The sequence below is a fragment of the Fulmarus glacialis genome, unplaced genomic scaffold (genome assembly GCF_000690835.1).
Source record: "Fulmarus glacialis isolate BGI_N327 unplaced genomic scaffold, ASM69083v1 scaffold5581, whole genome shotgun sequence".
NCBI classification, from domain to species: Eukaryota; Metazoa; Chordata; class Aves; order Procellariiformes; family Procellariidae; genus Fulmarus; species Fulmarus glacialis.
This window is the reverse complement of record NW_009193282.1, coordinates 69-70,994: the sequence shown is the minus strand read 5'-3', so window position 1 is coordinate 70,994 and position 70,926 is coordinate 69. Positions and strand designations below refer to the sequence as shown.

Below are 70,926 nucleotides of genomic sequence, written 5' to 3'. Positions count from 1 at the left end.
ATATATATCTTCAGTACAGTCTGTCCTATATTAAATACCTGTACTGGAAGGCGATAAAGGTTAGTATTTAGAACTCCTGTGACATTCATGCATGCATGGATAGCTCTCCCTGGCAGCTTTTTTCTTTAGGAAAGCACTTGGTCACATGTGAATGACCAGCTAGCTGTTCTTCACTGGGACACTTGCAGCCCTTTAACTGGGACATTGACCTTGGTCCAGCTTGGCCACCGCCCTTCCTGTAATTCAGTTCAGCTGATAATAAATGGACATAGATTTTTAGCGTTTGGCAGTACCTTTGGAGTTCTACAGTGTTTGCCTTCTAGGCAGTGAGGTCCTGGAGCTGGAAGATACAGCAGCCTGCAGTTATCGGAAAGTTTTGTTACCAGTTGGGCAGTGTAATTGCTGGTGGCAAAGAATGTTATGTCAAAATGTGTTCTGATTTTTGCCAGGAAATGGATAGTCTATGAATGACAAAAAAACCCCTTCTATCCCCGCTGCCCCAAACAGATATGCTTTTTTTCTTTCTCCATAAAAGAGCTTTCTAAAATCACTGCTAGGCAAAAAGATGCATGTGGACAAAAGCACAGTTGTGATGGCATTCAGCCTGCTGTTTGGATGCAGACTGGACCTTATAAGCTATAGCTGCTTTAAAAGGCTGTGCCTTTAAATTGTGGTTTCAGTAATTTCTTTTGGAGGCACTTTTCTGGTAAAAGTTTACCATGGATGTTTGACTCTGTATTTCCTTGTAGTGTTCTTGTATTTGACCAGAGATTTCACCCTTACAAAACGTAATACAGAGATGTGGTCCTAATCTTTGAGACAGCGCGTACTCGTAGCTGGAGAACAGCCTTTGTAGTGGTTTTTAAGACTTCAGGGAAGTCTTTGCATCTCAGCAGCTGAGGTTGCATTTCATTAGTTAAAGTGATCTGTGGTGCCTTATGCCAGCTGACAATCACCAGGTGTATTTGTCCATTTTCCTAATGAAGAGGAGGATTACTGAAGGAGCTGTAGTTCAACTAGAGACAAGTGTTTGTCAGAGGATTTCCGTGAGCTGACAATTGCATTTTTTTCTTCTTTACCATATCCTCAATATTTTGCATCTGTTTTCATTACCATTTGCTGCCTGGTCTGTCGGATATGCCTGTCCAAGAAAGAATCATCTTTACTTCAGAGTTACAATGACAAACTGAGAACAGAAAAGAGGGTAAACTCAGCGCTCTCACAGTGCTTATTGTTCGTGGCGCAAGGGTCCAGTTAAGTCAATGTCCAGTTGTATAATAAGGAGATAGTGATCTGTTTAGCTTTTGAGAAAATTAAATTCCACCGAAACAGTATAACTGGAACCATAGAAGTGGGAGGAAAACTATTTTCCATTCTGAAGTATGTCTTTGTATAGTGTTGCGAGTTGTTTTTTTTAAACTTGCTAACAGTAACTAATAACTTCTACATTATACAGTCCACACTGAGTCATTGTTTACTCAGGGAAATGACTTTAACAGCCAGACTTGTTTGCTAACTTTAATAACTAAAATATGCAGTTCCACACATTACAAGGCAGCACACTATGATCAACATTTTTAAAAAACAAAACCTGATACATATTTGCACCACTACACGATGTTGCATTATGAGTAGTATTTCTGCAATTCAGGTTGTGATCTGCAGCAAAGGCTGATGTGTCCAATGGTGCAGTTTTGAGAAGAGGGAAGGTTATTGCCAAAAATTATTGTTGTTTTTTTTTCCTAGAGTTTTATTGAACCTTCCAAATTAGAGACTAGAAAGCCTTGTTCTCTGTCCACACATCTTGTTGTTTTAAAGAACAGGTTGTCTTGTACTCTTAGGATTTTTGGAGTCTGTTCAGAATTGCCTCTTCTGCATCTTGGGAGGGAAAGCCACACCTTTGCACCAGGAAGCCAGGAATTCTCTCTCTGACAGAATTGGAACTTAGATAGCAAAACAGATGTTTCTTTTGCCTTATTTTATGTGAGCACTGAAGTTCAGTTGTGAGCAGTTTTCTGCCTTTTCTTGACTGTTTATCTGCTGATTTGTGTTAGCACATTATTTTCTCACGGATGTTACAGGTAGCTTTCCTACCCACCCATTACCTCTATTAAGATTATAATAACAGCCAAGGTTTGTATACCGGCTTGTTTTTTGGCATATTGAACAAACAATGCCAAGTGCACGCAATACAATATAATAGGGTTTCTCCATCGGTTTGTTCATGCGGGAATGAAGTGGGGGCAGCTAAGCGTGCCTGACTCGCGTGTGAAGGGACAGTGTGGGAAGAGTGTTTGGATTGTTAAAATGTAACTTTTGAAGATATTTCAGATCTTCCTTTTGAATTTATGCATTTCCAAATTTTGTAGGCAGTTCTGTTTCGTTTTCCTTCAGAGCTACTAAGTACCACGTAATTAAAAAAATATTTCAACTTGGAAGAGAAGATTCAGAACAATATGATTACTGGAAAAGCATAGTAATGTATAATGAAGAACTGCTTTTATATCTGTTGCACCTTTCCAAAAACAACAAACAAAAAAACCCCCTGTCATATTTCTCAAGTAAACCAAACACTGCATTTTGAATAGTGTATTCAAAATGTATATTTTTTTATTTCTCCTAAAGTCACAAGCTTTTTTGGCCACAATCTTGTTTGAAAATAGAAAGGAAAACTTAAGGTCTCGTGTGAAAATGAGGGCAAATACAAAATATGTGACTTCCAAAATCCCCATTTTATTTGTGCATGGATTTGTTGCTCTTGAAGTTGAGGGAGGGGATCAAAAGCAAGTTCTGCAGAGAAGTACAGAGTATGTTTTTGTGTGCCTGATCGTAGCACTCTGTGGGAATGCATATGATTTTTAAGTTTATCTTGCCGATCTTCTGTCCAGAAAGCTGGTGGATAGGAACCGGAAAGCAACTTACGGAGCCCTTAGCAAAGCTAGAACATCTATATTTGTTTAAACAAGCATGGTTGGGATTTGCATCACCCCTAAACCTTATGAAAGCGTTCCTCTGAAACTCTGATTTTTACCATCTCAGAATTTCTCATGTTTTACTTTTTTACCTCTATTAACACAATTAACTGTACAGTGCTATGAGAGTCCTAGCAGGATTTAGAGTTACTGAGAGAGCCAGTATGCTTCCTTGGGCGGAAAATCGTGCTGTTATGACTGCAGGATGTCTGCATGGAAGCTAGCTTGTTTCTGGTTAGCTAGGGTGTAGAAGGAGAAGTCAAAGTATGGATGCACATATCAAGGTGAGACACTGTTGATTGGATAGGGAACTTACATATTCATAACCTTAAGGGGATTTGAATATTTTGTGCTGGCTGAAGGGGTGGGAATCTGAAAGAAAAGTAGAGGCCAAAAATGTGTGGGAGGCCAGAAAGAAAAGTGGAGTCTGAAAAAGGCTGGGAGACCAATAAGAAAAGCAGAGACCGAAAAGGAGTGGGAGGCCAAAATGGTGTGGAAAGTCAGCAAGAAGAGTAGAGGCCAAGAAGAAGGAAAAAGTTTGAGGGGGATAAAAAGGCGTGGGAGGCAGAAAAGGTTGGGAGGCCAAAATAAGCCTGTATCATAGATCCGATGATCCGAGCATCTTATTTTGCTCTCCTTTTTGTCCCTGCATCCTCCTGAAGTAGTGGATCCACAGATAATTAGCAGAGCTAAAGAAAATTAAAGCTCAGCTTTATGAAATAACTTAAGGACAAATGCGTGTATCTTGGTTCTCTTATTATCTCGGTGCTTAGTTTCAGCACTTACAATTTTGGTTTCCAGCAGAAAGCATTTTTTTAAATTGTTTGAAATCTTGGTTGTTACAGAAGTACAGATGAGCAGTAGCACTGCCTGTCAGCTAGGTGTTGGCTACCTTAAAATACTATCCTTTAAGATCACCAAAAAGATGTCCCCTCAATTCGCAGAAGAAACAGTGCTCTCATGACTGCTTATGCAGGGATTGGAGAAAGCTAGGAGCAATTTGGGATATTAGAAGGGATAATTTATACATTTTTATGAGGTATTTCTAAAACAATTAGAGTGTTAGAGTGTGTTAGAGTCCCTAGAACATTTAAGAAAAACATGTGATGACATAATGATACGAGCACAATCCTTTCTTTTTGCCTGATATAATTAAAGAATACATGGGTTGATGGTTATGGGCCATTTATATATTTGGGTAAAGCTTTCAGACATTATTTGTCTCAAGTATAAACTAATCTGATTTGAGATAACTGTGTCCTGATACAAGGAAGAAGTATAAGGGAAAGGAGAGCAAAACGATAAAGAAAAAAGAGTCAAAGATGAGCAGCTCTTCCTGGAGATTAGTGTAGACAGTGACCACCTTGAAACCTTCCTCTACTGTGTCGGTGAGAGCTACCAGAGCAGGGGGTGTCTGATGCTGAGAGCCTGGCAGGTAGCGAGGGCTTCTGTGCTGCTCGGGCAGCTTGGTCATGAGGGCACCATGTGAAGAGGAAATGTTGCAGGAGATGTGAAGTTCTGTATGCAAAAAAACTTGCAGAGCGAAAGGGGGTGTTTGATCTCTTGCTCTCTTTAAACTGAAACCTGATCGGTTGCCAGGTGTCTGTTTCTGCTCTGATGATTCTGTGTCTAGGTGGGGACATAGGGGAGCTCCTTCCAACCTTAAGCCTTGAATATATTTACCTGGCAACTGCTGCTATCGAAACCACTTTCTCAGCTCAGCTTGCAATGGGAGGAAAATTCCTCAAAGTGGCTCCGTGTAGGATGAGAATGTGAACTATGTCCAGGCTGAAGTCCATGGAACTCAAAAGCTGCACTCATGTAACTGCTTACTTTTTTTCTAGAGGCTTCAGTTAAGTTGGCTATTTGTCATCAAATGCATTTTTGCCTGAAATAGTAATTGTCTGCCATCAGAAATAGAAAGGATCACACTGCCACCTGAGTGGAAATGGGGAGTGGAAGAAAATCAGTGTTGCTGCAGGTTGAGCGCACATGTCCGGAAAGAAATCTCTTCCGAGCATTGTACAAGCAAGCTATTACTTTCCGAGGAAAAGTTTTGTTGTGACAAATCTTGCTTTTTATTTTGGATAGGCTGGAAAGGTAAATTCTGGTATAAAGGTCTAAAAGTAGCTGTCAGGTTGGTACCTGGCTTTCTATTTTGAGCAGTGAATTGCTCTGGTTAATCTCTCCAGCACTGTGCTGAACTCTCGAAAGTGCTTTTCAGGCCATACTTTCACTGGCCCCAAACCAAATTATCTTAATTGCAAACCACTTATCTGGACTGATGGTTAGTCAACACAAATGTGACACAGTGCTCGTTAGAGTAGAAAAATCAATCAGTGTTTAGTGTGGGCTGGATTGAGATTTGTGGATTGATAGGGAATGGGAAGGTTCATTTGGGTCAGTAACTGGCACAGTGATGAGTGTGTGAAGTGAGTTTCCCCCTCCCACCCTCCTCTGTGCTTGCAAGCAGAGTCCAGCATCATCAGCCGTCATTTCTAAGGCACCTGCCGGAAAGTGTCAGTTGTTCACAATCTTGTTGAATAGCAGACCAGTGTATTAGCTAGACATGTTTCTGCTGGCAAATCTGATGTGACATATATACCCACATGCATCAAGTTCGGTAATTTATATTGTTGATTTCCTGGCTGTGGAACACTACAGCTGACAGTCCTGTAGCCTTTAGTGTCATTCCTGGTCTTGTCCTGGAGGCTGCTAGTGGTGGTAATATACATGCATTACTTCTCAAGGTTTTAAACATTCGGAGGCATGTATATGTGTAAAGGGTAGGGGACGGAGCAAGCAGCCAGAGAGTCTTAGAGCTTCATCCACATCACTCTCAATGAAGTGCTCTTTCTTTACTTGCCTGCCAGGAGGATGTATTCCCCCAGTATCTAAGATAAGCTTATACTGACATGAAGTTTTATTTAAATTGGTTTTGCTGTAGTTCTCCACTCCCTGCCTTGTACCTGCACTAGCATCCATTTGACCCTTTGGTGAATCAATGGAAATAAAATTTGGAGAACAATGATGAAGAAAAAAAAAGAAAAAAAGTTTTCTGTTTGTTTAGTTCCCTGAACTGTCTCACCACAGAGCTGAACAGGTACTGGTCCCAGTACAGAGGGAGAGGACCAGGACAAACACAGCTGGGGATAGGGAGTGGACTGCAACACAGTAGTGTCAGCTGTGTAGGTCAACTTACAGCAGCCTGAGACTGCACTCGGGCACCTCGGAGGACACTTTCTGTGCTCTTTTCACCTTGGAGAAGTGTCTGTAAATGTAATGCTGTGGGAATGATGGCTTGTGTAGCCATTCTCTTCTTATGCTACTGGTTTTTGATCCTTGAAGTCAATGGTAGTGAGGAGACATTTGAGCTTGCTAGAAGGTTCTGCAGTTGTACTGGGGGACTTTTGTGCCCTGGTATGTGGGCTGATTGGCACTAAAACCTCCCAGCCTGTGGATATGGAGCTAGGCCAGCTGTTTGGAACATAAATGGTAATTAGTTGTCTTCTAAATGTTGGCTTTATTAAGATTTACAAGTAGAATACACTATCTCCACTCCACTTCTTGTAATGGGGATTCCAAAGCTATAAGACTTATTATCGCTCCTAAGCAGTACAGTAACCATCTGCCCGTGGAGTGCCTGCGTTCCTGTTGCCCATTAACATGGTATCAGGTCAGGAGTAGAGCAGTACTGGTAAATGCTTGTACAGACGGCCAGGGTAAACATTGAGTCAAGAGAAACTGGTGTCTGTTCCGCGTCTTGCCTAAGCAGCACACAGAGTGGCTGGGCTTCAAAGCGGGGAGCATAGCCCAAGTCAGAGGGGTCCAGTTGGGCACTGATGTCTGATGTGTTTTGCTCTCTCTGGAGCAGATAGACCTCTGCCGCTTCCCAGAGCATTGCTGTTTATGGAAGGGGGTTGGGAGAGCCAGTGCAATGGTGGCCTGGAAGGAGGACACCCTGCCCAGCTGAGGACGCAAGGATGCCCACTTTTGCACTGCTCTTCAACAGGTCTGAAGGTTCGAAGGACTTTTGGGCCCTGTGGGACTCTTTAGCAAGGTATATGTGTGGGGTAGTAGGACAAGGTTACTGTGTTGTGGTATCTGAGCATGACGTTGTGATCGACACAGGCAGAAAGGGTAAGGGAGAAGGAATTCATTTTGCTGCCAAAACCTTTCGTGCGAGAGGTTGGATCTGGACCTGTGCCCTTTCTGGGCATACATGCAGGTTCCTGCAATTTGTAGCTGCTATTGCTGTCACCACCAGTAGTGGCACCCAAGTAAACAAAATTTGGGAATGCCATCCTGCAATAGAAACTTCTATTTCTAGATGGAATTGAAACTCCATGTGATTTAGTGGACTGTAGCCTCATTGTGAGGGTAGAAGGCAACTAAAAGTGGTTTGAACTGGAATTCTTTAGAGTATTGTTGCTAACACTGTAGTGGGCAGCTCGATTAAACTATTTTGGAGCTTCACTCGTTTTTGATGCCATACTAGCACTCTTGTTAAAGAGGCTTCATAACAAGCTAAAAAAGCTTGGCAGTTGCTAGTGCAAGCCCATATTTTTAGATGCTTTATTGATCCCCCCCTCCCCCAAAGAGATATTCTGGCAAAAGACAATTAAAGAAGCAACTTTAGAATGTGTGTACTAAACACAGAGGTTATCACCCAACAGGTAAGCTGGAGCAGCAGAGGCAGTAATGGGTTAGCACTTGGATTAGTGAATTTTGGAATAGTGGGGTTCAGCTGTGCAGGGCAGGGTAGTACCTGCATGTAGCTACTCCTGTGACCCATCAGCTGTTCCAGTAATTCTCCAGAACATGGAATTTATCAGATCACCAGACAAGTGTGTGCTGCCTTTATGCTGCCTATCACAGACACCAGGAATCCTGAGAATGTAAAGGACTCTCAAATTCCATTTCTGTGTGCTCGCCCTTCCCCTCCTCCTCTAGGGGCTAGTAAAAGCGGGAAGGGAGGTCAGGCTTGAAATACAAAGTCAAAGAAGAGGAATTAGTGAATATACAGCAGATAACGCCCATCACTCACTGTACTTTGCCACTCCCCTCCCCGTCCCCCATTGTGGAAAGTATGATTAAAGTCAGCCGCTCCGCCCTGACTGTCTGAACCATACATACATGCACAAATGCCAGATTCTCTTCATTCCAGGCTGCTGACTTCAAGAAGGACTTGCTCTGACAAGCTGGAAATGAGGGCTGGCAGCTTCGTCTGCAACTCAAAGGCTTTATCTCTTTTAGACACTCTTCCTAACATTTCCCACAAATACTGTTCTGCTGGTAGAAGCTGTTGTATACACAGGATGCCATCAGGCACTTATGAATAAAGCCTTACGTTGTGTAACTCTCCTTCAAACAGGCAAGGACAACTTCATAGAGCAATTGGCATCAGGCCCATAGGAGAGCTTGCTCTCCTTGTGCTTCAGCCTCATTATTTGGGGAGCGGTAGGGAGAGTCACCTCAGCCTTTTGATTCTTTCGTCCCCCAATCAAGAGCTGGTGTTCTTTCCTTCACAAAACTTCTACTGTCCAGCCTTCATCTCCCACTTTGACTATTTCCATCAGCTGATGATGCATTCATCTCCGGCTTCCACAGCATGTTCCTGTGGTTCATCACCTTGGCCTCTCTCTTTCCGCTCTGAACTGAACTCCGACTTGGGTATCCCTTCGCTTCTTCCTCACTTCACCATGGCAAGAACAAGTTGTTTGACTTCTAGGATCGTTCTGGCTCCATCGGCAACTTCTGTTTCCCTGATCTTGCCTCCTAGCATTATTGCTTCACTGCTGCTTCTGCACAGTGAAGGATGCCAACTGTGTCCACCTGCTAGGGTTTTTTTGCATATGCTTTTAAGCTGTCTGCTTATGCTGCATATGTGGTCTTTTGCTTAGAGTATTTATACTCCCTGACCTATCTCAATCAATTGATGAACTCAGCCTTCAATAAATGCTTTCCTGAGGTGAAACCTATTTGAGAGATGTAATAATGGTTCTAGAGAGTGTCTGGGCCAGTAATTGCAAGGTGGCCAAGCTCTTCTTTGGATGTTGTTTTTATTTCAAAATTAGTATTAGAGCAAGTATATTTTTACATTCATATAATATTTAACTCGTGAAATTGAGATAACTTTAAGCTTGATGCAGTAAGGCATGCACCCTGACATAAAAACTTACCATAAATCAAATTTGTGTAGTCATTATGGTTGTGACATGCTTTCTGCTTAAAAGGGTATCTTTGATGTCATCATCATATTGCTTCAGAAGCAGCTTGCCAGTGTTATTTCAGGTTGTGGAGGGTGTGTACGTGTATATATTTTCTAAAAACCATTAGACCCAGTATCAAATGTCTGCCCAGGACTTCACAGATTTCACAACTGACTGTTAGTAGACAAAACTTTTTTTTTTTTGTCTGAGTTTGAGGGAAGGCTGTTTTCACAGGGGCTGTGGCCTTGACTTATGGCCACATAACTAATCCTGTTGAGCAGCAAAGGGATCCCACTAGTCTCAGCTCCAAATCTTCTCTTCTGACCACGGGACTGTGCTTTCTGGACGTTGCGTGAAAAAGATTGGTGAAACAAAAACTCTCATTTCCCCTTATCTAGCTTAATATGTGCAAAGAGCATGCAGCTCTGAAGCAGTGATATACGAGAATTAGAATAAATGTTGTAGTGGGGATTTTGAACAAGAAGCCGGCATGAAGAAGTACCCATAGCATTTAACCTCTGTGTTTTATTCATCCTGGAGCAAGTGTAATTTAAAGTGACACATCTATAATTGATGAAGTATCTTTTTACCATTTGTTTAATTACCAGTTTCAATGTCTAGAAAGCAGTGGATCAATAATTTACAGTGATGAACTTCCCTGTGTTCCTCTGTTTTTCTAGTTCAGCCATACAAACAATAGCTCCTGAAACAAACCCTCAAGTTTTGATGCTTTTCTTTTTCTTTAGGTGATTTAAAAGAGCTTAACCTTCTTTCCTGCCACAGGTGTACTCCAACACAGCTGAAGCTGATGGCAGAGCTCCCACCGACCTCAGAGAAGCAGGGTTAATCTAGGGCTTGCCGTGCACACTGTATCAGCTCTTGTCTTTTTGCAGTCTCCTCTCATTATTGTAGAGTGGCTAAGGCTGGGCTGGTGTTGTTGCTACAATAGCAAATGATGCTGCCCTGGCAATACCTGAGAGCTGTTAGAACAGAAAATTTAAGCAAAGGAACCAAAGCTGCTGCCTGCATTTTGTATGTACTTCTTACATTATAGTCTTTGATAACATGTACTGATTTTCTATGGGAGATACCTATTCTTGAGACTCTTGGACCCTTCTTTCAGGTTAGAGCTCAGATTCCCGCATGGCCCTGGATCTCACTTTCCCCAAGGGGACCTAGAGAATCTATGTCTGTCAAATCAGAGCAAAAAAAGTGTTTACTTCCCATTGGGATGAGACTTCTGACAGTTCCTGTCATCATCCTGGCTGCCATGGACAGTAGGGTTTGCTCAGACAGCATCAGAACAAAAGATCAAAAGATACCTAACTTCCATGAGATCTCCAAATCCGTGCACTTCTAGCAGGATCTGGCCTTTTTGTGGAAAGGACTCCCACCTACGCACTGGTAGCCCCAAGGCAGAAGGATACCTTTCACTTTTTTGAGGATGTGCTCATTGTCTGCATCAGCACAAGTGGATGCTTCCTCTTTCCTGTCTCTTATTCTTAGGGTGCTGATCCTCATCTTCTGATGGAGAACAGAATGCTGTGGGACAGTTGGTATTTCTGTTAATGTCACAACTGTCACAACCAGCTGATTATACCCAAGTAACAGGAGCTGTGGGAATTCCTTCAGGTTCTCTCGTTTGAGCTGGAGATCACAGCCCGGAAGAGTTTTTGTTTATATGGTGGATGAAAAGGGTCAATAAGAAGATTGCTGGGCCTGCCTGCAACTACCTATTTAGCAGGATTTATGCAGTTTTTCAACCACCCAATGTAGGAGTATAAGTAAATCAGAGACAGAGAAAGAAAGGATTTGGACCTAGCCACAGCTGGGGAATGAATGTTTCCATTCACTGCATAGGCCCATGTTTATCCAGATGTGGAACATGCATTCCTGAGAACCACTAAGGAATGGGTTCCTTTATTACTCTTTAGTGGGTATTTCGTCTTTGTTTTTTATTAAATTTATGTCCCTGATAATGCAGAAGATCTTGAAAATGCTGTGAGCAGGATAGTGTAGCTCTCCTGAGTGAGCAGGGAGTTGAAACCATGTCTTGGAGATGAGGTATTCCTTACACTTCAAAGGGTGCCTTACTAAGTTGCAAGTCAATGATTTTTTTTTTTTTTTAACATCAACGTGATTACTACTTCTTTTACTTTAAAAAAAAAATATTGATTTAATGTAGTTTTGATTCAATAGGAGTATCAATTTTTAGAATGTTGTTCTGGACCGTTCGATGAGTGCAAGCGGATGCTGGTGGATGTGGGATGTCCTTCTGAAATGATGTCTGTATTTTCCAGGCATCCTGGAATACTTTTGCCAACATGATGGCAACTCGTCATTCCCTGTTTACTGTTAACTGAGGATATATCTATTTTAGGATAAAAATGTTTGCAATTCACAAAAACATTAAAGACTTTGTTCACTGTGGGATCTTTGGGGTACTGTCAGACTGGTCAGAAGGAGATTACCTCAGAATACCCTTCATCTGGTGGCTTTTACCCTCCTTTTCAGAAGCAACAGAATAGGCAGGGTAAAGGGAAGCAGTTCAGACATAAGCCAGCTGCAACATCATCTGCCCACGTGCTCCTGTTGGTTGCCAGGCCTCAAGTCTGACACCCTGCCAGATAGCCAGTCTGCACTCTGTGTGTCTACTTTTCTTTCGTCTGCTTTTGGAAACTGCTTAGGCCATTTCTTTTAGCATAATCTGGAATTTCTACAGATCGTTGGGTATTTGTATTTTGGGTTCATGATCTAGTTTTACTCCAGACTGTTGTTGAAACTCTTTTCCTTAAACTTTTCATAGGGGACTTATGCCATCACAATGAATGTAAAATGCTCTTTGTTCCCTTACAAAGAAGGGTTTGAAAGAAGTTCAGTACCGTATGTGTTCCTAATAGTTTTATTAGAACTTATTTATAACTTTTCACTGTCCCAAAATAACTGCCTGTCTTAGGCCAACAAAGTCAGTTTGGGACAGAGGAAAAAAAGTGGTGAAAGTACAAATTGTGCCTGTAAACTCTATGCTTACAAATCATCAAATTAAAAACTACTCCACTTGTTTGACTGTCTAAAGCATTGAATGTGCCCTTTTTCTGGGCTCAGAGAACTTGGCTCTGCTTGGTAGTTTGTAGTTTGCTTAAAGCATTGCTAAGTTTGCATTAAAAAAGAGTCACACCCAGAAGGAAAATAAGAACTCGTTTCTCCCAGGTATCACCTGCTTCTGGCATCAGAATAAAATGTCGCAAGAATACTTGCAGATTGGCGTGTTGTTTTTTTTTTTCCTTAAGGAACCTATAGACATTACATGGAACAAACCTGTGACAGATGCCATTGTACCAATACGAGATGTTGCTCATAGCAACATTTCCCTAAATTTGGGGTACAAATTATACTAATATAGACATCTTTATGCTACTATAAACTTTCTATACTGGGGATTTTGTTATTACACTAACAGGAGTGGGGAGTAGGAGTAGTTGTTGGGGCATCACTCATGTACAAGCTATTTTATAAAAAAACCCAGAATTTCAGGAAATATATTCCATATGTGATCCTCTCTCCTGCACTTTTCAGGAAAATTTTAGCCATTTGGCCTTTATTCTTCTGACATTGGAAGCTTGAATATACTAATATAATCTAGATATTACCTGTGCTCCAATCTCCACATAGCAGAAAAGTTCATGGTTTTGACAGCAAACTAGGAGTTCAACAGTAGCTTTATTCAGACTGTATGAAAAGGAAAAGCTTCCCATGAACTAAAAGAAACAATTTCATTTGGCTATTTTGGAGGGAGGTATTTGCTCTTTAAACTATTTTTCACAGTACCAAATGGTCTGGTTTTGGGTGTGGTTTGTTTTAATGCAAAACTGCATTGATGAAAGTTGTCCATTAAAAGAAAAAAGGACAGCATAGGACAAGTCAGTCAAGTTTAGTTGTTTCCTATAAAGCAGTCTGATATAGTAGATAGATCTGTTATTTGGGTTTCTGTAAAATGATATGTGTTGACACAATTACGAATAATGTCATTCAGATAGCCTTCCCTAGGCTTCAGATTTAACTCACTAAAGAAAACAAAGCAGCTAAAACCTACTGTTTTGGTGTCAGTGGTTCCAAACAGACAATTCCTATATTTGGAGAAGAATTTTACGATCATCATTGGTGGCATGGGGGAAACTTGGGATCCTATTAATATAACATTAGTAGAGATGGTTGATCTCTGCTTCCAGACTCCTAGTCTCATACCTGTGATTATTCTCACTTTTTAGAGCCAAGACAAATATGTTATTTCTCCTGGAGCAGACTTTTTGAAACTGAACAAACAACTTGCTGACTGCATCCTTTGACTTGGCATGAAAAATAAATTGAGAAGACAACAGCGTTAGGGTCCAGGCTTAAAGTTGAGCCTTTGTACTGACTTAAATGCACAGGGAGCTAGTTCCCCAAAGTGTTGTTTTTTCCAAAATTAATTAACTTTTAGATACCACCGACCACAAGTAATACCAGCACAAGCCATCTTTCTGAATTGCTTTATAATTGTTATGGAGCAGTTATTACATGAGAAAAGAGGCATAAGAGTATTTAATAAAAATGCTTTCTGGTAGTTGGTTTTCTCTAAGAGTCGTAACCACTTATGTTTACTGGTTTTGAAAAAAACCTGCCTGTTGCATGCACTTGTTTTCCCCCTTGCTGTGCAGGCAAGAATGTGACATATTTAATTGGACAAAAATTAAAGGTCAGTTTAAAAATCTTTAGAAATTAAGATGTCCTTAAAGATAAGCCATATATGAAACATCCTCCTGGGACAGAATTATGCCCTGGAAAAGTTTAACACACCCTTGGGTGCACACCCTTTTCTGGCCAGGTAGTATGGGGACAAGGGCAAGTTATGAGCAACTGGTGAAGAACATACCTGAGAGCCTGGTTACACGGGAGCAATCCTCTGGAGCAGTATAGGGAATTGTAAACCTCAGCCATGTTCTCTTCGGGACTGTGAAGCTCCTGATGCTGTGATCTAGAAGAGTGCTTCTGCTGTCAAAACTCTGTCTTACTGTCTCATCAATGAGTCTTTCATAAGGGTAGCCTAGCTTGCTTTTTTTAAGGCGCTCAGCCTAACTTTGCTGTGGCAAACTGACCTTTTTAGCTCAAGGAGGTTGTACCAGCTAACACGTTGAATATCTTGGCTGGGCTTTGGCCTCAAGTTCCTCTAGAAGCTGTGCAACTTTGCAGGGGCTACATTTGTAGACAGAAGAGAGAGAGGATGTAGCAGGGCTACAGATACAAAATTATTTGTACGTTTTGTCACAAACATCTATTGCTGTCAGAAAAAAAGTCTGGGTGATAAACCTGTCTAGGAATGTATATTGTACTCAATTCCGTGGCAGCTGTGGGACTGTGTCAGACTGTGTTTGCTCAGCAAGCTTCTCTGCACTGGGAGATGAGAGCTTCTGGCCTTATCCAAAGACAAAGCAGAGATGGAAAGATACCCCTCACTGGGGATCACAGGGAAATGTTCCAGTTGTATCACTTTATCCAAATGAGGTCTTTGTGAGTAGTGTTGTAGGAACTCCCTTTCATTTGTGTAAGAAGAAGGAAAATCTGTCTTTGACTGGGCTTGCAGGTTTTGCATCTGCTGAAGTGATACTAAAAAGTGTGCATTGGAGCTACAGTTACAGCTCCAGACAGAAGTCGGTCTGACAGTTTTGCTGAGACGTGCATAGCTTGTTGTAGTTACATGCAACTGCTGCTGAAACTGTCGGCCTGTGGGACATTAATGCATAGAATTATGTGGGAACACTTTGAAAATTAAGTTAAATGGCTCCTTCCACAGGTGCCCAACATCTTTACAGTTTAAAACAAAATGAGTAGGAGAGAGCTGTCCAGTTCACAAAACACAGCAGCAAACCGTTGTGATCCATGGATCTGCTGCCCGGGAAGGGCTGACAGGGGAGCTGTCAGCCTTCCTTCTGCATTAGCACTGGCCACGTCATGCTTTAGGACATGGCTTTATCTTTTCCTGCCCTTTCCGTATCAGAGATGTGCTCAGCCTTGCTTTGCAGGAGCTATTTTGTAGATTTAAAAGTCTATTCTGCCTGTCTTTTTCCTCCCATGAAGAAAAGCAAGGGCATGATAGAAAAAGGACATAGAGGCTCTAATTTGTACATTTAGTTTTCTATTTTGGGCTGTGGGAGAAGCCCCTCTCTGCTCCAGAGAGAAGAGTCACAGGTTAAATGCTGTCCATCTCTGTGGAGGGGAATCTTAGGTTACTGCATGCTGCCTTCCCGGAGAATACTGATGTGTGAAGAGCCCTGCTCTGCCAGTTGTGTCCCTCCTCACTACTCTTGTACGTTCTTCTTTTCCAGACTGCAAACAGTTTAGTGCTGATCTGGCCTTATATAGTAATTTCCTATTATTAGAAACGTTTCCTTGGGATCTTGCTCAGGGAGTAGCAGAGGGAAATCCTGTTTCCTTCATCTAACATGCAGGCAAAGCACCAGTTTTTCTATTGTCGATAGAAAAAGTTTTTGTTATGATATGCTTTCCAGTCTTAATCCTTTTCTAACACTAAGCCTCTTTTCAGAAATGCAGGAAAAGAAATTTGAAGGAATAGGAACTGTCAGCCACTAATGTGAGCTGTAAAGCGTTTTCTACAGCCTGTAAGTTCTGCTTGTTCTTTCTCAGCCATGTTTTTCTCTCTCAGATTTAGTTGCCCTAATGCTTTGGAAAACCAATTCTCTTTTTCATGTTGGCCTGTGTGAAAAATAGTATGATAGGATGTTTCACCTGAGTCTGCGAGGATATCAATAGAAAGCTAATGGCTGTGTTAAAAAAGAGGAAGAACTTTATATTAAGGAGGGAGAAGTTTTTGTTTTGCATGCAACGAGAACGTGTTTTTAAAGGAGAGATTGGTCACTGAAAGCACAGAGATATGCACAGGCTTTGAACACTTAATTTTTCCTGTGAAAACATTTTTTCCCCTTAAAAGGAAGATGTAGGTCCTGCCACTGGGAGTGACTGTTTAGAAAGTCAGTTGGGAGGAATGCACATCAGCTGAACTGAGTCAGGCTGTTTGTATTAACAGCTCCGTCGAAACGGCTCTTCTTGTTCTTGCCACAGACTCTGCAGGGGAGCTGCTTAAAATGATTGTATCAAAGTAAGGGCAAAGCAATCAAACTGAATTAACTGTTGTTTTTAAACTCTTTGCTGTTGAAGTTAGTTCAACAATTACTCTTGGATTCAGAATGGGTAGAGTGTGTTTGTAAAATCAGCCGAAGAGGCGACTGTCGTGCAGTCCTGTAAAACAACCAACAGAGCCATGACACAGGGCAGCGTGTGAGTGGGACAGAGTGAGAGTAGCCACATGCGTGAGACAAACTGGCATCATATTAAGGGCATCTGGTAATTATAAAGTGGGACTTTGTTCTGATGGTCACTGTCAAAGCCAGTCATCCATTTAGCAGAGAGCAACAACAAGGAAAATTTATCTTAATTTGTTAGATTAACCCAGTTTTGGTTTTCACTCACGTCACAGACCCAGAATTATTGTGTGTGTGCGTGAGCCATAACTAAATATGAGCGCTGCATGTGTGCTTTTTAATCTGCCATTTCTCAAATGCATCTATCATCAGAGGTACCAAAATAGTGAATAGCGCTTACAGAAAAGGTGTAGGAGTCCAAGGAGACGTGTGCATCTCTTGTCTTCATTTTTTTGTAACACGCTTTTTTTTTGTAATATTCTTGTTTATTTGTGAAAGACTGAGCTTGGGAAGAAAACAAGTTTAGTGTTCTCACTGTTGAAGCTTTCTTGAAACAAACAAAACCAGTATTGACAGTTTTAGGCATTACAAAGCATAAATTAGAATCCAAAATAATAATTTAAATATTCTTTGTCTCCTGGTTTTTGAACCCTTTTGGCCACACCTAACATATTTTTAGGCTTTTGTCTATAATCGTGCAAACACATTCACACAGAATCGGAGAATTCAGAGAACTCGTGATGTCATGAAGTTTGCAGTAAAATTAAGGAACTTTACCATCTCGAGACACCTTTTGAGTGAGTATAATGGGCTTTTGATTTAACCTTTAAAGGTCTGCAGTTTCATAATTGACTGGGAATGTTGTGTCTCTGGGGACCAATGTCCTATGTCCAGGCTTCTGTTCCTAAATACTTGTTTGGGGGACAGCTGGCTACTCTCTGCATGGGGAAAGAGATGCATGAATACAAACAAAAAGAGGGTAAAAACCAGACAATTCTTGGTAGAGCTAAGGGGCTAAGGGTATGGGGAAGAGGTTCTGCCTCATTATCAAGCCTTTTACAATATTTAGTTTTGGTTCTTTGGCAGGGCATTGATTTATCCAGTTATCATGCAGTCAGATGTTCATCCTCTGCTGGAACAGGGCTTTTTTCCTAAGCAATGGGCCAAATGTCCTTCAGAACCTCCAGTTTCTGCTACAGGGTGTCTTAGGAATGCACGGCATTTTAATCAGTTTTAGATCAGTATAGTCTGGACAGCAGAACACATGTGATAGGTTAAAGAAATTTCTATTTTTTGTTTAAGACGTTCCTCTGACCTGCAAGAGGAAGGGCTCTCAAATTCCTGGCCTGTTTAGGGTGGTTTGTTTCCCATGGTATCTTTGCCAAGTGCTTTCTAATTATGGAATGTGTGTTACTCTGTAGTTCTTATGCAAGGCAGAAATAATGAATATAATAAAAATCCATAAAAAAAGATATGCATTGATAGATGAACTTGACATCTTTTGCTTTTGGAATAATGTAGATGTGATCCACATTGATTTTTTTAATAGCATAAACACAAGCCAGCATCTCTTACCTCTGAATTTATATTGTGCAGTGGAATCTGCAGAGAGGAAGACTGGTTTGCTGATGCCGGTTTCATGGGGCCAAACTCTTTTTTTTTTTTTTCAGTAGAGCCACTGCGTGCAGGTGTAGCTTAGCAAGTCACGCACTGCTCTGTGAGCCTGTCGGAGCAGGGCTGACAGGAAAGGTTTCCAGTCCCCTTGCTTTGAATGTGAAATTGTATGCAGGGAATCAGCTGCTTATCAGCAACGAGCAGAGCAATCCCAGTGCTCTAATCCAGGGTTTGTATGAGTCACTTCTAACTGGTGAGGCCTGGAAAACTTGATTCATACCTCTGCCTGTAGTTGCCTGTAGTAGTGATACAGACCTAGCCAGCCATCCTCAGCAGAAATCACAGACAAGGGCTGGGCTCTGTTGCTGGAAAGGAAGAGCCTGGTTTTATCACCTTAATAGTCCGGGATAAAGATCTTTTAAATCAAAATTATGTTGGTTATCTCTGCTTTCCAATTATTTTTTTTCCCCCCCCTCCCAATTTAGGCTAACCCACACGCAGGAGTGTTTTCCTCACCAACAGGAGTTGGGCAGTAGTTTGACTACAGAAAACAAACATTTTGAATAAAGGTCTTCCCAGTGAATAAATAAATAAAAGGGTTCTCCTGCATAAAAAAGCCAAGGGAAATGTGTGAAAAATATACTTCTGAATATTGGCCTCTTGTATATTCTCCACTTATGTGGCATTTTCAGTGATGTGTTCTGAGAAGTGTTAGGGGGTGTAAACTAGGGGAAAGGTGCAGTTGTTCATGTGAAGATAACTGTGCTAATACATAACTTGGAATTGTAACATGAGTTTTATGACTCTGTTGTTTGGCTACAACTAGACTGATTTGAGAAATTATGATGGAAAACTGACATTCTCCTCCTGAAGAATTAGAGCCGCCAGCTGTAACTATACTTGGAAAACTCCTGGCTCAGGGCTTGCTGTTGTGAATCAGTAATGGCTAATGTGGCCCAGTTTGGGAAATGTAGCTTAGATTACCTTTGATCTCACCCGTGCTCCTGCACTGAGCAGGGCTTTGGAGTATTGTCTGATTTTTTCAATGGTCTGAAATAGACCAATGCTAAACCCACCTCTGAAATGTGTCCTGAGGCTGCCTCCATTAATAATTCACCTAACTCCTCAGTTGGTTGACGATAAGAAGTGAATAAAAATCATGCCAAATAGTTGTGCAAGAATTGGGAGGTACTACGAATAATTTTTCAAGATGGAATCTAATGAGGGCAGAAGAGCTGGTGGCACCACAGCTCTCTTCAGAAGCATTATCCAAGCTTCATCACAAATCCTTGTAACCGCTGGCACCTTCTTCCTGTGACGAATGACATCCACCACAGCGCAGGATCTCTGGGATCAATGCCTTGGGTCAGAGCTAATTAGAGAGGAGTGCTGCACCGAACCACTGACAACATCTGCTACATTTCTTGGGTTTTAAATAGCCTGCTGTTTGAGTAGTGGCCGTGCACAGTCTTGTTTTACTTTAAAAAGCTTTAAAGTAAAGCAAGTAACTTTTTGATTTAAATCTTTTTACTTTAAAGCTTGACTTTACCCTTTCTGTAATAGAATTTGAAAAGTATGCATTTTGATAAGAAAAAAACCAAAACCCAACAACCCTCTTTAAGCAGAGCTCACTCCGGATAGTGCCAGTCATGAAATATCAGCAGTCGAGCTGGGGAATGATTTTGTGGCTCTGCGTGTTTAATGGCTAGAGGACCTGCCTTTTAGTGCTACAGAACTTGGGTGATGACTGCCACGAGGGACCACTTTAAATGGATTCCAACAACTGAGATGCTTGTAAATGTTGGTTCTGGGCAGATATGTAGAGTAGGGCGTACTCAGCAGTGCTGCATGCTGCCTGGGGTCCTGCAGTCATATCTGATCTGAGACTAATAACACCTAAAAAGGCTCTTTGGCCCTTAGAAAAAGAGAATTGGTTTATTTCCGCTTTCTTCTGTTATCCTATGATCATGAGAAAAGACCTTCCCCACTTAAGAAAAGAAAAAAAATATCCTCCAAAAGAGTATTATGATGACAAAAGGGCATTATTCAGTCTGCCACCTCTGTTCACCTGCGTATGGTAGTGAACTGGTGATGATAACTGACGTTCAGTGTGATAGTGACTTCAGTGTGATACCTAAATTTCAGAAGTGTTTGAACAGATGCAAGAGAGAGTCTGCAGTAGTCTCTTTTCAGAAGATGATGCACAGCAGGAAAGATTATGTTCCCGTTAATTTTGATAAGATTCTTGTGGGAAATTACATGTTGTTTGGATCACTGCAGATGTGGTCGTGTACATTTAGAACAAATGACCTCTGAAAATTCAGTTGATGAGTTCATAGTGTTAGACTTAAGTTTGAGACCTCCTAACTGCAGGTGCAAAGTGTTTTGCCTTGTGTTTGTGGGCAGGGCTTTGTACGCTGTGGATAAACCTGCATCTGGTTTGTAGCCATTTGCCATGCTCTTGGCTAATTGTAGAGTCCCGTATCACAGATCACTTGGAGAGGGGTCTGTTAGGAGGGTGGTGTAAAGGAGAAATGGGTGGCAATATGCTTTGTGCAGACTGTGATTATCTCTGTTGAGAGACTTGCAGACAGAAATCCATCATCTTTGTTAGCTGCTACGAGCCAAATCAAATGGCTGACTAATTTTTTGGTCACTGGTGCTTGGCAATGGAAGGCCCTCTGGCTCAGGGCAGAACTCATCTCCTTCAGCAGTCTGCCTGGCCTCTGCTGCCGGACAGCAGCTTTGTATGCTCATAATGTGAGCTTCTTGTGACCTGAAATACCTGAAGGGTGGTATACTGTGCTGGGCTCTGTGCCAGGGCAGTGTGCTGTCTGTAACAGATCTGTAGCTTTATTCGCTGTACCTGTAATTCGTTTTAGGATGGACACATAGCTTAGGCCATTGAGGAGCAAAATAATTGATAGAATAGAATAATTTTAGGTTGGAGGGGACCTGTGGAGATCTCTGGTCCAACCCCAGTTCCAAGCAGGGCCAATTTACATCAGGTTGCTCAGGCATTGTCTGGTTGAGTCTTGAATAACTCCAAGGATGGAGTTTCACAACTTCTTGGGGCCCCTGTTCGTATTTGACAGCACTCACTGTGAAAAAAATTTCCCAATATCTCATTGGAATTTCCCTCCTTCTAGCTTGTGTCCATTGCCTCTCGCCCTTTCACTTTCCACCTAATGCTAGCAGAGACTGCATATACGTTTTGATTTTGGTCAGAATGCCCTTATCTCTGGATGGTGGTGGTTTTTCACACTGCTGGTGTAGCTATGGCCATTAATTTTTTTGTGCGAGACCAAACCCTCATGGCCCCAGAGACAGCTAAACGTGCTACTTCTGTTTGCAAGGGCTGGAGACTAAGGCCAACAGTGGCTTGACTGTGGTCCTACTGGGAAGGGTCTTACTTGGTCGTGCAGGTTATTTTGTGATGAGGACCTTGGAGACCTCCATAAAAAGTGGGTGTAGCCAATATGCTAAGTCCTTGCAAGGGCAGACAAGGCAAACTGTCTTACCCCTGGACTCTTTGTGGTCCTTCGATTTGCCGAGGGAGTGACTACAAGTGTAATTGTAAGCCCAGGAGATTTTGCTGAGGTTGGGGTGAGTTGGGAGTGGGTTCGGGGAGCCCTCTTGGTGCTGCTGCTGCTGCTTTTTCAGTGCAAAAACTTGCCGTAATGGAGCATATCGCTTCCTGTCCCGTTTGCTGTGGTTTTGCATGTTGGGCTCTGCACCAGGTTTTCCAGTGCCTGTGATTACTTTTCTTTCCGTTTTTCCCTGTCGTTGGGCAGCGGGGACTCTGCAGGCAGGCTGCAGGCAGAGGACAGCTGACTTCTTTTCTCTTGGACTGCCTCTCATGATCTGCGCACGTCGGTCTCTCCTCTTTGGGAGGGGAGGAGAGTTCCTCTCCCGCTCCTTGGAAAACGCCCTCTCCAGGATGCTCCAGTAGGAGCTGGTGGGAGGGAGGGAGTTCTGACTGCACCGAAAATGTCATGAGAAAAAAAAAAAAAAGGCAACTGACAGAAGAGAGAACTTGTCCTCAGATTCCTGCTTTTTGCAGCAGCTTAGACTAAGTCTCTGCAAGTGCTGCGGGAGCTGGCAGGAGGCAGAAATGAAGTTCAGAGGCGCGGTAAGATTTATTCAACTGTTCTGGTGGTTTTGCAGCTTTCAGATGTGTATCTGGTCTGAGAAGAAGGGAGATAAGTTTTCAAGGTTTCGGCAGGAAAGTGAAATGCTTCAGCCTGCTTTGCGGAAGACCCCTTCGTTGGAAAGTTATGAGAAGGGGGTTGAAATAGGATAAAAAAACCAGAAGATACATGTTTTGAGGAGGAAGCCAAGGTGGGAGTTGAGAAAGTGGGAAGAGGGGGGGAAAACCGTGCACTGTGTTAGGGGAGAAGAAAGGGTGGAGCTTTTGCTTGGGTGGAAGGGGCATGAGGATGTGAACGTACCGTGCTGGTGCTGGCTCTGCTTGTGTCCTTCCCAGGGACATGGGCTTCTTTCTCTGTGGCTACCATCCTAGGGAACGGCAGGAAATACCTGCTTAAGGACTCATTGCCACTCAGTTCCTCCAGGGTGTATTTACTTTAGCAAAACTTTGTCCATGTTTTAGCGGCAACCAGAAAGCCTGGGTCTGCGTACTGCATTGCAGGACAAACACCGGGAACTTAGAAAAATGAGTATGTGGCAAAAGATTGAGAAGACTAGGATTGTTACCTGGAAAAAGAGGTGAATAAGAGAGGAGGAAAAAAAAAATATATACAATAGTGCCACAGAGAAGGCAGATTGTGACCTCCCTTTTTCCGTGTTGTAACATAGGAAGAGGGACATTCAGTTAAATTAAAAGTTGCCAAAGAGATGCAAAGATTATTTTCATACAACGCATAACTGGGCCACGGAATTCACTGACACTGGAAGATGTTGAGGGAACGTTATAAAAAAGAGTGTACGTGGGCTTTTGTCTGGATAAGAATGTTCAAGGCTTTAATTGGTAAACTTACCAAATTTAGGAAGAGAAGGATTGAAAACGTCATGTCTGTAGATTTAAGCATTCTGACTGTTGAAGAAGAGTTAGCGTGGGACCGGAGTATCCTATACCTGCTCAATCTGGAGATCCTTGCATGTTTTCCCAAACAGTGTTGTTGACCACTGCATGAGAAAGGGTCTTAGTGATGAAGGGAAGCGCAGAGCTTCTGGTGGACCTGCCTCATTCCTCCTGTGGCAGTGCATTTGAAGGTGGAGATGATAGCGCTCGAGAGGCTTGTGCTTGGATTTCTGTTGGCATGGAGGACAGCAAACATCTGTACAGCAGTGGATGTAGAGAAAGGGTTTTAGATGTGTTCTATGAGAGTGTGATAAGCAGTGATGTTGTCTAGGGTGGTGCTTGATATTCTCCGAGAGAACATGTGGGTGTGGAAGTGCCCTTCGCATGCCCTGGGAATGCACTGGAGTGCTTGTTCTGTTTGGAAAGTTTTACTATCTTTGAAAGACATAATGGTCTGAAATGCTTGTGTGGGGTGTGTGGAATCCAGCGGAGAAGGTAGGAACGTCTGGTGTGGGTAAGGCCAGAGTGCTGCAAGGATAACAATGTGAGACTCACAGTATTTGCAGTGAGAGAGGTGAAAGGATGTGTGCGTTTAGTGGGAAATACAACAGCAGTTATCAAAGAACAGTGAATAAGGGCGCAGGGTCAGCACCCCATTGCTGCCAGGTGGGAGGCAGGGGGAGCAAGTGCATGCTGTGATTTTTATCTGTAGGCCAGTGTTTGAGTTTCTGCTCCCCTCTCACCTGCTCGGTCTGATCTGGAAGTCAATGGCAAAATTTTCTTGGAAGGGCAGTGATCTGGGTTTTTGCTTGTTTTGCCATCTGTTTGTCTTCTGAAGCTACTGTGGGATGCACAGGCCTGTCACCTGAGGTTACAGGTAGTACTGCTGTGTATACTGCGATCAGCAACATCTTTTAACTAGCAACAGCTTTTGTCATCTGTTCAGGAGCAAAAATGTCAGCTCCCTAAATATAGAAATTCAGCGTATTTACTTTTCCAGCCTTAGTGATCTTTCTGGTTTGCCTAGTTCATTTTTCTTACTGCTATTTTATACTTAGCTTGTTGATTGAAATATCAGCATCCCCTCTTAGGGCTAAACATTTTTCTTCTCCTTCAAATCAGTTCTTATAACTACTTTTTTCTTTTCACTACTAATGGCTTCTCTTTTTTCCTAACTTACTTCCCACCCCCCAAAAAAAACGTAAAGTCTAGAAAATATAATTATGTTATAAACATTGAACAAATTATATTACCTGCTTGCCATGCAAATCTCCATGGCTTTCTTTGGTTTCTGGTCCATCATAATTTGCATTTCTAATTTACATTTGAGCCTCTTGGATGTGGATTCTTACTATTCTAAATTTTGCAAGTGTCAAATGTCATTGATTAATATATTAAGAGTCATAATTAATTGCAGCAACATCCACACCCTGCATTATTGTTTTTCAGAAGATTAAGTTTTTGCTTTCACAGTTCTAACTCCCCACGACCTACATGCATTTAATAGATACTTAAAATAATGCACACAGTGTGATATATTGCTCACATTTCCCATTCTGCTTTGCATTTTAGGGTGGGAGATGAAATGGTTCTGTAGTTTGGAAAGTGAGGGAGGAATAACTTTTAACTTCTAGGCAGTTTGCTAGTGGGGACATAGCAAATCTTTGTGAGAGCAGAATAACCTTACCTACCTTATATTTCGGATTATTTTATGTTTTAATGTATTCCGGTTTGTCCGTACGTAAAATATGGAAGACTTAAAAATAAATTGTTTACAGAAATTAGTCAAGGAAGTGGCAAATTCTCTCTCCTTAATATAATTTTTTGAATAGTTTATTCTATAGTTAAATCCATTCAACGTGTGTTTTCGGATCGGGAGGGAAGTATCGGAGAAGGAGAACCAGGTTCTGAGCATGGGCAAGTGCTCCCTGACTCCAGACATTCCTTTGTTGGCGATGTGTTGCTCTGAAAGAAGCAAGAATAAAAACTGATTCTGCTATAAATGGTCCTTGAGTGGCAGCTGCTGACATGGTAACTTTTTTGCAAGTTGAAGTTATTCCCTTTAACTCTACTAGTCTGCGTCATCAGAGTTGTTACCGGGTTTTGATCTCGTTTGATCTGACAGTTCTGATTTTTCCCAAGTTGTCTGCTCAGAACAGCTTACCACCTTGTGGGAAATACCGCATTCTTCATCAGGCTTACATAATTAAAAGCAAAATAAAACTTTTCATTTTTCATTAAACAAGTCCAATACATGAGATTTGGGTTGTATAAATTATTGTCTGAGCTCAGATGGCTTCAGAAAGCACAGATAAATCCATGGGGTTGGTTGCAGAGGATTTTTACATGAGATACAGAGCTGCCTCTCAGGGAACCCTCTTTCCAACCCAGCTGTTGACTAACAGGGTTTTCTGTGTCCAAAATGTGCAGTTAACTTTCAGTGTGGCAAAAGGGAGGAGGATCCTAAGTGGCTGCACTTCAGTCTGTCAGGGATTTGCTGGCAGGCGCCAAGTGCTTGACTAAGATCCCTTGGTCCAGGTCCACCTCAGTTGTTTTCATTATTGCTTTCTCCATGTAAAAGGAAAGAAAAGCTATCCCATTCTGCACCTCAGGAATTGAGGCACTGGATAAAATAGTTGATTTTTGTCTGCTCTGCTGTCTAGCCCATGCTGTGTCCAAACCCTTTCCCAGGCTGTAGAGTGGAGTACAAATCAGAGGATTTTTTTTTTCCCCCTTCCTGTAGCTTTGGCATGGCAGTGAAGAATGGCATACTATCCAGGAGACAAATGTGTTTTAACTGCCACCTCCCCACCAGAAGTTCGTTCTTGGTTCAGACTTCTTATTGTCTTCCAGAATCTAATCTGAATTTCCCTTCCCACTCATATTTGGTTCTTGCCTGTTCTTCCGTTCCCGGCTTTGTAACTATTTCTGGAACCTGCAGATCAATCATCTTTCACTTGATACGAAGATATCCTAAGGCACCCGCTCCCTGTGGTCGTTTTAGTGCAAGTCTCCAGGTCTACTGAATGGATACTAGCTAACTTGTAAAAATGCAATGTCAGAGGAAAACACGAAAACACACATTGTTAGATGTTGAAGCAGGAATCTTGTTTACATCGTGTGACTTTTCTTTCTAAATCAGATGATGATATAGCTTTCCTGCTCCATATAAGACCATTCACTTTGAGAGCTCCAGGTGTTTTCACAGGCGTCACTCATGGATGCTCCAGGAGGGAATGAGAGTTGCCTGAGCTGCCAGGTGCTGCCTGTTCTCTCAGCGGTCACCAGCACTGGTGTGTCTGGAGTTGCTGTGCCGACAGACTGTTCAGTTGCCCCTCTGGGAAAATCAAGGCTGGGAAATTTTGGCATAAAAGACTCCTTCCTACACACATGTTGGGCTACTGGGTATTGCACAGCCATAGACCAGCCGATGGACAAAGCAGTGGGGGGGGGTTTCTTGCTCAGTTCACATCATCCCTGACCTCCTGTGCTTGTGGCAAAGTTGCCCTCCATCTTCCTTCACAAAAGAAAATTTCCCTGATGTGCTCAGAGTGACTGAGGGACTCAAGTACTTTGGATTTTGTTGTGCAGAGCAAAAGATCTTGGTTTTCATTTTTGAGGTGTATCAGATCTCCCAAGTCCTAAGCAGAGGAAAGTCTTTATCATACTTTGGCATTTAGCATCGTTTAAAAGAAAAATATTTCTTTACACCTTCACAATAACATGTCAGAGACTTACTAGTTCAGTTTAGGAAACTCTTTGCTACAGTCTTGAGTGCTGTTGTACTCCCAGGAGTTGTTTGTGAGAGGTATTTTCTGGTCTTGTTGTATGAATACAAAGAAAGGCTGGAACCTCAGCCAATGTAAACCTGGCTCTGCAGGCTGCATTGAGCAGCACCAATTTACACAAGCTGAAAGTCTTTCCCAAAATTTAATCACACGGAAGAAAAAGGCATGTGGAAGTAGTACCGCGTTGGTAATTGCGTTGGCTTGGTCCCTGCCATTCAGGAGTGACGGCTTTTCCTTTCCTGGCAGTGAGCCACTGTTGTGCTGACGGCTCTGGAGAAGAGATTAAAAGTAAAGAGTGGGTTAAAATAGTGTGGGAATGAGTCCCTTGGAACTGTACCTTGGGGTGGTAAGTGGCAAAAGTCAGCTCGCAGTGGCAAAAGTCAGCTCGTACTCTCTCAAGCAGGACAGTGATTTTAGTAAGGGATAAAAGGCCGGTTTGAGAGAAGACAGGCACTCCTAAGCCCACAGGCACCAAGATCAGGTGGAGATTGCTCAGATTTTTGCAATTCCCTGTTTGCAGCCTGTGCTGGGTGTGGCATTAGCATGGTATATCCTACAACGGTTGGGATTCTTAGCCCGGTCCTTCTTTTGTTTCCTATAGGCAGGGTGAAGTTGCACGTGGCTGAGCTAACCTAACTACCTGTTACTGTCACAAGGGCACCTGTGCTCCCTTTCCTCCTTGCCCTGGGTCTGACACTCACCTTGATCCCATGGTAAGGTGATTCAGCTCACTACGTTGACAGAAAACTGCCAGCTTCTTTTTTCCTGGTCTTTGTTTTGCTCATTTAGTGAGTTGCATCGGTTTGGCTCAGAGACAGGTAATTGCTTGTGTTAACACATGCCAGGGAGGCAAAGTCCAAAGGAGGGGATGTGTTCGGTTTGGTGGTGGTGAGTGTTAGACTGCACCTAACTTGCCTCTTAGGTGATACTTTCACAAGCACTTAAAAACGGCAGGAACTGGCCCTGCTGCTGAAATGCTTGCTCCTGCCCGACTCCGCCATGGGTCCTAATCTTGTGCCACTGTGTCTGTCGGCCATTGCGAGTGATTACGTGTGGAACCAGTGTGGGAAAATGACCTGGATTAAAACAATTGAAAAAAAAATCTGAGTTAGTTTTAATCCATGTCAGATTTCCAGTCTAGCTTATTGCGTAAGTGCAATAGAGCCAGTGCAAGCCAAAGGGTGCAGCTGCACAGAGGGCAGGTGGGACGGTCCTTTCGCCTGTGTTCTCACTGTCAGAACGGCTCATCTTCAAGGAAATCTTCAAGGAAATCTGATTTTCACACAGAAGGGACTAATCAGACCCTCACAGCCTATATTCTCCTAATTACCTCGAATACATACTCCCTGCCATAGGGCTTTCAGAGTTGACCAAGCTGATCTCTTGCATAGCACAGAGCAGAGGATGTTGTAAATGAACAGTACGTCAGCCAGAGGCGTTTTGGCAGAGATAAACCTATCCACTGCAAAGATGCTAAGGGAGCCAGTCCTGTCCATAGGCAAACTGCTTTAATAGTTAATTAGCTTCACTGTAACATATTTAACCCCCCAGACTGGGTTTTCTAGCATTAATTTACAGCCACCAGATTTGATGTCTGCCTGCTAACAAAAAATAACGAACATCTTAGTTATTTTAATTTATTCAGTGCCTTACTGTCACACTCATCATTCAGTAGGAACATATGGTCATCATTGTGAATATTTTTTCTAAATAGTGTCTTCTCTCCCCACTTTCTTCCTTCTGCATTACAGTTCTATTTCTATTTTGCAAAAAGGATTTATTTTCACCTCCTTTTACATTGCATCTGTTGAAGTTATTAGCAGTCAAATAGTTAATGTTGACATTTTAAGTTGGTGGTAGACTTGGACATAAGCAATAAAGCAAATGAGCAAATGCTGGCACAGAGAAGCACATATTGCTGTGCTGTGGTTTTATGACTGATGTTTATATTTGCATTGAACTTAGGCTTGGGAGGGTACAACACTGTGATTAAAGTTTATATTCTGGAGAATCTGACTGCATCACGTTGACTAGGTAACCTGGTCACGTTTAATTATTGCTGAAAAGTTGCATTTAGTTGGTTGGTTGTTTTTTTTTCAAACTGACTGAAAATTTCAGGTAGTTATTTTGTTCTCACGGAGAGAGGTTGGAGTTGAATGAGAAGAAAAAAGCATGGAGGAAACTGAAAGCTACTTAGCCTTAAATGCCTGTCCCAGAGGAGGCGGCCGAAGTGCAATTTTCTGTGTTGTAAGTAGGATAGATTGCTTCTTCCTTAGGCTGTATGTGTACAGCTGGGATCAGTTTGTCCTGAGCTGGAGGGAGTGGCTCATGAAAGAGCTGCTGAAACAGCTAAGTGATGTTTTCTGTGAAAGTCTTCAGGATTATATAAACTTGGATTAACTGCGTGAGGGTGGGAGTTTCTCCTCAGTCATTTTTGAGGCAGCTATGTTTTAAAACTGTATTCATAAACTTACCCACTTGAAAACTAGTTATTTTCTTTTGGTTTTGCCTTTGTTCCCATTACCTTGTCCAAAAGCTGCTCCAGGATTGCACTGCTCTGATAGAAGGATTCTAATTTCTAGGCAGAGTTTATTTCTGTGTGATTTATCCCTATTCTTCTGCCAGTGTTGCCCTTTATCTCACCACCTTTCTTCTCCAGGGCTTATCCCTTTCCTCTTCACCTTGGCAAACAGGGGAGAAGAAGACAACAAAGCACTTTGCTGAAGGTTTGGAGGAATTGACTTGGAAGGTTTGGGGCATTTTAAAGACAGTATCTTATGACAGTACCTGCAAAATTCCTCTCAAACTGGAACTTTCAAAGCTTAGAAATCAGGCCTTCCAGACCATGAGACTAATTGGAAAAAATAAAAATAAAAAGGGAAATTAAAACGATGTTGCTTTGTGGTGTTTGAGCCATTAGAGTGGATCTAGATTTGAGATTTCCTAGTAGCCAGTTGAAGGAACTAATTTTGCTTTCTGAAAGCTGGTAGTTTGATACAATCACATATGCCCAGGCACTGGGCTTTCAGAAAGGAAGCCAATTATAACTTGCATTTGTAAATGATTGGTAAGTCTAAACAACTGCAGGCTGAGGGAATTTGTACCCATTTGGGCCCAAATTTATACTTCAGTGGGTCTTGCCTTTATTACTGCTTAACAAAACTTAAGCTAAATTTTCTTCTGACCAAGGTTGTTTTTATTTTTTTTTCCCTGCACGCCATCAGTCCCTGTGCTCTGACCACTATTATATCTTGAGAAGGAGCAGAAAGGAACTACCTGACAACGTGAGTCAGCAAAAATCATCTACATCGTTGTGCAGGGTTTTGGGGCTGGACGACAGCGTTTTTATTCCTGGTTTGTAACGCTAATACCGGAGACGGTGCCTGGGTATTGCTATTAGTGCATGAGCCCATTTAGAAACAAGCTCCAGTGGCATTTCTGCCAGTGATGGCAACATCCCAGAATATGACAGCAGATACTCTGAAATGCATTAGTGCTTTAGGGAAATGATTTAGGAGAAGGGTGCTTGCTGTGAGGAGTTTGCAAAGTAAGAAGGGTTTAAGAATATGATAAGAAAATGCAGACGGATGTGAGGCAAATGGTTTAATATGTTGTATCCCCCGTCTCTGATCTCTGTAGTGTCTCTTGTCTTCTATGCCTTGTACATTGTCTGTCCGTCGGGTCTAATTGCCTTTAGTAGAAATTTTCCCTGCAAGTAGCGACTGAGTCACTTGGTGCACATTTCCTCTCCCTGTTTTAGTACACGAGGTTGAGTGAAGTAAGAAGTCAGCAGACCTGTGTTTTCCAAAGATGATTGTGTCTGAACCACATCACATTGAAAATGTAACCTTTAAAAAGAGGATCAGGGAATAGAAGTTGCTTGATACATAGTGTCACAGTAAATTTAGTGGCAGGGGATGCAGAAATGCCCATTTCTCATTAGTTCTGAATTTTCCCAGGATTTTCCCATTGGGTATCTTGCTTTTAAATTGGTCAGCAATGTGAAGCTGTTTGCTCATGAGATGAATCATCGTTAGTCATAGAAGATTCCTTACCTCGAAACGACTTCCCGTTATGAAATGAGAGAGAAAAGTAGAGAGGAGAACACATTTCAGTTCACTCCTGCTAAAGGATGCCTGGGAAAGGAAATCCAAGTTTTATTCTTTTTGTGAAATGTTTTGTTTGTTTGATTGATTCCTTTAAAGTGATTGGAAGTTTAGCAATAATTTTTCCCTAATGCTGGCTTGTCTTCCATCAAAGCAATTAGTATAAACCAATTGATAAAGTGTTAGTATACATTGACTAGCATTTTCAACAGTAGTGGGGTTATTCTAATATCCTCTCCTGTTTATAGGTTGTCCATGGGCAATTGTGGTTAATCGTTCCTGTGGACTCGGTGAGCTGCATACAAAACCACAGATATCCCGACCTTCCTCTGCTTTTGGTTGCAGGGAGCGGGGACTAACGGCATTCGGCTGACCATGGAGAGCGCTCTGACGGCCCGCGACCGTGTCGGGGTGCAGGATTTTGTCCTGCTTGAGAACTTCACCAGTGAAGCAGCGTTTATTGAAAATCTGCGTAAGCGCTTCAAGGAGAATCTGATCTATGTGAGTAGCAGAGTGACAGAAGCCAAAGTGTTCATCAGTGACCTGAATTTGGGTGTTTGCTACAGAAGACATACCATAGCTTTGCTCTACAGTTGGATTTGGAGATGGTGGTATCAGCTTTCATAGACCATGGTTGCTTGTGTCAGAACTAGTCTGGGATACTGTCACATTAACAGATGTAGGGACTCACTTGCAATGCTCCGGTTGAGGTCTTGCCAGCACTGAAAATCCAACTTGCACCACATTCTTCCACTTCACGAATTCACTCTGTGGTGGGCTTTCAGCAACACCAGGCTTGAACTTGATCCCAAATGGTGTATCAGAAATAATCCAGTGCTCTTCCTTGTTAAAACTGTGGGGGCTGCTTTTCCAGCAAGGATAACATGTCTAGCGTAACTCCTGCAAAGTCATTCTCATTGCACTAAGAGGTCCCTTGGCCTCTTTGGAAGCCCTCAGCCGCACCCCCAGTGCACCGCCGCAGGCAGCCCTTATCCACAACATACAGCCTTAGAGCAGTCTGGGCTCTCAGAGAATCTGCTGCCAGACCTTCTGTAACCTCTCTGCTTTGTGTTCTCTTTTTCAGACATACATTGGCTCAGTTCTGGTGTCTGTTAATCCATACAAGGAACTGGAAATCTACAGTAAACAGAACATGGAGCGATACCGTGGCGTCAGCTTCTATGAAGTTTCTCCTCACCTGTGAGTGGCCTGTGGGTAAACAGTGCGGTTTGTGCCGTTCCCACACAGGCGTGTGCAATAATGACATGTGAAAACAAGCAAATAGGACTTTTCCTTCTCCCAGATGCTGCACTAAAAATCACAGGGATATAAAGGATCCTTCGGAGGGTGTGGTGTACGGCTCTTTCTATTCCTGTTCCTCTCTCCAAAGAGCATAAGTTGCCTTTGCAAGAGCAGTATTTGGAAAGGGAGTTGGTTCCTTCCTGGCTGGAGGAACAGCGCTGCTTACCCAGCCCTGGCAGGACAGGAGTTCATTGTTCCAGGGTTACTCGGGGTCTGCCTGTCCGGGCTGTGAGTTTCCCCTGCTGCTACATCGCTCGTTCAGGGCTAACTTGACTTAAGAGTGTGTCTGTATGTGCGGTGGTTTCTTTCCTACCTCTGCTGTTACTGCCTGACCAATATTTATCTGGTATTTCCCTTGTTGCTAAGATACCGTGAGCCTGTTGGAACAAGGAATGTATTTATTTACATGGTCTGGCCTGGTGAGCATTCCCAATTTCCCATTTTAAAAAAATAAGTTAGAGGTTTAAAGTTATTTTTGAAAGCATTTGAATTTTTTTTGTCAGACTGAAAGAGAAAGATGACTGAGAGCTGAGGACGTTTGGCTCCGAAATGCTTTCTTTTGGAGCCAAGGGCCAAATTCTGAGCACCTCTTGGAGGCTTTTTGTGGTGGTGTTTTTTTTGGTTTTTTTAAGAGGTCTTGGAAGAGTAAGTGGTATTATTTTTGAGCGAACTATTTGGATTGTTTCTTATTACTGGCACATAGCCCAGGAGAGTAAGCAAAACAGAATGCGCTGCAAGCACAGAGAAGGAGAGAAACACCATTATTTGGGAAAGTCTGAACACTTGAAGTTGTATCTGTTATGATAAAAATGTGGGTTTTATAGTGTTTCAGCTTCCTGTGTGGACTTACATGGGAGACGATTAAACCTGAAAAACCCTGCATTCAAGCCTGCTAAGTTCTCCCCTTGATCTAGATGTGTCAATACATCGTGTCTATGCGCAGGTGCCCCAAATAAGAGATCTGCCTCCAGAAAGTAACTGGCGGTAGCTTAAATCGGCATCAGGCAGTTCCTGGAGAAGCAGCTGGGAGGGTGCAGAGGTAGCAGCTCCGGCCGCAGGCTGTCCACCTCACCCCCAGCCTTAACTCCGCTGTCAGCTCCTGCTTGCACGTTGTTGTTGCCACATGGGTTACCTTCAGTCCTGCCTTCCAGGCAGAGACCTGGCCTAGATGCAGCCACTTTTGCCTGTGATCGGGGCACTCTCAAGGGCTTCTTTGTCCTTTGGTGAAAATTTTGTGACTCTCTGGAAAATCGTTGGGACTGTGGCTACCTTTTTATTTGTGTGCAGTAGGTACAGGACTGAGCATGATGGCAATGCTCACGTATAACATGGAGCGCTAAGCAGCTCTGCTTTAATTCCTGTATGTGCTACACAGAGTGACTTAAATCGCAAAGTAGCTGATGATTACTTGGGCTGTTCTCTTTCTTGTTTTAACTAGTCCCATAAGAAATTGTAAAACGTGCAGCTCATAAGTAAACCCTTGAGAGCTGCAGTACCGAATACCAGTGCTGATCCAATTGGGAAAGCAGTGTTTTTTTGTTAACTGTTTTTATCGTTCCATTAAAAAACATTACATTATTTTGATTGTTTATGCATTTAGAAATATTCTGAGGAGCACTGAAATGCTTGGTAGTAGTGTAGTGCTCTGTGCTTCTCCTTTCACAGTATTTCAGGTGTCTTTTTTCCTCTTTCTCTTATTCTAAACTGATTCTAGAAAGCCAAAATACTTCAATATTGCTATGCCAGTGTCAAAATTAGTTTAAGGCTAGGCCTGAGCGCTGCTTTCTCTGGGAAGTGCGTCACACGTAGTCATTCAAAGGAGAAAAGTTATCCCTATGGGCTTGAAACACAGCATACTTCCCAGAGTGATCTGTCACATCCTGCGCTATTTATAGCCTGGCAGGGGGTTCAGAGATGGTGACTACAAATGGGACCATAAACATCTTTAAGTAAAGTGATTCTGTATGTGGTATGCATGACTGCTAGCTTTCTGCTTGAACTTACAGTACGTAAAATCACCCAATAAAGGCACGCAGTCTAGAGGCAGTTCTTAAAATTTAAATTAAATTTATATTTATTCAACTGTTTTCAAAATACTCCAGAGACAGAATTTGGATGGGAAGAGAAGGACTTGATGACTTTAGTGGGGTAAATGTGCAGTTGTGTTGCTAGGTAGCTCATTGGTGTTGCCTTAGCACCAAGTATTAATAGACTTGAGAAGGCCACGGCTGTTATTTTGGTGTGATTATTTCTAATTAATTTCACAGCATGAGAATTTAAAAAAAAAAAAAAAGCAAAGCTACTAAAAGGCTGTCAAGTGTATGAAGACAGGACATCTGCTTGATCACCACATGTAAGACAGCTGAAAATACTGTTATGGAGGTCTTCTTACATGAGTGCGTTTTGAAGGGCTAATGCTCCTCTCTTCTCTATCCTCTTCCATTGCATCTGCCTGGTCCTTCTTTTCCTCTCTCCCTCTGTAAGCAGTTGCCACCATTGTCAGACTCATCCTCCTGCTCTCTGGTGTTGTAAAAGTGTGTGTGGTTTTTGATATAAGATCCTTTCTGGTCTATCGCGGGGAGGAAATGAGAAGAGAAAGAAAAAGCAGCAAAGGAAGAAGCAGGGCTCCAGAGCCAGCCGCAGTAAACCCTGGCTGTATGCAGGCAGGAGGAACCGTCTGGTATTTTGGGTAGTGTTTGGCCTGAGGTGGATAGTAGCTTAAGTAGCCTGCAGGATGCTTATCAGTCTGTGCTGGCATATCCCATTCTTTCTACAATCCAAGAGAAGCTGCGAGAGGCTGGGCTATTCTGCAGCCCCATTATAGGAGCCACCCAGATAGCAAAGTGCAGTTGTGACCGTCTGAGTGTGTCATCACTTAAAAGATAAGCTAGAATAAAGACTGATGGAAAACAAGATGTTTCCTTTTTTGCCCTGTGGGACCAATGTTGAGAGATCATGTATATTTAGAAAAGTAAGTTTATCTGCACCATTTAGTCGTCTTCTACAGAAACTTTTCTTGTCAGAGAGAGTAAAAAGAACAGTTTTTAAAGGAATTCAATAGATTTGTGCTATCACCCTGCCGAAACTTGGCTCAGTGGTTAAGATGTGTATAGAGATGTCAGCAATCTCCTGTGTCACCACCAGCGTGCAGAAGCAATATGCTCTTACCCAGCCCATGGACATGTACTTCTTTTTGAGGTGTCTCTGCCAGGAGTTTGTGAGGTAGTCTTAGCTGGGGAGTCTCTGCCCTTCGCTTGTGGAAACAGACTAACGCCTGGTTATCATTGTCCCTTAGCTACGCCATTGCAGACAACTCGTACCGCTCCCTGCGCACGGAGAGGAAGGATCAGTGTATTCTGATCTCTGGGGAGAGCGGGGCTGGCAAAACAGAGGCCACCAAGAAGATCCTGCAGTACTACGCCGTGACCTGTCCAGCCAGTCAGCAGGTCGAAACCGTGAAGGACCGCCTGTTACAATCCAATCCCGTCCTGGAGGTAACTCTGGAGCCTGCAGCACGGAAACTTGACGTTGAGTCATACAGCGGTACTCACATTTTCCAGCTGAGGGGGTGGGGGCAGCTGGACCCCGCTGGGCATGACTGAGCCATATCCTGGGAACACTGGTTCTCGCACGTGGGCGATCGTTTGCACCGCATACAGGGGAATCCCGCTCTGCTTCCAAGCCAAAGAAATGTCCGTCTGCTGCTGAACTCGCGTGGCCCTTTCCAGTCCATCAGGAGCAATTCTGGAGTGGGCAGGCTGCAGGGAGAGAGAGGCGTTTGGCGTGGGAAGAGTTCTGGTGCGCTGCATAAGTTTGCAAAGTTTGCAAAGCCAGAAGCGGACACGCCCGCTGTGGGCAGCCTTGCCCTCTGATAAATGCGTTTGTGGGTGCATGTTCTAGTGCTGTGCTGTCCTCTAGTGTCCAGTCCTGAGCTGTCTTCGTAGCTCCCTTCGATGTTTCCGCTCTGTGCTCAAATGTGTGCTGCGTGCACGGGAAGGGTGTGCTCCCCACGGAGGGGGAGGCCTGGCAGGCCTGGGCCTGTTAGGATAGCTGGAGCGGAGCTGCGGGTGACTGTGAGCAAAAAGCTGTGATGCAAGAGGAAGCTTTGAAAAGACTGTCAGACATGACATATGTTGTCAGCAGTGAACTGGCATTAAAATAAGCTTGCTAGGGGGAATGGAAATTTTTTCAGAGGCATGCTCCATCTGCAGCGCTTGCACTGGGTATAAAGATCAGCATTAGAATTTGGGTAGCAATCTGTTTCCTTCTTGGTTTCCCTTGCAAAAAGGAAGAACCTAGGCTTTAATGGCTGTAAATAAACAACTGGCAGCTTCACCAAAGTGTTTATAAATAATCTTATTTGATACTTATTTATTTTTCTCTAATCATTTTATTTCAGGCCTTTGGAAATGCAAAAACCCTTCGGAATGACAACTCCAGCCGATTTGGGAAATACATGGATGTGCAGTTTGATTATAGGGTAACTTAAAATCCGTTTTGTACTTCACAACTGGTCCCGGTCATAGCAGGTCTCTGTTGCCTGTGCTTTCGTGTACTGACGCGTGCATGGAGCGATTGTTTTGCATTCCCTTGATGACAGCGTAAGCAGAGTGTGGTAGCAAAGTTTGGTTCCAGGGGATTTTATAGTACACACTTTCCTTTCTTTCTTCCCTCATATCTCTATATAAGGAGACAGTGAGATTAAATCCCCTTATTTCTAGGGTATATGTGCACCATGCAGATGGATACTCCCAAACTAAATCCACATAAGCCAGCTGTGATCTGAAGATAATCTCTGTCCTGTGTAACTTTGCATAGTGTTTGCTTCGATTCTGATCCAAATTGTCCCACGCTATGAAGATGAACATAGAGCAAGAACTGAGTAGCTCAGCATACTGCAGTCGTTTAAACGTCTCAGTGTGCAATCCCTCCACACTCACAGTTGTGTTGCGATTCCTTCTGAGAAGGAATTTTACACAAGTCAAGATCCCCTTCAGTATGTGCTGTAGCTGCAATCTGTATAATGACATGTTATTTTCATTTGATAGTTCATTTTCCATACACTTCAAAACTCAAATTGCCACTATGTTTTAGCTGGAATAGAGATTGTGATACAAAATGACAGATATTTTTCTGTCTTTTTGTAGGCTATCGTTTTGTATCCTATTTGTCTTTGAATAGACCACCAAGAAGCAGAAATGTTTTCCTCTATGTTGAAGAACTATTTCAATGTATCTGGTTTGATTTAGGGGGCTCCTGTTGGGGGCCACATCTTGAACTACCTCCTGGAGAAATCCCGAGTTGTGCACCAGAATCATGGAGAGAGGAACTTCCACATTTTCTACCAGCTGCTAGAAGGAGGGGAAGAGGACTTACTGCGAAGACTGGGCCTCGAGAAGAGCCCACAACAGTATCACTATTTAGTAAAGGTGTGCATTAACTAGTAATTCTTGCGATATTGTTATAATATAGGACCGATATATTCTCAGTTGACTTCGTAGTTTCCTTCCCTCACTTCAAAAATAACACCGAGATGACTCCTATAGAAAGAAACACATGGCAGAAGTGCATTGAGCATAAGTAATATATCTCTGACAATTATTTACTTATTTACATGAAACTGTGTCTTTTTAGGGTCACTGTGCAAGGGTCAGTTCCATAAATGATAAAAATGATTGGAAGATTGTGCGAAGAGCCTTGTCCATTATAAGCTTCAATGACAACGAGGTGGAGGTAAGACACATTTGACGGCACAGCTGATTTTCCTACTCTTAAAGATTTTTTTTCTGCTCTGGTTTGTTATTTCTGACCAAAGGCAGCCTTCAGAGTGAATGTATTCTCTGCAAAAATCCTGAAAAAAATACAAAATGTTCTCATAAAATGTTAATTAACAAAAATCTCACTGCCTTTTCTCGCTGTGCTTTTGTTTCATAATCCTGGCTTCTGCCTGTTGTTTCCATCCTAGGATTTGCTGAGCATTGTGGCTAGCGTTCTGCATCTGGGGAACGTGCAGTTTGCTGCTGACGAGCAAGGAAATGCTCAGGTCACTACAGAGAATCAGATTAAATATCTGGCTAGGGTGAGTATCACCAGTTAGAGATACATTACATTAAAGATAAATTAGAGAGGTTTCCTTATTTTGAACTTGGTACCGTTGTATCATTTTAGAATATGATTTAGAAGTTTTCATAAATGTACTTTTATTTGACCTAAATAAAATGCAAATATTAACATCAAAACCCTTTAATTGGTAACTTCTCTATTTACTACTTGATCCACCACTGACTTGAGGTTTTCACCTTCAAGCAGTGGCATAGGAATAGACCTACTCCGGAGAAGAGTTTTAAAGAAAGAAGAACCCTTGTGCCTTTGCTTAGTCAGTTCTTAGTGCCAGAACAATTGAGCCAATTTATTTGTTAGGTCATATCACTGCCAGAAAGGAGGTGGTGTGCGGGAGGAAAGGGAAGGACTTGCAGTGTGAATGGGAAATGAAGGGTTGTTCACTGGACTGTGAGTTTGGAGACAAGCATTTCTGATCTCTTAAAACCAGAACTGATAAATTAAACATACTGCCTCATAAATTAATTTAATATTCTACTGCTTTGCAGCTTCTAGCAGTTGAGGGCTCTGTTCTTCGAGATGCATTGATCCACAAGAAGATCATAGCAAAAGGGGAAGAGGTAAGAACATGAACTGGGGATCTGGGAGGCACATGGAATTAAATCAAGCTAGCGATACACCGTCAGCTCTCTTACCAGAAGTAAACAGTTCACTTCTCGCTTGTCAAAGGAGGTTGTCAGTGCAAGAGTCCCAGAACCTTGTGGTGATTCGCAGCCTGTACGGCTGGGAGACAGTGATGCAGGCTGAGCCCAGACAGGATGCCATTGAGTGGCTGTTTATTAACAATGAACTAGGGAAACTTAATCTCTCAGTGGAATGGCTGTTGAATGGCTTTTATCTCCTTCTGCAGCTAATCAGTCCTCTGAACCTGGAGCAGGCAGCCTACGCAAGGGATGCGCTTGCTAAGGCAATATATGGACGCACTTTCTCCTGGCTGGTGAACAAGGTTAACAAGTCTCTTGCTTACAAGGTAAATGAACCTTTTGTTTGTTGATATCCAACCAAGCGTGAAAGGAAGTTTCAAATCTTTTAGCTGCAAAGCAGAGAAATAGTGAGCTCCATGCTGCAGTGATTTCTAAATTAGTTTTCCATTAAGAGGAGGGTAAGGAGTAAATGCTGTAACTAAATAGGTAAGATCCAGTGATGGATTGTAGCTGAGAGTACGTATCAACATTTATTTTTTGCCCTATTGCAGGAAGGAGAGTTTCCGGGCTGGAGAAGTACAACAGTTCTAGGATTGCTTGATATCTATGGATTTGAGGTTTTCCAGCACAACAGGTTTGTTTCAGTCGGTGTCTTTGAGTTTTGAGTAAACTCTGCATGACTTCATTCATTCTAGTGTTTGCTCTCCGTTGTGAAATAAGACATAATTCCATCTCTGGTTCTCTTAGTAAGAGAGAAAGAGATGGCATTTAAACTTCAGGAAATCAGTTGAATAACTGATAATCACAGGGCTTCTAACACTTGGGGCATCCAGCTAATACTTAGCATTTACAGCTGTTAATGTTCCTGGTATTTTAAAGACTCTTGCCTTTTTGGGGCATATTCATGCGATAGCTTGAACTATGCCTTTGTGCAGTTCTCTGGCACAGTGGTGGCTGTTGTGGCATCTTTCCATGGCGGTGTGAATGGGAAAACACAGCTATAAAACGGTGTATGGGAGTATGTCAGAGCCTGGAACCTGACTCTGGCAGATAGCAATGAACTGAGACTCTCAAATTCGCAGTATTATTGGGCCCTTCTTAAAAGTTTTTGTGTTCTTCTGTGTTCCACTCTTTATGTCCGTTTCTCCCTCTTCCTGGACCTCTTTCATGAGATTCACTAAACATACTAAATTTATACATTCAGTAAATAAACATTTCACTAAATCTCTTCTCTTTCTCTTGATTTACGCAGATACATTCATGCTGCTGCCCACTGATTATAGCTTCTTTTACTTGTGGTACAGTGTTAGTGATTATTTTTCTGATTTTTGTTTGCAGCTTTGAGCAATTTTGTATTAATTACTGTAATGAAAAACTGCAGCAGCTCTTCATAGAGCTTACATTAAAGTCAGAACAAGAGGAATACGAGTCAGAAGGCATAGCGGTAAGAGCCAGTATCGTCACTTCCACTGTCTCCTTTGTAGCACCTCCTGCAGGCCAGAGGACAGATTAGAAAAGGAGCTGCTAATAATGGTCTCCAAAGTAACTGAATTAAAGAGCTTTCCGTTTTTCTTTCTTTTCGAAACACCTTGGTAACTCTGTGTGATACAGCTAGAAGTGAGTAATGCCGTTCCAATCTTTTACTCTGATTAAAAAAAATGCTTTTTAAATGGAATGTTAGGAAAACAAATTTGATGAGTGAAAAAGCTTTGTTTCAAATTTGACAAAAAGATTATTTAAGTAAGGTGTGGTCTGCAATGTTTTGAAATTTTCATGGTTTTTTCCAGTCTAGAACTGTTTTCACTCAAGTGTGATTTCTTGTCTTTGTAGTGGGAACCAGTTCAGTATTTCAATAACAAAATAATTTGTGATTTGGTGGAAGAGAAATTCAAAGGCATCATTTCTATTTTGGTGAGTTGACAACACCTTTTTAAATGAAAAATTTGAGGCAGTGTAGTGGAAAACAAGGGGAAGAACACAGAAAAAAATGGTTTAAGCTTATGTTAGGACTTTTTGAGCAGGCGGGAAGAGCAATGATACACTGAACAGTGACACTATTAAAAGTCATACTGTGTTGCCTCCATCTGCTCTTGGGAAAGAAGCTTCCAATCCAGGCAATCTGGAAGGAGGAAAATGTTTTCGTTTTCAGCTCAACAGTTCTTCATTTGTAGAACTAGGAGATGGCCCACCTGTTAGAAGCCAAAGGGTCAAACTGGGACAGTGTTTCAGTGAGACAGAATTAGAGCTGGCCTGTGCACTGACAAGCACAGAAAGAAATGAATACTAGAATGTGTGTGCTTGTAGGATGAAGAGTGTCTGAGGCCTGGGGATGCCACAGATACAACGTTCTTGGAGAAACTGGAGGAAACTGTGAAGAACCACCCTCATTTTCTCACGTGAGTGTTCACATAGCTGAGGGCGGTTATACCAGTAGGATCCAAGTGTGTGATAGAGCCTAGAGCTTTAATTATTCCTAGATAACATTACAACTCATTGTGTGTACAGCAGTAGCATCCTGGGTATACTGGGTCCCACGTAAAAGATGATCGTGTTTTCTTTTGTGAAGAGATCAGATTGTGCGTTAAGACAATATAGAGTCAGTTGTCAACACTAACTGCCTTGCTCTTCTCAAGACTGTGCTTCAGAATGCAATGGGAGCAACAAAACTCTTGTAACTGACTTGCCCCTTCACCGATCTCTTCCTGGCATCCTACTGCAAATATGTCCAAGGAATTTGCAGGCTTGCAGCTTCTTGGCTTTTCCAAGATCTGGCCCAATACTTGGGGTGTGACAAACTCTCTGTTTTGGAGTATTAGGCCAGATCATTCCCCAGCATCGGTGGCTTCCTGGGGGAAGATGACTGATGACTCAAGTCAGGCCTAGGAATAACTAGAACACGGAGCCGAATTTTACTGGTAAAAATTGTGTTCAGAGGTGTATATGCATTAGAATGATTTAAGCAATGTTGGTGCTTTTGAAATTGAGAGGTTTATATTGCACTAACTCACCTTTGTGCCCATCTGCTTCCCAAACAATATTGATATCCTTTGACTTGGTAACCGCCACTCCAGTTCAATGGGTGTGAATTCCATGTTTCACCTTTCAGATTGTTTATGTCAGTTTTGGAGCTCCAAATGTCTTTTTGTTCTTATTGAATGTTCTGCTTATGCTCAGATTAGGATCTGTACAGCATCTCATGAGTATGCCAGCCTGCTGCCAGCATCTTCACTGCCCTCTTGCCTGCTGCCTCTACTCTAATTTCATGTGCACACAGAACCACTCTGCAACCTCGCCAGGAAGCTGAAAGTTCATCCATTTGAAATAAACATAAATACATTTTATAACATTTTTATGATTTGCTGGTTGATAACTCTTTATTTACTTTTGGTCTTGAAAATGAGCAAGTCAGATTTATTCCCCCATGTTCTGTGTTCACATAGTCCCACTCTGGGATCAAACATCATTGTGCTTTTTGAAGTGAATCCCCCCCATGAAACAAATGTTTGTTTCTCATGAAGCTTCTTCACTTTCTCACCAGGCACAAGCTCGCTGATCAAAAGACTCGGAAGTCACTGGGGCGGGAGGAGTTTCGGCTTTTGCACTATGCTGGAGAGGTCACCTACAGTGTTGCAGGTAAGCTTGTGCGTCATCTCCGCTCTCTCTCACTCTTTTCTCCTCCTCCCATCCTCTGCCCTTTCAATTAAAACAGCTTCGCTATATAGTAAAGAAAAATCTGGGCATAGAATATGTCCACACATCATTTGATTAACCAGATTAATTTCCCATCTCAAATTCCTGCCTTGTTGTGAAGCTCCTGTGGAACAGCGGTGGCAGCCTGAGCGGTTTCTTTTTCTTCCAGGTTTTCTAGATAAAAACAATGACCTTCTCTTTCGGAACCTGAAGGAGGTGAGTGTGGATAGAGGATGTTTCCAATACTCAGCAGAACGAGGAGTCAGGTTTAAAATGAGGGAAAAGATTCTTCTAGACTCCACCTGGAGAATGCGTGTCCATAGGGCTGCACTATGAAAAGACAAATTGAGGTGCCCAAAGTTAATTTTACTATTAAAAAGCAAAACAAAGCAAAAAACCCCAAGCAAACAGTTTTGTCCCATGTTTCTTTGATACTTCTATGAAAAATACTCTGTACTTTATCTCTGAAACGTCTCTCTCTGCAGACCATGTGCAACTCTGAGAATCCTATCATAAATCAGTGTTTCGACAGGACAGAGCTGACAGACAAAAAGAGACCTGAAACGGTAAGAACACAAGAGCTGGATGGAAGTGTGGCTATTTCCTCTTTTTAAAAGACATGCCCTAATGTGGTAGTCTAAATGCAAGTCTCTTATATTTAAAGCTGGGAGACTGAGGTTTGTTCTGCAGTCACATGTATTAGCTGTAAGTCATCGCTTCATACATAGTTTTCTTTCTTTTCTCCTAGGCAGCAACGCAGTTTAAAAACAGCCTCTCCAAACTCATGGAAATTCTGATGTCCAAAGAACCCTCCTACATTCGTTGCATTAAACCCAACGATGCTAAACAGGCTGGTAGGACCCTGGTGACTCTTCCTCTTTTTTTCTACGACAGCTATATATAGACCACTAGATCCCAGTCAGTGGGGCACAGAAAGAAGCTCAAATGATGAAGTCCTGCAAGATTTTTTCATTTTGGGTCTGTGCCAGAGCTTCTTGTGGGGAGGTGGTGGCAGTACCAGCAGCCAGGAATCAGAATGGGAGCACTGGTCTTGGGTGGAGTAGGGTCATGTTTAAAGCGAAGAATTATTAGCCTACGTAACTTCCTTTTAACGACCTTTTATTTTTATTCTCCCTCATTTCTTCCTCCTGTATGCATAGAACATCCTAAAGGAGAACTTCGTTTTGGAATGAAATATAAATGTATATTAAAAGAGGGTGGGGGGAGACAGGAGACACAAAGTAAGCGTGTGGGACTTGCACCGTGAGGATGGGTTAGAGGTTAAAGATAATTATGTAAGATATAACCAAGAACTGAACATTCCCTTTCTCCAGACGAAGGGACAGCTATACATTGATCATGTTTCTCTATTTTCATTCTCTCAAGATCGATTTGATGAAGTTCTAATCCGACATCAAGTGAAATACCTAGGGTTGATGGAGAATCTCAGAGTGCGGAGAGCTGGGTTTGCATATCGAAGAAAATACGAAGTTTTCCTGCAGAGGTAGGATTACCGTGGACTTCTCTCTCCCCGCTGCTCCCTCCCCCTGGTCTCGCTCCCACAGATGTTGAGGCTGGGGAGCTGTTCTGAACAGCAAAGAGGCAGCCCTTACACCTGAAAGACTGATATCCTGACGGAGCGAGAAGCATGGCCTCTCTCCCTTCCTACTGCCCTGTATGGATTGGACTTCTCTCCCTAAGATTTCTTCTGCTGTCAATTTACAGGTACAAATCACTTTGTCCAGAAACGTGGCCTACATGGGATGGACGGCCCCATGATGGGGTGGCTGTGCTGGTGAAGCATCTTGGCTACAAACAGGAAGAATACAAAATGGGACGGTTAGTTCTTCTATTTTCTTAATTTGAGATTATGAATCATTGGACGTCCATGTCATTACTTTTAAGTAAGGCTTCTCTATCTAGTGGGTGAGGAAAAGATTAGAGATCCCAAAGGGGATGCTAAGGGCAGGAAGCAAACTTCTCCGGCATGTTAAACACAATTCTGCATTTCTATTTTTAGAACAAAGATTTTTATCCGCTTTCCCAAGACCTTGTTTGCAACGGAAGATGCTCTGGAAGTGAGGAAGCAGAGTCTGGGTGAGTCACACACTGCAGTAGCTTCGTGGACAGTTGGCTGTCTGTTTTCTGATTTTTTCCCCCCCACCCTGTTTGTTTGGGAGGGTGATTTTTGTTTAAAAAGTTAACCCTTTTTCTGCCAAAATCTGCTTGGTCACAATTTCAAATTGCTGTTTTTCTTGCAATTTCAGCAACAAAAATGCAGGCCACATGGAGAGGCTTCTACCGTCGAAAGAAATTCCTGCACATGAAACACTCAGGTATGAGAGAGAGGAAAACTGCAGTGCTGTGTAATTGCATGGTTTGAAGTGGCCGTTGCTGTCAGAGATGACTTGAGTTTGATGTGCAAGAAGGAACATTCCCAAAGCCTTGCTGGAAGTAGAATGGAAGATGTTGGTCCTTCCACCTTTAGACTGTGAGACTCTGAGCAAGAAAGCAGACTTCACTCGTGTCCACCCAGCAGCGCCCATACAGCAGTTCCCATCTGCTGGTGCCTTTTACTGACATTTATCCATTGTATCATATTGTTAAGGACTTAAATGATGCTCTTTCCCATATGCCATGTTGAAGGCTGTTTACTTACAGAGCGGGCTTTCTTGAGCGCTCTTTGTTGCCAGTTTTGTATGGAGTCAATAATGGGTATGAAGGAGCTCACATAGTGCAAAATCTTTGTGTTATTTTTAGCAATAGCGATCCAGTCTTGGTGGCGGGGAACCTTGGGACGCCGAAAAGCTGCCAAGAAGAAGTGGGCAGTAGAGACTATCAGAAGGTGCGTAAAGAATAACCTAGGCCAGCAAATGGGTACTTATTTCTTAACAATAGGATGATAGGAATAAATTTTGTCACTACAGTATCAGAGGTTTTTTTAATAAATTACAACTATTAAGTAAATCCCAGAAAATAGTTTGATTGGAAGAGACCTCTAAATATCTCTAATTTTGATCACTTTTCTAATTTTCTAATCAAATTTTCTTCTTCCTCAGGTTCATTAAAGGTTTTATTTACCGGAACCACCCTCGCTGCCCAGAGAACGAGTATTTCCTTGATTACATCCGCTTCTCCTTCCTGATGAACCTCAAGCGTAATTTACCAAAAAATGTTTTGGACAAATCATGGCCAACTCCTCCTCCATCGCTCTGCGAGGTAGGCACAGCTGCAGCGGGGTCAGAGGAGTGATACGCAGGATGGCAGTATTGGAGACCACGGGCCACCAAAGGCCTGAGGGGACCCTCCTGCTACCAGAGCAGGAAAGAACCAGGTTCTCGCTCAAGTTCCACGTTGCATTAGTGTCTCTACTAGTAGAATTAATCCAAACATCATCATATGGGTGTAATTATAGCATATCTGTAAAATTATTAGACCTATAGTATTGAAAGTTCTTGCGAGTGTGGTGCTGTTGCAACACCATTTTCTACTGGTTTTCTCATCCGTTTCTGAAATTTTCTTCCCTTTTTCTCTGAACAAATTAAGTTCCCTCTGGACAGTTAAATTGGCTGCAATGACAATGTGGTTGCCTGTGAAGAACATATTAAACTTCCTCTATTGCTGTTATTATTCTGCATCTGGCAGAATTGCTTTTTTTATCTGACCAAAACAAAATACTGCAGAAAGCCCCAGTTAGCTTATCCAAAGGTCCTTTTTTGAATTGCAGGTACAGCTGGAAGTGAGGAAGGGCACAGCAGTGTAAAGTGGAGTGCTCCTGCTGTTCAATCTCCATTCTAAAGCAGTTGGAGAATGTTGCGGGGCAAACTCTCTGAGAAAGGTGGAAAATAAACTTCCTATTACTTAATTTTAAAAGCAACTCTCAGTAATGAAACAGTATTTTAATTCAGCAATGCATTTTCTGCAGTTGCTTCTCATCTGTCATCAATGTTTGAATTGGTTTGTCTGTAGTTTTGAGCTATTTTCATTTACTGTGCGACTTCTTCTTCAGGCATCCCAGCTCCTGCGACAGCTATGTATGCAGAACATGGTCTGGACCTACTGCAAGAGAATCAGCCCCGAGTGGAAGCAGCAGGTATGAGACGACTTTACATGATTTCACAAACTACGCTGATGTTCCCAAGAACAGGAGGGGGTTCTCAGCATTATTTCTTGTAAGAAATGAAGGAGGGGAACAGCTGGATGGGAGGGACAAGGGTACTGCTACAGAGGAAGGCACAGAAGCAGCGGTGAGGTGGAGGAGCTCTTGAATCACTGCATGCTTCGGTGGTTGGTTAACAGTTCCACAAGAACATTGTGATTTTTTTTTTCAGGTTAGCGACAAAAAACTAAAAGACCAGAATGTGCCTAAAATAAAAGAAAAACCATTATGTACATATTTCAATACTTACTATTTAAACAGTGTTTTATATCCATGCCCCTATATAATTTCTATACTGAAAGGCCCTGTTATTCTTCCCATGAAAGATAAAAATGTAAGAAGCCACATTATTCTGCTTGTACCATGTAAAGTAGAGAGCAAGAATTCTGCAGACACAAAACTAGTCATTTTCCAAACAGAGAAGTTACATGAACAGTTAACAGCTGCTGTTTGAGCTAAAAAGAATAAAAATTGTACTGAAATTTGATTCATCTTAGTCATGGAAAGGTAGGGGGAGGAAATTTTTTTTTATATTAAAAAAAAGCTCAGTGAAGGGACATAATAGGAAATGTATACATTTTAGATGTATACATTTAGATAACAGTTTAGATGTAACTGTTAGGAGATGATAGTAAAAGTTGCCATTAAGCTTTTTTTTATTGCATAGTATATCATACTGCTTATGAAAGCCTGCAAAGTGTTAAGCACATGTAAGGAAATGCTGCAGATTAGTTAGTGGCTGAGCCTGTGATTAAGGACACAGGATTAATACCAGCCGTAACTGAGCTAGAGGTGGACACTCAGCAGAACACTTTCTTTTCCCCTGCAAACCGGACTCACTGATAATGAGTATCTTTTATCCACATATTTACCTGTAAATCATCTCAGGTACTTTATACTGTGTAATAGCACCCGTAACATGCGTTTGCCCTAAATAAGGCCAAGGGGATTTCCTGTTTCCTCGTTCAGTGGTTTTGTTCTTATTCTGAAGGAGCACAAGTCAGGAGCTAAGAGCACAGGTCGTATTTACAGTGTGGGGTGACTGTATCCTGGCATACTGCCACTCTGAAGGGGACCAAAGGTTTATGGTGACTAATCATTTAAACAGGAACTCCCAGGGCAATATGGTAGCTAACTGCATTGTACTATTTGTCAGAGGATAAAGTAAAGAATATTGAGAGGATCAGAGAGCTGTAATGAATGTGTTACACGGTGCTAATAAGGACCTAACTTTTTTGTCAGTACTTCAAGTAAAGATGTTGACTTGCTGAAAGGCTTTGGGGGTGGGGCAAATAATCTGAAACATGAAAAAAGCCATATGGGTAGAGCAGGAGAACAAACTGTTTAAGCTTAAGGAGGAAGAGGTTAAGAGAATCACTGCAGTGGGAGGATTCTGAGACTTTTTAAACATGGGCATCCTCAAAATCCAGAGACTAGATGCCACGTCCAGATAAATTCAAACCAGAAATATGATGCATACTAAAGATGTGGTAGCTGTTGAAAATGTAAGGGCTTATGGAATGTGTTGTGACTAGTACGATTCAAGAAGTCAGAACTAGATGACGACTGCTAAAAGACCAAAAAGAGAACATCTCTTTTAAGACAAATTTATCTTTTTATTTAAGGAGACACTTTATACTAAACAAGAATACATCTTTTGTCCTTGCAGTTGGAACAAAAAGTAATTGCCAGTGAGATTTTTAAGGGTAAAAAAGACAATTACCCTCAGAGTGTTCCTAGACTCTTCATCAACACTCGACTTGGTGAGTAGGTGTTGTGAAGTTTAACAGGAAGAAGAAAAGGGGGGGATTAATCTACTCTTGCTAGAAATTTCTCTTTCTGACCCCACCCCTTTGGTTTTAATACAGGTAATGAAGAGATAAATGCTAAAGTCCTTCAGGCTTTAGAAAGTGAAGCAATTAAGGTGAGATACATGTCCTAATACTTCTGTCAAGCTTCTAGAGTTATTCAGCAGAATATCAGTAGATTTCTGAAGAAAATATAGCAAGAATTTTACATTTTACTAGGCTTGTAATACCTTAGAAGATAGTCTATGGGAAGAGCTGATGGCTCAAAAATATGATTTTGAGATTTGGGCAAGTTTATGTCAGTTAAGAATTGAAGGCATGGCTGGAGAGGAAAGGAGCGATGAAGAAACCTACACAGACTGAAGCTAAACCTGGATTTTTCAAGCCCGCAGTCAGACAGCTGTAGTCATCAAGTTACTGTTCAGAACTCCTCTAGGTCAACAAGGAAGTCTGTGGCAGAACTAAGAATAGGACTCAAAAGGATTGTCTCCATCCCAGTTTACCAACCACTGGTCAGTACCTCCTGCAAGCTCTGTAGGCTAGAGGGAAGGTAGCTGACAAGTAAACAAGTTGCATTTTTAGCACTGTTAACACTTATTTCAGTATGCAGTTCCTGTGATCAAGTATGACCGGAAAGGATACAAAGCAAGAGCGCGGCAGCTGCTTCTTACCCAGAACGCAGTCGTCATAGTTGAAGAATCCAAAATCAAACAACGAATTGACTATGCCAATCTGACAGGTGAGAATGGTAACATAAACGGGGTTTGGCTCACTTGACTGAAGACAGACTTCACCTTGGCTACAGTTAAATAAGTAGTAATAAAATAACGAATTTGTCTTTGTCCTGGACAAGAATGGAATTACCTGATACTGACAAGCATTTTAAGTCTGTAATATCTTGAAACTGAGTTTTTCTAAAATTAAACTCCATAAAATGTCACAAAAATTACTCAACTCATCTCCCCCAAGCCCACTCCTAAGTCATTTCCCAATTGCACATCTGTACCGCAGCGGAGTTGCACCATTATTGCACAGCAGCAGCTTGGGACACTGCTCCAGCTTTCAGCCCTCTAAATATTTGACACAGACTTGCTGCTTTTAGAGGGGGGAACTTGGTCAGAGAGAGAAAACTGCCAAGTCTGGTGCATTGTAGTCATTACTTGGCTTTGTCTGAAACCTCTCACTTCACAGCCTCAGCTCCAGCTCTGCTACAGTTCCTCTTTACAGCCAATTTTGACGCTAATCATTTCAATGTTGGCCTGATGCAACTATCTGCTGCATTTGTAACGTCACCCTTGGAAGTGGTTTCCAAGGGCAACACTTAATTTGGGGTTCTGTGACTCCCATAAGACAGTATTACGGCAGACATGTACATTTATCTCTGCTAGGGTTGGGCTAGCTCAATTTAAATAGCTAACCCAGTTTGTATCAAGATATTAAACAAAGTCCAAAAATAAACTATGAAGAAACAGACACTCCTGAAACACAGCACAGTGTTCCATAACTACCCCCGGGAGAGGACTTTTTTCATTTAGCAAACCTGAGCAACTCATGGCAGAGGCTAAGCTTCTTGCTTACTGTACGGTCAGAAGGCACTGCTGGCTGGCCGAGTAGAAATGCTGAATTCGGAGCCCGAGTCGCTTACAGTACGGCGTAACGAGAACCTGCAGCAGCTCAGGACTGATCTGTGAGGACCAATACGCCAGCAAGCGGGCGTGAGTTCAGCCTGTCCCCAAGCCCAGCTGCAGGGCAAGCAAGGAATTCACAGCAATGACAACTTTCTGGAGCCAAGCTCCCACAGCAGCTCTGGCCTTTCTTACCGCATGTTGGCAGTGGGGGGAAGACAACAGTGACCACATTGTTCCAATTGTCCCTCTCCTCCGTAGTACCCCAGTGATTACACCACTCATCCACCTACAGGGCTAGAATGAAGTATCTGTTCAGTGGGTGCTGAAAAGTAAAATTTTGGTCACAGGTCCCTTAACTGGCCAAAGTAGCTCTTTGTCAAGTCCATGAAGGCCATGACAGTTTGTAAACAGGCATTCTTCCTACTTCTGATGGACAGAGGCATCTGAAAGTTTCTTTTCCATCCTAAAGAGCACAGTTAAGCTGATTGTCTGTCACCTTGCAGCCTCTTCAGCCTCTCTGCTGGCACGTTAGCGCAGTGCTTCTGTGCAGCTTCCCAGCTGTCCGGGTTCTTGGTGTGGGAACAACAGTTGCTGCGTTCCTGGGAGAGGTTCTGAAACACATGCAAGAATCCTCGTAGAGTTGTGTTGGGTGTCAAATGGCCATTCTCTGTTGCAGGCATCTCCGTCAGCAGCCTGAGTGATAACTTGTTTGTGCTGCACGTGCGCTGTGAGGATAACAAACAGAAGGTAATGGGACTCATCCATCATTTCTCCATCCACCTCTAGAAAAAGTTTTAACGGCACAAAGAGCAGAAGATCCAGCTGGGGGGTGGGCGCAGATGGTGGCACGTATGTAACTAACTTTGTGCCAGCTGTAAGTAGCATTTCACTTACATTACCCCATTTACAGATGGGGTTCACTGGTGACTTGTTCACCAACAGGACTGGTGCTGTCCCTTGCCCCCATGACCGATACCTTGTAAATAAGTTCACCGCCATAGGTGCAGCGTGACCCACAACAGCGGCCCCGGAGATCTCTGCCAAGCCTGGTCCACTTGGAGAAGTGTTTTTCCATGCTAGCCTATGGAGATAGTTCTGTCCCTGTTAATTACAGCATAATCATTTTGGTATGCTGACACTAAAGCCATGATCATAAACCATTGTCCCTCTCTCCTCCCAGGGAGATGTTGTGCTTCAAAGTGACCACGTGATTGAGACACTAACAAAAACAGCCATGCAGGCAGACAAAGTCAATAATGTCAACATCAACCAGGGCAGGTGAGTGAAGCCAAGCCCCTCTCAGGAGCTGCCTTGGTTTTCTTACGTTGGTTCTGAAGAGAGCTCTGCTTCAGCATTAAAGGGCTACAGAAACGTACCTATATGACATCAAAATGTACCTAATGCGTCTTAACTAAGGCTCCATTTCCTTTAACAAGCAGATCTATTGCAGCTAAGCATCAATACAAAGCAGCCACTTACACAGGAAAAGGGTAGAACTAAGCTAGTGGAGAGGTCACAAATACTCATCAAATCTGTTCTTACCTCTTTCTCTTTGCAGCATAAAATTTACAGTTGGGCAAGGCAAAGAAGGCATAATTGACTTTATATCAGGATCAGAACTGCTTATAGCCAAAGCCAAGAATGGCCATCTAACAGTGGTGAGTACAGGCTGAGGTTGGGAGGAAATGGTAGTTCACTTGCAGTGGATCCAAACCCAGATTTTGGCATTAGACCGTATTTGCAGCAGATGGACCCACGCCACATGGCTTTACTGCCCTGCCCTGCCCTACCAGCCTTTTTCCCAGTTGGAGCTGTGCATTGTACTTCTCTTCCTGAAGTCTAGAGAGACTGCCAGGCTTGCTCCAACTCATCAAGTGATTGTCCTATCAATCACGTTTTTTTTCCCTCCTCCCCAAGATTCAGGCTTTAATGCTATATACTCTGTTGCAAATCAAATTTTAGAAAGACATTTAAAAACACAGGAAGCAAAAAAAACCCCCACCTCCTCTTCCCTTCTCAGATTGATTGTCGTTTTCCTGCTAGTCAGATACTGTCATGCAACTGATCTATGCATTGTCAGATTAAAGGTTATTCAGAAATAAATCCAGAACATATTCAGACTGCACTCACTCCCCTTCCAGCACCAGAGCTAAGAGCGAGCTCCCCTGTCCTCCTGCAGGCTGACCAGCCTCCGAACAGCAATTGCCATTTCCACTTTGCTCCTCACTGAAACAGCCCATCCTATAAAAAGCCATAGATGTAGCACTGCCGAAGGATTTCCTTGCTCTACGGAATGCCTATAGACCGTACACAGGAAGAGAGATTAAATTTGCGTTAAGCATGCTGAAATGAGGATCAGGCTGCTTTATTTGCTATCTGTAACAGCAAACCAAGCAACTCCTTAGACTATGAAGAAACGCATCCCGTAATTTTTTTCCCCAGCCTTTCCAAACCATCCCTAGGAACATTTTTCCAGTTTTGCCCCTCCCTCCTCAGCAAAGCAAAGTCGTCTTGTACTGCTAGCCTAGAGAGAAGGTTTTAATATAACCACAGGCACCCGGGCGTAAGAGCATGGTGGGCTCCTCTAACTTACTGAATTGCCAATATCTGCTTTTGTTTCCTGCTGGGACTGACCAACTTTACATACTGTGGCATAACGGCCAGTCTTTGGTGCACTTTAAAGGTGTTCAGGAGCTGAAACTGTTGCTGCGTCTTTGTTTTCAACACACTTTCTAGCTTGTCCTTCTTCTGCAGGTTGCGCCTCGTTTGAATTCTCGATGATAAAATGTGCCAACACAACAGGACCTTTTCTTTCATCAGTCTGACTGCACCCTACAGAATTGGCTGGACATTGTTCCCAGTAGAACTCCCCTCCTCCCTCGCTTTGCTCATTTTGTTTATTGTTACCAAAGACCTGCACTTTCAGAAAAACCACAAAATACATCTTGCTTTCTTGTCTTAATATGAAAATTCCAAAAGAAAGGCCTTCTCTTCCTTACCTTAGTGGCAAACGCATGGGTCCAACGCAATGTCTGTGAAACCGTGGCTCATGAAACATACTCAGCTGGGCTTTGAGGGAGAGGTAGCTCTGACTCTGTTAAGAGTTCAAGCCCTGATGGAAACGACCAAAATTTGTGCTTATCATCATCAAAAAGCACAATCGGAAAACAAGTAACTCTGCTGCTTTGTCAGCCAAATCAATTAAATGCCAAACTTTATATTCAGAAAGAATGTTTTATGAAGAATTTTGCTCTGAGACGTTTTGATGCTTTGTGTTACAAATATATTAAAGCCATATTGTGTAAATGAGTAAAACCCTGTAAATACTTTATAGCGGAGTATGAGAGATGCACTACAAGATGTGGAGTTGATGTGGAAACTTTTATGTTTTAGATTTGGAATTTTTGTTGTTTTTAGTTTATGATTATAAGGTATTAACCTGAGAAACCCATCATGTAACTTCTTCACTGATCTGGAGCCAGAGACTCTTACCTTTCTGTCAAGTCACCTGTCCCATTTCTTGCTCTGTAGTGATTATTTTTATACCGTAGGAACTTTTTCATATCCACACATCCAAACAAAACGTAAGTAATACAAACTGCAGAGGCCACCACTTCTCTGTGCCGCTCTAGGCTGGAAATGAAAGCTGTAGTCCCTGGCCACAGGGTGAGCACATGAGCTTTCCCTCCCACCTCGTACCTGTCTGGGAGTCACCACTGCCCCTTCCCCCCCCACAGCTCAGCAGGCTCAGAGCAGCACCTTCAGAAAAAGTTGCTTTTCCTCATTTTTAGCGATAACTGGAAGTTTTGAGTGAGTTCCCACAATAAAGCTCCACAATGTTTATTTCAATGCCTCTCAGTACTGCCTTAAAGAGGAGGAGATGGCTAGTTCAGCACTGCTGGCATTACTGACCAACTGCTGACAGCTCCTTTGCATGGAAGCATCTTCCTAAGCAAGCTGTGTCACTTCAGTTCTAACCCAAAGCTAGAAGGGATACGCGTTTTGAATGCTAACTGGTCTCAGACTGTGTCACAGAGGTTAATGCTAAACACCTTCATTTAACAAAGAACCCAAACGGCTACAGGGTGGACAGCTATGTGTCAAATACCTGCTGACTGCAAATCACAGCTCCAGCTTCCATTTCCAAGTTCTAGACCTCAAACAGCGCATTTTGCACTCTACTTGCCTTAGAAATCCTTCACGTTCCACCTCTATCCTGATGCAGCAGCAACAACAGTTACAGTAAGCCCTGAATAAAATGTAACCAAACACGTTGCCACTCACATACCATCACCTCAGTCTCCTACTTCTTGGTTTCTGACATCATGCAGTTATCAAACACTGCCCCAGGCCTGGAATGCTGTATACACTGTAGTACATATACACCATACCACTGTATATGCTAGAGTGTATATGCTACACAATGCTGTATACGCTATTATATAACCTTTTCAAGACTACGCTCAATAAATTTTTACAAAAAAACCACACCTTGTCTTCGTTGTAGAAACTCTTTCATCACATTTCTTAATTTTTTGAGAGGGAGGGTGTGATTGTTTCATCGTTTGTCACAGAGCCCCGCTGAACCTCTGGTTCCTGGGCCCAATCTACAGAGGGTAGCCCTGCTACCGTCTGTGACAAGGAGCAGATTGTTCCTAGAGATTTCTAGGACATCAGCTAAGCAGGGTGGACATTAAGATAACGTGTTTCCCTTCTCTCCATCCACGTAACTGGACTGGATGAGGAATGCACCCACCAGATCATGGCTTTTTGTGCATTCAGGGAGGGAAAGACTGAAAAAACGGTGTGATGCAAAGCAGGCTGTCTTCTAGGAGGCTGGCCTTGCAGCTATGCTACTTACGCGTAAGACTGGGATCTTACTTTCTCTCGCGTCTGAAGAACAATGCTGTTACTTCTCTTTCACTCTCTCTCCCCCCTTCCAAATGCTCCTATTACAAGCAACAAAGAAAGTTATTCTTGCTGAAATAACTAAAATATAAAATAAAGTCATAGTAATATTTGGCATTTTTAATTTAGGTTTGTTTTATTTAAGTTTAATGTTAATTCCATGCTGTGTTTCAGTAAGAACAATACAGATTCTGTATCTGTGGCTCCAGTCAGATATCCAGTAGTACAAATTAGCTTCAAGTTACACATACTGAACAAAAGAGGTTGAGCGAGCGAAGGGAGATGGGGAAAGGGGAGGGAGAAAGAAAAAATATTGAACACGCATGCAGGCTTATCAATGCCACCTTCAATGCTAACCTGCTTTGAGGAAAAGTAAAGAATAGGCAAGAATGAGCAGCCACGGATTGTTGAACTGTTACCAGCACCATGATTTTCAGCAACATTTCAGCAGTTTGGAAACTTTTGTTTTTTATACAGTAAAACCACTACAATATATGTCCCAATGCAACCTGTAACTTCAAGCTAAACACCCAATTAAGTTTAAACATTGGTATAAAATTCAGTTTAAACAGTTATAAAAAAAGAAAAATGCCACCACATGCGCACTACCTTGCCATAACACATCTCTCCCCTACAAGTCTAACGGCCTTCAGGTGTAACATCCACTTCTAATGGCAATCTCACCACGTCTGGCAGGAGACAATACAGTAATGCTGAAAGCGCCTTTACGCAGTCCTGTTAGTGTCTTAAAGAACCTAAAAGCTGGCACCAGTAAAATCCACAGAAATTCACTCTTGCCTTTAAGAACTTTTAAACTGTGTAAAAAAAATAAAAATAAAGAAACCCAACAGGGCAGGAACCTAAATTCTGAGACCCAATGTAAAAGTCAGATTTGGTGGTTCTCAGAGTGACACTGAGGGTTTTTGTGGGGAAGGGGAAGGGTGGTCAGAGATGGGTTCTCTTGTTGGCCTTTGTGTCTCACTGGTTTTCATCTTCCACATCCTGCAGCGCTTCTTTATTCTGTTCTTCACCTATGAAAGTGTTTAAAAGTAAGGAAGACGTTAACTTCTAAAAATGAGACCTTCAGAATGGCTTAACAAGCATCTAGAGATTAATAGTTTCATGCAAGTACACACGCTCGCTCACACACTTGCATAAATGACACACACGCTCTCGTAACATAGCCAGTTCTGGAGTGAAGCGTTTCCATGGAAATTAAGCCTTATAATCACCTCGTCACATTTCATACAGAACTGTAGCACAGGCTATTATGTAGCCGTACATAAGGACAAACAATGAACCACCCTTTCTGAAAACTGCGACTGCGCATGTGATCAGTCCTGTTGATCAAAAGATGAACAGCCAAAACAAAAGTCATCAGAATGGCTGTAGATCAACATCCTTAAATCAGAACATACCTTCCCAAAAACCTCATCTCTACTCCAGAGAGTGCTAAGGGTATCTATTCACTAGCTACGGAAATGAGACCAAAACAGTTTTTAGAAATTAAACTTTTTTCTGCCCGAGTCCACTCAAGTCTCAACAACAGCGAAGTACTGCAGTCAATTTTGTAAAATAACACTGATGGCATGTATTATTAAAGGTACCAGAAGAAGTATGAAAAAACATCCCTACTTGAAGTCCAACATGACAAGAAACCCTAGGCTTGAAGTTATTAAAGGAAAACATTTTGTGGCAATTAATCTCTCTTGAAAAACGGCCAGTTTGGACCTATTCCACCAGGCTGCGACATGCAGTGAAATGGAAGTCTATCCATAAAGACTCTTGTAATAAGTGTTTGGTTATACTTCAGTCGCCCCTGGGTGAGATGCATGCAACGCCTTCTGCACGTCTTTGCCCGATTTCTACCGTAACAGGAAAAAGTTTAACGTAGTTCAGCTAGTGCCTTAACACATGCACGATTTAAGTTAATTGATAAGAGAAACTAAAAAATGTTTACTTTACAATTATCCTTAACCATGTGAGATGGTACTCTCTTAAGGGCAATAAACAAAAACTACCCATTCAAAAAATTCATTTGGAATGAAATCCAATCAAATGAGACTAATGACTTTCAGCACATCATCAGAATGCTCAGAGCATGTCCAGATTCAAAATTATCACCAGGTACAATACAAGGTAGATTTTGGAAAAGCTGGCCTAGGAACACAAGACATCTCACATTCAACAACAATAAAATTTACATTTGCAATTACATAACAGATCACTTAAGAGAGGAAAGTAGAGGCCCTAACCCAGGAAGATGATTAAAAGAAGATCTGAGCATGCTCTAGCCAACGCACTTAAGCAAATAGCCCTCTAACAGGCGATTGTGAAAGTACTTTTCATGCCCAAATATTCTTAATATCCATCCAGGTATGCAGCTCAATTCCCAAACATGTCAGTTACTTTGGATCTTAGTCAAGCGTATTGGACCTGGGTAGGGGTAGCAGGTCACAAATAGGTAGAACATTGCTTAGCCCTGGAATGGAGTCAAAAATACAAGCAATTTATCAGCAGCGAGAGAGTGACAGAGGCAAGCACAATTAGTGATCAGAAGAAAACTGACGCTGAAAAGTTCATTAAGCCATGACGAAGACTTACAAAGTAGAGTTTTTAGGAAATGAACAGTTGGACTTTCCTTTAGGAATCTATACAGCAGGAAAGAAGGGGAAAACAGGAATCATATGAAGACGACATTACAAGCGTGAAAATAAACTAAACAGCTCGTCTATGACATGGTTAAAAGATACAGTAAATGAGATGGAAAAGTGTAGCAGCTGAGTAACACCTGACTTTATTGAAGTCATTCCCTACAACCTACACAACTGAAATCAAAACAGGCAAAAGCTTAATGCAAAAGAACAAGCCTTTTTCAAGTCTCCCCCACCCCTTAGGAAACTGGTAATTGTGGTGATCTTTCTCAGTGCCACCATTAACTTTTACCAATCTTCCAAGGCTCTACCCATTTTGGAAATAGGGAGCTCTGGAAGCAACAGTATTAAATGCACTCAGCCAGCATATTAGCACAGTATGAGGAAATGAGAAAACTTAACTTTGCACCTGCGTCTAAACACTATGCATAAACACCATACTTTTTGTGGACCTGAAGAACTGCACCACAATTTTAAGTAGTTCTGCAGTATTTTAAATTTTGTAATCGTCATCCTTCTGGCATGCATCATGAACAGTAACTACGATAATCTCAAATACTTCAGAAAAAACAAAAATACCTATTTTTCTATGCTATGGAGCTAATTATGAAAGAAGAAATTTGAATCTAGATTATGCAAAAAGAAATACAAAGAAATACTCTGTAAATAATCTTGTTGAACTTCTACGATATACGAGATACATGAGACATGTTAGTCAGCTCACATGCAAATAAAGATAGCTTTTGGAAGATGTTCTAATGCTACTATCTCGCAACAGCAATCCAGCCTTGTTACTTCACCGAAATGGCTTCCTCAGTGTTCTCACAGAGCACCAGGATATTTGGCTCCATTAAAAAAGATAAAACTAAAAGGTCGTATCTTAATTGTGGGAATTGGGAACAAATTTCTTTTTCCAATGCCTAACCATGGCAAGGAAGGCATCTAATAATACCTGCAGTATTTAGAGCAGAGTCTGTACAGATCCATCCAGGATACATACGTAGGCTTCTACACCATTAGATAATCTTACACCTTTGAAAGCAAGGTGTGGTCCCTCGCAAGAGACTTAAGCACTAGGATGCAGGGTAACCTAGGAGCCAAGACCCCACATTTACAGTTTTCCCAGTTCTGTCAAAATCCCAAAGAAATAGGGGTAAAATGTGACCTGCAACATTCAATACTCATGATCTACGCAAAGAGCTGGAAGCTATCAAGTAACAATACTTCTTTAGAACAAATCCATCAATCCTACACAAAAACAGGTAGTTGGTAAAGTTAAGAGATTCTACAATTGCTTTCAAATGGACACTACACCAATAAAGTCCTCCAAAGTAATGCTATATGGCTATCACCATGCTTCAAGTAACATCTTGCGCAAAAATTTAAGACACTCATTTATTTATCTGAAGTTAAGCAGCAATGAAACCTCTGTGTTCTGTGCGTGTCTACATACCTAACATACTTTAAACAGAACTGACTTTTTCCCCCCCCCTCCAAGTTAAAAGTAAAGTCAACTCTTTCCACTTGTTTCTCCAGGACATAATTTTTGCAGAAGAAAACATGAGTTTAATCCTTCTAGAGAGAGAATATGTTTAATTCACTACCAATAATCAGTGAAACAGAAGGCATAACTCAAAAAAACTGAACAAGAGTAAATTTATACTTAGCATTGTATACGAAAGCGTAAGAGGAAAAAGTCCATTCAGTATGCCAAAAAAATACTTTTAAAAATTTAAATAGCTATCAGATATTAGTAAACAGAAGCAATCAATGTCCCACCCTCTGGTACTGCCAGGGGATATATTCAGTATTTGCTCTGGCAATAGCCCACTTCAGGAGTCGCAACCTAGCATTTTTGGGAGTATTAAAGTACTTCAAACATCCCAAATAGCAAATTAGATTTCCCCAAGCTTTTTTTTTTTTTCCCCCTCCTGGTAACAAAGTATTTTACAAAATCCCTTTTCCTTTTTCCTCTTCTCTTCATACTCAATTCTTCCTAAGAAGAGTAAAAGATATGAAAAGTGCTGTAAGGTGAAGTGATTAGTATGATGGCAGTAAATAATCCACTAAAATGCCAACAGAAGTATTGAGTGACCTGAAAAAAAAAGGGGAACTAGATCGTTTGCAATACTTCCTCCTGCACTGGAAATTCACATCTGGTTGGAACAACAACCACAGATGAACATGACAAGCCGTACGAAAGAAAAGCTGAATCAAATGAAGTCACTGCTTTTAAAATAATCACAGATGCCTAAGCAGCCAGGTGGGGAGGAAAAAAAAAAATTTATGTTACTAATTGCACACCTCCTTCCTTCAAGTGAGAGCTGAAATGCTTCTCAAAAAAGCTAGTGTCACCCCTATCAGTTTATCCAGTGTTACGAAAGGACAGGAGTTCAGGAAGGTCAATTATTAGGAAAGACAGAAGTAAACCACCAAACCAATCTACATTTCCATGCTCTGTTTTCTGGGCAGAGATCAGGAGACTGCAGCATTTTAGAACAGAGTTTACTTACCATCACCCTGCATGTCTGAAGTCCATAGTGTCAGATTATCACGTAACAACTGCATGATAAGTGTAGAGTCCTTATAGCTTTCTTCACTCAGTGTATCCAGTTCTGCAATAGCATCATCGAAAGCTGCTTTTGCCAACCTATGAGCACAGAATAAATCAGATTTAACATATATTGCTGAACAGAATCCAGAAGCACACAAGTTAAACCTGTGCCTCAGGAACACCTATGTTCTAGTTTGGCTACATGACATCCATAGCTTCCGTAACAAATTTTTGTATTATTTAATGGTGTTTATATGTTCATCCAAATATCTCCCATCTTCAAAACCAGTCACTTTGTGTGCTTAAGAACAGTATCTTTTTACTCAAGAATATTGGTTTTATTAAACATTTCTACATCTTGCGGTACAACTAATCAAGGTCTGCTAAAAGCTTAAAAGAAAGTATATTACATAACCTGCAATGACAGAAATAGAAGACAAACGGTATTTGCTTCAATCCTCACTTTTATGCTCGTATGAGCTGAACCCCTACAGATAGATGAGCTACTGTCATTCTATACATTCTAATTTCAATTCACAGAAATTAGTAGCACGACCCTTCTTACCTTGTAAAATAGCCAACAGCAAGAGAGGCAAGTTAAATCACCTCACACTTTTTGCAGGATAAAGGCATGCAGAGTTAACATGGCAAGCTGTTAAGCTGCCATTAGTTGATCAATCCAAGGTTATCACTATGCTGCTTCTCATGTATGATCTACTCCCAGATAAACAAACGGGTCTCGACTCAGAAGAAAATGGCAAAGTTGAAAACCTTTCCGATGAATTGACCTCAAACAGAGCAAGTCATCAACTACGAGCAGGAAAAAAGCCAGCCCAGAGTTTCTGTTGAGGAAAAGGAGTTACCCAAGCAGCAAGCACTTCTGGCTTGTTTGGTATTCACATGAATTTTCTCCATCTTCCCAGTCACTACCTACCTGCAGGCACGATCAGGAGAATTAAGAATTTCATAGTAGAATACAGAGAAGTTGAGCGCAAGTCCTAAGCGGATAGGATGTGTTGGCGGGAGTTCTGTCATTGCAATATCACTAGCAGCTTTATAAGCCACCAAGCTATTCTCTGCAGCCTCCTTCCTGTCATTTCCTGTGGCAAACTCAGCCAGATACCTATGGTAGTCCCCCTTCCTGAGAACAGAAACAGAACGTACAGTAGTAAGTCCGTAGTCCTTATTTCCCCACCAGCCACTAAATAAACAGCTCAGTTCTGAAACTGATGTTTATATATTCACACACTAAGGGCACTGCTGCTGAATTACTGTCTAGACAACAGTGCATTAGTACTTAAGCGGATTTTAAACCATCAGTCAGGAACACCAGTTTGGGTTCACTTATTTTCTTGCATTAGTACACGAAATCATAGTATTACCTTCTCCATTACCCAACTGTTTCTCTGTACAACTGCATCTCATCTAAACTAGACAAGTTTTTGATCTGAAGGATAGAGATAATTCACCTAGAAAACACTCTCTAATCATTTCGAGATTTAAACGATGCTTCAGAAAGTACAAAATATGCATCAAACTAGTGACTACAGCAACATACTCCGAGGCCAAGTTTCACTTGATAATGCAATTTTGAAGTTGACAGTACATGACAGTTATCTGTCTACCTAATTTTCTTCTCTATGAGGAGCGCACAGCTCATGCAAGAAAACACTGAAGCAGGGATGCGATCTCTACATTATTAGCCCAATTAAAGAAAACGGTTGTTTCTTACATCTAAGAGCTGCACAACAGCTTATGTTAAGTTCTCACGACCTTATTCCAAGCAACATCTATCCAAAACCACACGATCAGAACACTAACACCTAAAAGGTAGTCAAAAAGGGATATCGATTAGTCATGACTAGACTGCCCTCTTTCTAGATGAAGGTACTGTGGTTTGAGCGGGCAGAAACACACATATAGCTACGTTATTTCTGTCCTAGTTCAGATACAGTAAGCGGTCCTTGCCTCACAAGAAGATACTCACATTTTGTAATAGAAAACCTTGGACTCGCCAGTGTTAGCTGCTGGAATGAGGTGTTTGTCCAGTACATCCAGAATGTCACAACAGATTAACTTCAGTTCAGTCTCAACCTATAAAAAAACCAAAACAAAAAGAGAAGGCAAGGTTAGCACATAAGACTAAGAGCTATTTCAAAAATATCCAAATTATCAAACAGGCAACATCATAAAAATCCAACGAGGGGGAGGACAGAAGAAAAACAACAACTAAAAATTCAGCTGCTCCACAGGTGCATTAAGCAAAACAGTTCTGCACAATTAGCTAGCACACAAAAGAGGCAAGGACTGATGATGTATAATGAAACGCATAACTGAATAATGGAATTATAAATTCCCTGGAAGACATCTTGATAGACAGTTGCATTAAGTCTGTCTCAGGATTCCTTACTGCAAGGCTTGCACAATTCCTGATTCCTTACGTTTTTGATCCTGAAAGTGGCAACGGAGAAGGGGACAATTTGAAGGTAATTAATACAAATCAGCCAAACTCCTTTTCAGAATTAAATGGCACCTTCAGAACAAGTTTATAGTGACTACTCGGGAGGCAAAGCTTTAACAGAAGAGCCTTAAAACAAAAATCACGGAGTATCAGAACAGAATAAAGATGTGCCACACAAACAAAAAGGTCAGATACAAGAGGAAAACAAACTCCAGAAGATACAAACTTCAGAAGCAGGCAAAAAAAGCAAAGCACAGCAACTCAGAGAAAAAGCAGAAATCATCAACATTAACAATGACATCTGTGGCGAAAGAAAACCAATATATAAAGCCTTATTTAAAAACAGATATTGGATTTTAATAGCCAAAGTTGAAAACATGGTCACATTGCCTTCATTTTTTCTAATTTAGAATATAAAGCAAGGTCTATGAGGTTAGGGTTTACCACGGAAGTTTCACACCTGCAAGCAAAGAAACTAAGCATACCCAAAAAAAGCTAAAAACTGTCTTTTGACACCAACATTGCCAAAACCAGGCTTGCTCTGAGCATCCCATGTCGTTCACAGTAGGAGCGGTTGGTTAAGTGCAGATAGTAACCTATTGCTGCTCTTTCATGATTTCGCAATAACTTTCATAGCTACAGCTGAAGACAACTCTGGCTCAAGCTACTTTTATGTACTATAAAGTAGAGGTTTTCAAGCAAAGGCATCAACGTCAATTACAAGAAACTCCCAGTAACTGCATGTCTTGGATCACAAGAGCAGCCCCACTCAGTCCACTATCCCTTCCTATCCTCCCACCCATGAAGTTTTCTTTCCTTTTTTCTTTAAGCTTTTTTCTTGCCATGTCATATTTTTGTCACCATATAGCTCCCAAACTATTAGGGTTTGTAACCACAACGTTTATCCTCAAAAGCTGTTTAAGTTATAGATCCAAAATAAATGTTAAACTGGCACATACACACGCATACCGATTTGCACAAAATGACTTAACAGATTTGCAAAAGTTCCGTTAGAGAAATTAATCTACAGCAAATTTCATATACAAACAATGTCAGAATGCCCTAATTCAGAGGAAGAGTTAGATGCTATACTTAAAGTTATGTGACAAATGCTTAAAGAGGTTGCTGAAATATGGTCACTTGAGAAGAATCTACTTCATATGTTCTTGGGCTACAAAAGCTATAAAACCTTTGGCCAGCAGTCAGTTCCTGCAAACTTCTTTCCTCTTGATCCTCTTTTTCAATGACTTCTTTTGCAGAGAGATCTTCAGCAAAACTGCAAAGAATTAAATCAGTTTCTAATCCTCTTTTGTTAAATAACCATACATGTACAAACTTCTATTTTATCTCAGACAGACCTTTTTCAGCTTTGCTTAAAGGATCAGTCACACGAGTTATCAGAGATCAGCTGCTGTCCAGGGCAATGTAAATGTCCTGACCAAGCTTAGTTTAAAAAGATTTAATACAAATTGAGTTGATTAAGAACAATACAAAAAAACCCCACAACAAAACCCTAAAAGCTCTTTTATGAAAAGGATCTGTTCTACACAGAGTGGCTCAATGAGCTCTGCAAAGCATCAAACCAGCACAAGAGCCTGCACTAAGCCTTTTCAGAGCACTCAGAAAAGGTAGGTTTAGGGTTTATCACCATTCCAGCTCCAAATATGACATATGGTACTACAGGCTCTGACCAGCAAGGAAAGACTGCTCACCCCGATAGGTGTGTAAAAGCCCTCACAATCCACCCTGCCTCTCTTTATGTTAGCGGTAGCGCTGGCTTAATCAGATTCCAGACTGTGTTCTTAGCTCTGCAGATACAAAAGCTTGTAAACCACCTGGTGATCTAAACAAGGAGACTTATTAGAAGCAACCAGAAGAAGGGTAGCCTGTGCTAGTTCTTTGACCTGGTTTAGTATGTAGCCCCCAAAATAGCTGCACCTCACAACTGAGATGCAACATGAAACTAGAACAGTAGGAAACAGTTGCTAAAGCCTGTAACCTACCTCCCTCCCACCCCTGCCAAACAGACAGACCACCCACATTTATGCCAATTCATAGCCTAACCTTTCTAAGAAGAGGGGAAGGAGAGCCCTGCAGCTGCCCCAGAATTCAACCCAGGTTGTAAGTCAGAGCACTAGAAACACACATTCCCATATGCCACAAATACAGACCAGTATGAGGAAGGTGAATACTTGTCCTATGCTATTAGGGAAGGGATTTGGTTTTACTGCAAGGAAGTGAACTGCATTATGTACGGACATACACCACTTCATCCTCTCAAGGACAAAGAATGCAAGCTTCAGTGTGTTCTCATCTACAGAGATGCAGTCATATGAGAAAGCCAGGGGCTCCACTTTTGTGTATCCAAATGGCCACAGGACCCAGAAAAGCAGCCTGTCTACAAAGGAAGTAAGCGGCATTTTGCCCCGTGGCTATGTATGTGTTTTGCTACATTTATCTTAAGTGGCTTGGGTAAAGGCACAGCCTGGCATCTTCCATCATCTCTCAGCCTACTGTATGCCTCAGAGAAAACCAGCCCAGCCCTACTCTACTCCGACAACACCATCGTCCCTTGAGTTCTGCCCCAAGTCATGCTGGCTAGTAGCTCAAACAAACTCCAAACATTTTTAAGAGCCATGTGCTAAATTGTAATAAATACTGATGTAGACCAACTCAAGCAGCACTCTATCGCTGAGCAAGGTCACACCTGGTTCTGGTGGCAGGCAAGAGAGATGTGTTTTTCTAGAGATGTTGGTTCTCTCCCACTCCCCAGTGCTTTAAACTTGGCCTGTCAGTCCCCAGACAAGTATTTTGGTTTTTTTTTTTTCTTCTTCAGAGCCTTTCAAGCCTGGGAAGGGTCTCCCAACAACACTGAACTTACTCTAAAAAATGCTACGGTTATTTGTTGACAAGGTAGCATAATAACCAGAACTCTGCTGAGTCTGTACTGGACCTTATTTGTTCAGAGAAGCACTGAGCCTGACAACAGGGCAGCTGTGCTACTGTTCCAGCAGCGACAGCGAGAAGCATCATGCAAACTGTTGCAATATGTTCTTCAGGCCCTTACTGCTCCCATGCTGTCTTGCCAAACCCATCAACACTCTCCTTATAGCAGATGCTAACTCACAGAAAGTCTCCCAGCAGCTACAAACAAGACTCGGTCTTCAGCTACAGACGATACGTAGAAGCCTCCTGGAAAACTCAGGCTAGAGTCAAGTAGACACATCTGGTCTTTCTCCAGTACGGAACTACATTACAGTTCTCCACAGCACTCTTCCACCTAAAGCAACTGTGACAGCTATTCCCTTTAAGGATTTAACAGCTGAAGATACTGTTGGCATAGCACTGCACTTCATGTGGCCTCTATCTCTCTCTGGATAGATACCTCAAGGACTACATACATTTGTTTCTTGCACACCAGTCTGTTCTGCATGGTACTTGCTCTCTTCACAAAGAGAGATGCAGAACAAGGCATTTTATTCAGTCCTTTCAAAAATAAGAAAAAAAGTCTTTTCACTATTAAAGGATCTTTGGCAGAAGATAGTAACCGCCCACAAAACATCGTGCAAGAAGAACTGGAAGCATGCAGTGTAAGACAAATTTAAACAATCATCAGATAGCTATTGTCTTATTTTATATGTTCTGTTAGAAAGATTTTAGACACCCATCAAGAAATGGTATTTGGGACTGTATGTAATTGGCAGAGTCTCATCCCATCAGCAGGCCAGCATAAAATTAGAAACTCACAACTCTTAACAATTCCATGGAGCAACAGAAACCCTATGAGTCAACAGAAAGTAGTCCAGAACCATTCCTGAGAAAAGATTTCCAAGCCAACATCATTTCCATTGGTGGTATATGAATCAGTGCCAGGTGATATAATAGACTCCACTGTTTCTCTGGAAGTGAAGATCTGAACCATGTGGAGGCACTTGTCCTCAAATAATGGAGATTAAGTCTCTGCAGAAATGTGTGGTTAAAACAGTATAGGAGCATGCCTGCTCCACACTAAACCATCATTTAAGGGGGGTGGGTGGGGCAGGGAACAACAACTCACTGTTCTAATAGCTGAAGGTTTCCTTAGCCCTTACCGACGAAAGTCAAAGCTTGCTCCAAATTCTCCATTTTAGGTAAAGTTGCACAGACTGACTAGACTCACCATGAAGTTATGTGCATCAATTTTTCCCCCTCCCAAGAGAGAGAAAACAGCAAGGCCCTAGAGGTTATAACACATGCAAGTTTCACAGCTGAGATGACCATGACATCTTAAGATCCCCCATCCCCAGGAACATGGAGTGCTTTATCTCAAATGGATTGCTTTAACTACTATCAGCATAACTGACCAGCTTAGGGACAAAAAAAAAAAAAAAAAAATTAAAGCTCTATATTTTTAAGAACTAGATGCTGTCAGAGAAGCTATACTATCTCAGCACTCATTTCAATGCAGGCATAGCTGTCTGAGCTAATAATGGGTCTGCCAGTTCAATTGTACAAGACTAACTAGGCAACTATTCTTCACTGTCACCCAACTGCTAAGCACTTAGTTTAACACAACTCTGCCAAGTTTTCATCTGGGGGAAAAAGTAACAAAACAAGGCCAATGTACATGAAATGCAACTATCACAGTGATAAAAGACAAGGTAAAGGAGTCAAAGGAAGTGTCCATTTGGCTTACACTGCCTGTCTTTATGCCAAGAACAACACTGAAGATCCCTCCCCATTGGCATTTCAACTAACAGTATTAATATTTTTGCAGGATAGAGAACTGCAATAGCACCAAGTGTCAAAGTCTCTATGAGCCAAAGCAACTTTTATCAGAAGTAGAAGCTTAACAGCCAAACACCTCCTTTGACACGGTTAACTCTCCAAAAAAAAGTTGTTTGGGATAAGTCAGCTTGGAGGGGAAAGAATAAGGCCTCCTGAGCACATGCAGCCTCACACTTGAGGAAGTAAGGAAGGAAGAAACAAAGTGCCAGCACCGTTCGAATACTTAGCAGATATGTAATGCACTGAAGAAAAAGCCCTCCCTTTCTTCTTCGAGTCTACTGCCCTTTTGAGTGTTTACACAAACACACCCAACCTCTCTCCTTCACCAAGCATATTTATTCTCCAGACAAGGAACAAACTTCATCCTTTCAAAACTGTCACCTTATTATAGCTCACCACACTAGCAATCTAGAATACTAGGGCAGTTTATGGCAAGGGTACCAAAACTGGACCTTAACTAAATAGCATTATGCCACAACACCAACTACATCTTACCATTTGCCGATATTCCCGAATCATTTTTAATTTATCTTCTCCACCTTTGTTTTCTTCTTTCTGTTCAATGCTGCTGATTATTCTCCAGGAAGCTCTTCTAGCTCCAATCACGTTTTTATATGCAACAGAAAGCAGGTTTCTTTCTTCCACTGTCAACTCCACATCCATTCCAGCCACTTTCTTCATTGATTCAACCATTTCTATGAGGAAAAGGTCAGACAATTATTCTTATAGCTAAAGCATCTTTCAAACCATTCAACAGAAGTTGTATGGTAATGACAGCTTATGAAAATAGGCTCCCTCCTCCTTTCATACACAGTTATTCCTCACTTTTATACTGGAGTGTTCCAAACAAATCAATGAGCATGTATACAAAGGAAGTTATCTGATGTTCTTTTAAATGCATTTGACAAGGGTCCCAAAAAAATTCTTTAGAGATAGTTGTTTTAGTGTTTTTTGGGTTTTGTTTTATTTTTTAAGAGACAGACAAAAAGGGTTTAGCATTAGCAGCAAACACGTTTTTCACACTGGTAATAGTTATTGGTACAATCCTACAGGAATGCATGTTCTTCAAAGTGCTTCAGAAAAGGCAGTGAATAGTGAGAAAAGCATGAGCAAATGTAAGCTAGCTTTCAGCACAGTAGGGATAAACTGAAGAATTACAGAACGCTCCGCTGATTTGTCAACTGGAATATAGTGTAACACGGTAATTAACCAAAAAATAAAATCCAGATTTGAACAGATGTAGAGAAGTATGAGTACTGTTATTAGGGAAGCAAGTCAAAGTTCCAAGAGGAAACCACCAGAAGGAAAATTAGAAGCTTGGAGAAGTAACAAAAAAGGCATCCTGAGGATAACCAGAGCAATCATACCCACCCATGCCAAGCAGCTATTTACACTGAAAAGTAACACAAAAAATATAAATTAATATTTATAGTTTAAACCTTTTGAAAAGGGCTTCTAAACCTGAGGTTAAAAAAATTATTACTAAATACAGCTTTCCTATACTCAAGTGGAAGCAAAAGCTTGAACTACTTAAGGAAGGTTATAACCCTTTCATTACCTAACCACATTATGATTGCTTGTGACATATTAGAAAAATAAAAGCCGAAGATGTTAAATATACACTAATTGAGAGCCTCGTATGAGACATCCAGGAATCACAGGTTTTGTCCTACCACACAGTGCTTCAGTTCATTCACCATTTACCTTCCAGCTTCTAGAACTGGTGGGAATCCCACAGACAGAAAACAAGACCATCAATGAATGAGACTAAGCCCCAACTATCCCATCTACTCAACAGGACAACTGCTTCATAGCTATCCGCAGGTAGAGGGACACTAGAATGACACACAATCATAGAATCATTTCGATCGGGAAAGACCCTTAAGATTGAGTCCAACATATTTAGCTTCTGCCAAGAGCATGATGATGTGATTAGACTATGCCTCCCGTAATATGACGCTTTACTGTTCTGTAGCCTATTTACCTTGCCCACTCATCATCCCTACCCCATCATTTTACACCTCATGTTCTGCTGCGTCATGGCAGCACAAGCAATGGGAAACTAATGAAGCTTAACTGTCAATTTTTTCCTCGGGTGCCAAAATTCACAATCTTAACAGGCATAAGCTATTTCAGCAATGGAAACTGTAGGCTCAATCCTTTTCCCTGGCAGGAACAATGTTGTCAGTCTCCAACAGGTCTCCACATGTGTAGGACAAAATTTTATAGTGGCTCTATTCTTAGCAGAAGTGGAAAAAAAAATCCCTATCTCTACCAGTAGATTTTGCTTCTTCAAATCACAGAAAGTAACAAAAAATCCACCAAGGATTTGATTAAACTTTTACAAAACACCACCCTACTATTGCCAAATGGTGAACTGTTTTTGCTGAAGACCTCAAGAGTTGCCCTAAAACACTCCACATACATACAGTTAATATTAACACAGGCATGCAGTCTTGTAATTTAAGCTAGTTAAGTTAAAGGCAAGAGGATATAGTCTGAATATGCAACTTAAATGATGCAAGCACTGTGACTTCTTTTCTGAAGGATGACCCTACCATCTACAATTTCAAAGCTGTAAATTTTTAAAATTATGCGAGTTAAGTCATCTCATATTTTGAAGTTTCTTAAAACAGCAGAGCTACACCCAAGATAACTGTGCTGGTTTTGGCTGGGATAGAGTTAATTTTCTTCACAGTAGTTAGTATGGGGCTACGTTTCGGATTTGTGCTGGAAAGTGTTGATAATACAGGCATGTTTTTTTGGGTCCTGCTGAGCAGTGCTTATACAGAGTCAAGGCCTTTTCTGCTTCTCACACCACCCCACCAGCAGCTAGGCTGGGGGGGCACAAGAAGCTGGGAGGGGACACAGCCAGGACAGCTGACCCCAACCGACCAAAGGGATATTCCATACCAGATGACGTCATGCTCAGCATATACAGTTGGGAGAAGAAGGTGGAAGAAAGGGGACCTTCGGAGTGATGGCATTTGCCTTCCCAAGTAACCGTTATGCATGATGGAGCCCTGCCTTCCTGGAGATGGCTGAACCCCCACCTGCCAATGCGAAGTGGTGAATCAATTCCTTGTTTTGCTTTGCTTGCGTGCTCAGCTTTTGCTTTACCTTTTAAACTGTCTTTACCTCAACCCACGAATTTTCACACTTACTCTTCGGATTCTCTCCCCCATCCCACTGTGGGGGAGTGAGCAAGTGGCTATGTGGGGCTTAGTTGCTGGCTGGGG

General features: G+C 41.9%; 2 protein-coding genes across 4 annotated transcripts; one reads left to right on the top strand and one right to left on the bottom strand.

Annotated features, from left to right (window-relative positions):
• The first annotated feature begins 22,168 nt into the window (after positions 1 to 22,168).
• On the top strand, positions 22,169 to 53,325 carry MYO1C (myosin IC). 2 transcript variants are annotated; one of them, XM_009587382.1, is made up of 33 exons: positions 22,169 to 22,186; positions 30,111 to 30,170; positions 31,338 to 31,493; positions 32,077 to 32,192; positions 35,590 to 35,788; positions 36,694 to 36,774; positions 37,544 to 37,723; positions 37,929 to 38,027; positions 38,260 to 38,373; positions 38,903 to 38,974; positions 39,265 to 39,384; positions 39,610 to 39,692; positions 40,397 to 40,502; positions 40,889 to 40,969; positions 41,363 to 41,454; positions 42,597 to 42,691; positions 42,918 to 42,964; positions 43,234 to 43,314; positions 43,497 to 43,602; positions 44,135 to 44,252; positions 44,474 to 44,587; positions 44,769 to 44,845; positions 45,016 to 45,084; positions 45,509 to 45,593; positions 45,808 to 45,967; positions 46,758 to 46,841; positions 48,577 to 48,670; positions 48,776 to 48,831; positions 49,319 to 49,454; positions 51,020 to 51,090; positions 51,524 to 51,621; positions 51,902 to 52,001; positions 53,098 to 53,325. In XM_009587382.1, the coding sequence occupies exons 1-33, from the start codon at positions 22,169 to 22,171 to the stop codon at positions 53,122 to 53,124; spliced, it is 3,195 nt and encodes a 1,064-aa protein (XP_009585677.1). In that variant the 3' UTR covers positions 53,125 to 53,325. The 2 variants fall into 2 exon arrangements, with proteins under 2 accessions (XP_009585677.1, XP_009585679.1); XM_009587384.1 differs by lacking the exons at positions 22,169 to 22,186; positions 30,111 to 30,170 and adding an exon at positions 25,445 to 25,459.
• Positions 53,326 to 55,361: 2,036 nt separating this feature from the next.
• YWHAE (tyrosine 3-monooxygenase/tryptophan 5-monooxygenase activation protein, epsilon) lies at positions 55,362 to 68,380 on the bottom strand. Of its 2 annotated transcripts, XM_009587381.1 has the most exons (6): positions 68,183 to 68,380; positions 62,447 to 62,553; positions 61,394 to 61,600; positions 60,419 to 60,555; positions 57,856 to 57,902; positions 55,362 to 56,282 (listed from the first exon to the last, which is right to left on the bottom strand). In XM_009587381.1, exons 1-5 carry the CDS (start codon positions 68,378 to 68,380, stop codon positions 57,895 to 57,897), a joined length of 657 nt encoding a protein of 218 aa, XP_009585676.1. In that variant the 3' UTR covers positions 55,362 to 56,282; positions 57,856 to 57,894. The 2 variants fall into 2 exon arrangements, with proteins under 2 accessions (XP_009585676.1, XP_009585675.1); XM_009587380.1 differs by lacking the exon at positions 57,856 to 57,902.
• Between the last annotated feature and the right edge of the window lie 2,546 nt (positions 68,381 to 70,926).

Excerpts from the sequence above, each read along its gene's own strand:
- YWHAE (XM_009587380.1), bottom strand. The coding sequence starts at position 68,380 with ATGGTTGAATCAATGAAGAAAGTGGCTGGAATGGATGTGGAGTTGACA. Across the intron at positions 61,601-62,446 it reads AAGGTTTTCTATTACAAAAT|GAAGGGGGACTACCATAGGT; the intron begins GTGAGTATCTTC and ends TTCTGTTCTCAG. Across the intron at positions 56,283-60,418 it reads TTCAGACATGCAGGGTGATG|GTGAAGAACAGAATAAAGAA; the intron begins GTAAGTAAACTC and ends ACACTTTCATAG.
- MYO1C (XM_009587382.1), top strand. Across the intron at positions 32,193-35,589 it reads TATGAAGTTTCTCCTCACCT|CTACGCCATTGCAGACAACT; the intron begins GTGAGTGGCCTG and ends ATTGTCCCTTAG. Across the intron at positions 46,842-48,576 it reads GCCCCGAGTGGAAGCAGCAG|TTGGAACAAAAAGTAATTGC; the intron begins GTATGAGACGAC and ends TTGTCCTTGCAG.